Genomic DNA, 72,089 nt, shown 5'->3' on the forward strand with positions numbered 1-72,089 from the left:
TGTAATGTGAATGGGTTTTGAAAAGTTCAAGAGCGTTGGGCCAGTAACTGAAAAGTCACTGATTTGAATCCCTGAGCTGACTATGTGAAACATCTGCCAATATGCCCTTGAGCAAGGCACTTAACCTTAATTGCTCCTTAAATAAGAACATCTGAATAAGAACATCTGTTAAATGATTAAAATGTAAATGTAAAAATCAAGTGAACGCAAATGTTATCTTTTGCTAGTCTTTTTTCTTCATCTTTATATTCAATACTGGGATACTCCCTGTCACGTTCTGACCTTTATTTCCTTTGTTTTGTCTTTATTTAGTATGGTCAGGGTGTGAGTTGGGGTGGGCAGTCTATGTTTGGTTTTCTATGTTGGTTTTTGTGTTCAGCCTAGTATGGTTCTCAATCAGAGTCAGGTGTCGTTAGTGTGTCGTTAGGTGTCGTTAGTTGTGAGAATCATACTTAGGTAGCCTGGGTTTCACTGTTGGTTGGTGGGTGTTTGTTTCCGTGTGAGTGTTTGTCGCCACACGGTACTGTTTTGGTTTTCATTTTCATCACATCGTTTATTGTTTTGTATTTCAGTGTTCAGTTCATTTTTATTAAATCGTCATGAACACTTACCACGCTGCATCTTGGTCCGATCCTTACTCTTCAGACGAAGAGGAAATCTGCCGTTACACTCCCAGATATGTCTTGATCCCCGACAACACAGGAAAAGTTTTCAAATGTTAACTGGGAAATTTGGTATTCAAACAACAACAACGTGGTCACACCACCATTCCACTGAGGGAAAAAATCAGCTGAAACATGACATTATGGCGATGTCAATGACATGCTGTGGTGGGAGAAGCAGGTCAATCCCACCTCATAATACTTGCATCAACAACTTGGGAGGCTCTCTTTTGTCGTCGTGGCCTGTCTTCTTAAAAAAAATTCTGAGTTGTTTCACAGAAAGACCAGTGCATCCCAAATGGCACCCTAATCATGGTATAGTGTACTACTTTTTACTTGGGCCCATAGGGCTCTGGTCAAAAGTAGTGTACTATATAAGGAATAGGGTGCCATTTGGGATGCAGACACCACCAGCTACTGTACTATTCAGCTAGGTGCCGACTGGCCACCTGGGTATGATTTGGTATGCAGTGTTTTCTCCTGCTCCTGTCTGGCTGTTGTTGGTTAAATTAAATATTGAAATGGTTGTTGTATAATTCTGCCTAGGGTCACTGATTCTCCCTTGTCCTGAGTCAGACATCAGCTCTCCAACAACTGGTCCTAGGTTGCATCCAATGGTACCCTATTCCCTATGTAGTGCATTACTTTTGACCAGAGCCCTATGTGTCCTTGTAAAAAGCAGTGCACTACATAGGGAATAAGGTGCTTGGGACCTTGATTTGCTCTCCAATCTTGGCAAGAAGGCTGCCCATAATTAATACACACGAGCAGTTTTGTCTGAAAATGGACCAAGTTATGTTACACTAACTGGAGTGTTTTTCTGTAATCATTAATATTTCATTTTCCAGTCCATTTTTTGGGGGGTAGTACAGTAGACAAGTAGCCTGGTCCCAGGTCTGTTTGTGCTGTGTAGACAACTCTTTCCATTGGCTGTACAGCACACAGCACAAACAGATCTGGGACCAGGCTAGAGTTGGCTACAAAGCACAGACGGATCTGTACCGAGTTTGATAAATGCTGCTCTAGGGCTGTGAGTGAACCCATGTCCTCATAATAAGCTATTTGGCACCATCTAGTGGATTAAAGCCTTCACGTCTTCAGTACAGAAATGCATCCAACTCTGGCAGCAGTGGAGGCTGTGGGAGGAGCTATAGGAGGACAGCCTCATTGTAATGGCTGGAATGGAATCGCTGGAACGGAGTCAAATACGTGGTTTCCATATTTTTTATGTGTTCGATACAGTTCAATTATTCCATTCCAGCCATTACATTGAGCCCATCCTCCTACAGCTCCTCCCATCAGTCTCCACTGCCCTGCAGTACTTCCGTACTCTAAAATAGTGACTCACATGTACATGACATCCATATGGTGACAGTAACTTAACAAACATTATGTACACTCAATAAAGCTGTCATCAGCCCTTCAATTAATAGGGTATCAGGTGACAGAAAAACATTGTGTAGGTGTCTTTAAAAAAAATTAAGCCTTTCCTCTATATCAAGTGTAATATTTCAGAGACTGCCATTGATGTTGCTTTAGGTTTCAGTTTCTGATGTGTCTCTGACACTCATGCCCTAGGGACTGTTCTCTGGGAAATTCACCCAGCATCAGGTAGCTATGTCCCAAATGACACCATATTCCCTGTATTGTGCAGTACTTTTGACCAGAGCATAGGGACTAGGGAGCCATTTGGAACGCATCCAGGTAGAGTGAATCCAAAGACAACGCCAACCACCAATCATTATCTGCCTGGCAGCATTATAAGACACACACACACACAAACACACACACACACACACACACACACACACACACACTTTGGTGTGATTTATTTGATGCTCCTGATGGATCTGTTAGCCTCTGGTGATGGGAGTGCAGGGGAATCAATGCAATGTTCTTTAGGAAGACAGGAAAGGGAAGGATAGTAGTCCAGCACAGGATTCAAAACACTGGCCATGTCTGTGAACATTGTGACCTCTATGTAGACAGATATTTACCAAAGGTAAGCTACTGTAAAAAATAAAAATGACTTATTAAAGACATTGGAGAAAGTATGTGAGCTGCTGCTGGTACCACTATTTGCCAAAAAGTAATGGTACAATTTAGCTGAGGAAAGACAGAGTAGCTAGTTTGATGTCCTTTGCACTTTGACAGAGGTACTAGGGCTATGAAAACATGTATCAGGAAAAAAGGTTGCAAGGTTTTTTGTTTTTGAGGTTAATGTTTTTATTTTCTTGTTCATATCTCCTAGAACTTTTTTCAATTACAAAAGTAGAAACAGAATGTTTGCCGTAGCCTACGTCCTCACTTCAGTTGTTGTGAAGAGGAAATTCAGCAGGTCTCGGAAGGAAGTCAGAAGTTGAAAAAAATGCTTCTTTATTGTTATTTCATTCAATTTATTTCATTCAAGACGGATTTATGCAGAATGCAGTTACATTTAAAACTAAATTGTTTTAAGTAAAAACAATGAATTTCGCAGCTTTGCAGGTTTAACAGTCAGAGATGGAGGCTTTTATATTACAGCGACCTTAACCCAACACCTAGCGACCTCATCAAGGGGTTCAGACCTCTTGGTTAAGGTGTTGCCCTGACAAACGCTGGAACTGGTTTTGAGTCCTGGTCAGAGCTACCCCTGGAATTTGCTACCTTGGTGTGGGATGGGCTAGAGAGGTGTGTACGTGCAAGGGATTTGGTGTAGAGAACCGTGGGGACATGCTCTCCTAAAGGAAGGGGGCAATGTAATGACTTTAACACAACACCTTGCAACCTCATCAAGAGGTTTGGACCTCTTGGTGTAACGGTTCAGGTGTTGGCTTGACAGTTGCTGGTCCCAGGTTCAAATCCTGAGCCAGTTGCTGGTCCTAGGTTAAAATCCTGGTCGGGGCAACTACCCACCCGAATTCACTAATATATTTTCTCATGTTCAGGGACCAATCACAATGGGAATACAAAACAACATGTGATGTTAATGAAGTTCAAAAATCTCATAAATTGTTTTTAGAGGTAAACTGATCAATAGATTGTGGGTACATCGTGTTGTACTTTTCAATGGAAGGAGATCATTTAGAAAAAATATATATAACATCCTCCTTAATTTCTCTATCTGTAAAACCCAACCCTGGCGAAGGCTAAGGGCCAAAACAAGTTGACTCTTAACAATTAAAAAGCAGTTTAATCAATGATTGCTAATATTCAGTGAGTCTTGTTGTATTGTCTATCCTACTGGTAAAAACATGTTTTACAGATTATAGGCCGATATCCTCTATAAATAAACATTATTCCATAATACGACCCAATCCAAACAGCAGGTGGCAGTACTGGTACATTAATTGTTTTAGGCTTGTGTTTTTCCTTCCCAAACACTGAAAGGGATTACCTCATAATCAGGGAAAACCCTGTTCATGACGCCTTGTGCTCGACAGAGGGCTCTTCGCGGTGCCACATATCTCAGAATACAGCAATTCCCCCTCCTGAGCTTTTGCGGCTCTATAACGCATACAAATGACATTTTTCCACCGAACAGTTGATTTTGATAAGCGCACCAACTACTAGAGCTGTCAATTATACTTTTTAAGAAGAGAGAGAGACATAAATGTTGATGTCCACTGACAGCAAGGCTGTTGTCGATAATACTTGAGCCAAACTGCAACGACTAGAAAAGGTCGTTTGAAAGGATAGTCTGGATGGAAAACAAGGCTCCTGTCCTTCCTCAAGAAAACTGACAAGCAATAGTCTGAATTCAAGGTAACCTGGATACATTACATCATGTTGTTACAATGTAAATGTTACAGATTAGCTGTGCATGTTGTTTGGACGCAGCTGTTACGTGTTGTTACAATGTAACAAACAACACATATCGAGGCAGTCTGTGCTCTGCTTGCGTCAACGGAATGTTAATTTTGTTTGGTTTATGATGTGTTTTGCGTGTTGTGGTCTGCTTTTTGTATTTTTTTTAAATGTTTATAAAGGATTCTTATATTCCCTTAAGGGATGTAGGCTATAGCTGTCATGGAATGGTTTGTGAAGTAGGAAACTGAACTACACTACAATGATGTCTGTGGAGGTAGGCTGCACATACACTTAACAATTCCCAGCATGGCTCTTATCCGATTCAGTAGATCAGGGGTATTTCCTTGCACAGGGACCCCTCCCAGGCAAACAGGTGACCAGGGACCCGTCCCAGGCAAACCGGCGACCAGGGACCCCATGATAACTTAGCAAACTATTTTCTCATCATCAAGTGAATGATAATGGCAAGGAGAAATAATCAACATTTTTAAATAAATAGATTTGGTACATAGTTTTTAATTATTTTGACATCCTGACATTATAATTGGAAGAGGGGGTATAAACTATAACATAGCCTAGAAAGAAAGATACACTACTTGAACAAAAGTATGTGGACACCTGCTCGTTGAACATCTCATTCCAAAACCATGGGCATTAATATGGAGTTGGTTCCCCCTTTGCTGCTATAACAGCCTCCACTCTTCTGGGAAGGCTTTCCACTAGATGTTGGAACATTGCTTTGGAGACATGCATCCATTCAGCCACAAGAGCGTTAGTGAGGTCGGCACTGATGTTGGGCAATTAGGCCAGGCTCGCAGTCAGCGTTCCAATTCATCCCAAAGGTGTTCGATGGGGCTGAGGTCAGGGCTCTGTGCAGGCCAGTCAAGTTCTCCCACACCGTTCTGTATGGACCTCGCGTTGTGCACATGGGCATTGTCATGCTGAAACAGGAAAGGGCCTTCCCCAAACTGTTGCCACAAAGTTGGAAGCACAGAATCGTCTAGAATGTCATTGTATGCTGTAGCTTTAAGATTTCCCTTTACTGGAACTAAGAGGCCTAGCACGAACCATGAAAAACAGCCCCAGACCATTATTCCTCCTTCACCAAATTGGCAGTTGGCACTATGCATTCGGGCAGGTAGCGTTCTCCTGGCAGCCAAACCCAGTTTTGTCCGTAGGACTGCCAGATCGTGAAGCGTGATTCCACTGCTCCAGAGTCCAATGGCGACGAGCTTTACACCACTCCAGCCAACACTTGGCATTGCACACGGTGTTCTTAGGCTCTATGTACAGCTGCTCGGCCATGGAAACCTATTTCATGAAGCTCCCGACAAACAGTTCTAGTGCTGATGTTGCTTCCAGTGGCAGTTTCAAACTCGATAGTGAGGTTGCAACTGAGGATAGCCGATTTTTACATGCTTCAGCACTTGGCGGTCCCGTTCTGTGAGCTTGTGTTCCTACCACTTCACGGCTGAGATGTTGTTGCTCCTAAACGTTTCCACTTCACAATAACAGCACTTACAGTTGACCAGGGCAGCTCTAGCAGAGCAGAAATTGACAAACTGACTTGTTGGAAAGTTGGCATCCTATAACAGTGCCACGTTGAAAGTCACTGAGCTCCTCAGTAAGGCCATTCTGCTGCCAATGTGGAGATTGCACGGCTGTGCTCAATTTTATACACCTGTCAAAATGGGTTTATTCCGTTGTTGCTGGCGATATTCATAAAAACATTGAACAAATAAATAAATTGTCACTTTAAAATATTGTAGAACCCCTGCAGTACCTTGACCCCCGGTGGAATACCCCTGCAGTACCTTTACCCCAGGTTGAATACCCCTGCAGTACCTTGATCCCCGGTTGAATACCCCTGCAGTACCTTGATCCCCGGTTGAATACCCCTGCAGTACCTTGACCCCCGGTTGAATACCCCTGCAGTACCTTGACCCCCGGTTGAATACCCCTACAGTACCTTGATCCCCGGACGAATACCCCTGCAGTACCTTGATCCCCGGTTCAATACCCCTGCAGTACCTTGATCCCCGGTTGAATACCCCTGCAGTACCTTGACCCCCGGTTGAATACCCCTACAGTACCTTGACCCCCGGTTGAATACCCCTACAGTACCTTGACCCCCGGTTGAATACCCCTACAGTACCTTGACCCCTGGTTGAATACCCCTGCAGTAGATACTTTTGGGGGGGACTCATAGGACATCACCTCCATGGCAGCACAGTGAACCCACCTTAATTGTGTCAAACTGTTCTTGAACAACACCCTTGTTTCTTCAAAGTCAATGTTCTCTTTTCCCTATTTTTTGTTAAATGCTCATTGTTTATCATAATATCAGTCAGCAATTGAAGATCAGGCCAAATTAGTTTTTTTTTCATGTTGTTGTGAATATGAATTGGCAAGCCTAAAGAGCCTATGTAGGATAATGTCAACCAAATAATTCTGCTGACGTACAGTAGTGGGCATTGCTTGTATAACCCTCTGCAGGAGGTGATTCATGTTTTGTAAATGTACAGGCTTAGTGCCGTGGGCTTTGGCTTGTTCTGGCCTTATATGATGAGAACCAGTCTGAAAGAAAGTAAGGATGTGTGTCCCAAATATCACTGTATTTCCTACATAGTAGTGTACTACTTTTGAACAGAGCCCTATGGGCCCTAGTCAACAGTTGTGCACTGCACTATAGTGAATAGGGTGCCATTTGGGAGCTACCTTCCTGGAGGTTTTCACTCCAATCTCAACTGTAACTAACCTGACTCAGCTTATCAACCAGTTAATTATTAGATTATTAGGGGGCGGCAGGGTAGCCTATTGGTTAGAGCGTTGGACTAGGAACCGGAAGGTTGCAAGTTCAAACCCCCCTGCCTGAACAGGCATTTAACCCACTGTTCCTAGGCTGTCGTTCTGCCCCTGAACAGGCATTTAACCCACTTGCCTAGTAAAATATAAATAAAACAATTTAGGTATGTTAGATTTGGGTTGGAGCGAAAACCTACAGGATGGAAGCTCTTTGGGGAAAGAGTTGGAGAGCCCTGGGCTAGAACATGGTGATTATGGTGTTTTCCCTATGGCTATTTGTCATTCTTACCAGTCCAGTCACTCACAACCAGTGGAGAGGAGATACATTCCTCAAATCAGCCTCATTGTGGGTAACACTTAATTGAACACTTAGGAAGTTTGAGGTAAAATAGTGCACTATTTAGGGAATAAGGTTCCATTTAGGACGCACATCATGATTTGTCATTATATCGTTACATCATGTCCCACCAGCCAGTGAAGTAACACAGCCCCTTACATTGTATGGCCCAGTGGGCCGAGCTTCTGAGTTAGAAGGCTCCTTTAGCCTCCACTGTGATCAGACAGGCCTAGTAGCTGCTTGACAGGCCTAGTAGCTGCTTGACAGGCCTAGTAGTCTGCAGACACAGAAAAGCCTCTTGACCCACCAGCCTAGTCTGACTGAAGGTATACTGAAGGTACAGCTGTCCAACCAAGTCTTTGATATGGGATTGTTACTTCAGTAGCAGCAATGACCCAAATATTGTAACAGTTTAAAAATATATATTATGTCTCTCTTTGCACAGTATTTAGATCCTGAATTGTCTGAAAAAACTCCATGATACCTATATAGCAAGCAGATCCATTTTTACCTCATGTTCACCTTACCTATCCACAGCTCCCATTGGGTTTGAACATACAACTACTGTGTGCCCCCTCTCTCTGAATCCCTCTAACAACCACCACACAGGTCCAGAACCTAGCTCTGGTCCAGGCCGTTATGTGCGGCTTGCTGGCGCTGAAGGCTCCTAGTGCCCTGGACCAGAGCTAAGGAGAACCATTCTGGGTTGAGAGTGGAGAGGGCAAGGTACAGCTGGATTAGTGTAAATGGAGCTGAAGAATGTTTCTTTCATGAGTAGTGAGACGGGCCTGTAGGCCAGGCCAGGGTTCCAGTGCTGAATCCAGAACACTATGTGCCTGCCAGGCAGCTGGCTCCCAGTCTTCCTGCCCACAGCATAGCCGCACAGTACACTCTCCCCAGGCCAAGCTAGCCACAGCCACACACAGAGAGGTTTGTCTGTCTGCAGACAGCAGCAACCTGCTCTCTCTGCCCAGTGCACTGCCCTGTCAGGACAGACCCGTAGATAAAAATCCCAGAGCTGGCAGGAGACCGCTCATTCAGTAGAAAGCCATACGGTTGGTGAGGTTAGATGGACAGCACTGTTAGCTTTTGATGTGGTACATTCATATGAATGGTTTAGGAACTAATCTCTCATAACGTGAACATTATTTGGTTCTGGGTGCCAAAATTAGAACAGGTTCTTCTAGCTCCCCTATCTCTGTTAGTTATCTGAATTCTGCATCTGAGATCAGAAGTGTCCGTTCTTACTAGGACCGGGTCTACTCCATAGCTGTGATGGTACTTCAAGGGTAAGTCTTCATAAGGATTTCTGTCTGATCAATGTATGATCAGTTCAGAAGCATTGATTGTATGTGTGGTGATGGTGAATGCTGATATATGTGGTAATCCAGGAAATGTTAAGAGATTTAATTTGTGTTCTATTCTGCTTTTACTCTTTTGTTCTGTTAGTGAACCTTGTGTCCTCTGGTAGACTGGAAGTAACTTCAGTCACATGTCATGCCTGCAGGTGGAATGTGATGGGCTTAGTCCCTAATTTGTATTTGTATGTGTTAAAAGTAGTGCACTAAGTAGGGAATAGTGTGCCATTTGGAACGTAACCATGGTGTCATACTTTACAAGTAAACATGGTAAGTTTTCACAAAGTAAGTCCTCTAAGCATCTTAAAGATGTCTGTGTGACTGACTGTGAAGAAATCCAGCGGAAAGTGAGAAATCCATCCAGCCCACGCCAGCTGTTGAATTTATGATTCATGTCAAGTTCAGCTTTAGCTCATTTGCACCTAGCAAACTTTTGTCTGACAGTAGGCTACATTTATATGCACTGATAGCAAAACGCTTAGCTCACTGTTCAGTCTGCATTCAGTGATGAAATACACTAAACCATTCTCCATGTAAAGGTAGTGAAAACATTGCATCCCCTTATAGTCAGAGTGTTTAAAAACCTTTGTTTGGCCATAAAGCACTGTCCTCATTATCCAATGGCCATAAAAGGGATTTAGTTCAAATATACATTTTCATTCCATGGTGTGTGGCCTCTTTCATCTCTAGCAGTAACCAGACAGGAAGACTTTGAGTCACCTGCTTGCTTCACCATAACAAACACCGCTACAGTACATAGCCTATATTCTTCTGATTTGATAGGCACCTTGAGAAAACACAAATTGTTGGGGATTGTAAGTGATCACTAATCCCCCTTTATCCCCAACCAAGCATTTGTCTAATCTGGTGATCACTAATCCCCCTTGATCCCCAACCAAGCATTCGTCTAATCTGGTGATCAATAATCCCCCTTGATCCCCAACCAAGCATTCGTCTAATCTGGTGATCAATAATCCCCCTTGATCCCCAACCAAGCATTAGTCTAATCTGGTGATCAATAATCCCCCTTGATCCCCAACCAAGCATTCGTCTAATCTGGTGATCAATAATCCCCCTTGATCCCCAACCAAGCATTCGTCTAATCTGGTGATCAATAATTCCCCTTGATCCCCAACCAAGCATTCATCACTTAAACCAAGCATTCATCTAATCTGGTAAGTGTTTGTGTCCAGCTAGCTAAGTGGATCATGTCATTCACATGAAATGACATTCCATCTGATAGAGGCTCATCACTAATGTGGCGTTAATATATGAAGTATCTATTGCTCATAGACATGCATGTACTCATGTATATACCGTACATGCATATGTTTGTGTTTATTGTATAGACTAATGCTACACCACTGGTATTGATTCCTGAAAGGGGTATGCTGTATAGGGTTATATTAAGGCATTTCCCTATCCTCTTCCCAATTCCAATCTCTAAATACTGTGAATTTAAGTGAACTTGTCTTTCAGCTCTCCTAGTAGCCTCACCATTGCATGTCCCCCCCCCCCCCCCCTCCCAGCATGCCTATATCCTGCCTGTGTGAATGGGGCCTTTAGGATTCAGCAGGCAGGGTGCCAGTTGTGTCTCGTGCCAACAACAGGAAATGCTGCGGTTTCCTCAGGCTGCTGTCACTTCCTTTCCTTGGCTCCCGGGTCCAGGACTCAGTAGAAGGCTACGGTAGCATCCCAAATTGCATCCTATTCACTATTTAATGCACAACGTTTGGCAATAGGGTTCTGGTCAAAAGTAGTACACTATATAGGGAAAATAGGGTGCCATTTGGGATTCAGACTATGTTTGGGGCTGGGCTATAATCTTGGAAAGGATAGAATAGGAATGAATCCCTTTCTAATGTTATCACTTCATTGTAAACAGTACTGGAGAAGAATACATTTTAGATGAGAAGAGCATGTTTGTTTAGAAATATAGGCTGAGCACTGAGCACAAAGGGAGGAACAGTCATATTTCCTCTTGTGAACTGAACACATTTTCTTTGTGTCCAGAAAGGCACCCTATTCCTTATATAGTGTACTACTTTTGACCAGACACCTATTGGTATTGGTCAAAAGTAGTGCACTAAATAGGGAATAAGGTGCCATTTGGGACGTAACCCCTATACCACTGCCTCTCCTCTCGTCCTGGGGCCAGCCTGTCACTCACTACTAACTCACTGGCCACGTCCATGTATTATAAACACATACTGTACTGTGTTTCTTAACTGTACCTCTCCCTTTTCCCTCCACTCCCTTTCTCGTTTCCTCTAGTATTGTGTTCTCAATTTAATGTTTCAGCTTGCTCTCTCCTCCCTCTCTATTTCCCCCTCTCCCTGGCATGCAGTACAGTAGTAGTGTGTATTGTACCAAGGCCGAGCAGATGGAGCAGTGCTGTTCCTGGTGTAGGGAGGGCAGGTGATGTAATCAATGCAGACCTCTCTCTCTCGCGCACTCTTTTTTCTCCGTCTGTCTCTTTCTCTCTCACTCCATCTTTTCCTCTCGCTCGCTCTTTCTCTCTCCCCATAACTCTCTCTCCATATTTCTCTATCTACCTTGCATTCTCTTTGTTTCTCTGTCCCTATATGTCCCTCTATAATTTATTCAATTCAAAAGGCTTTATTGGCATGAGAAACATAGTTTATTAGGTACACCACCCTGTTCACAAAAATTATTCGCTCCTACAGACAGTGAGTCACGTGGCCATGGCTTGCTATATTAAGCAGGCATCAAGGCATTCAGTTACTGTTCGATTGAACGTTAGAATGGGCAAAACAAGTGACCTAAGTGACTGACGGGGTATGATCATCGGTGCCAGGTGCGGCGGTTCCAGTATCTCAGAAACGACCTGCCTCCTGGGCTTTTCACGTACGACAGAGTCTACGGTTTACAGAGAATGGTGCAACAAACAAAGAACATCCAGTCAGCAGCAGTTCTGTGGCCAAAAACAGCTTGTTGATGAAAGGTCGAAGGAGAATGGCAAGAAACCTGCAAAATAACAGGCGGTCCACAAACAGGCAAATAACAGTGCATTACAACAGTGGTGTGCAGAACGGCATCTGGGAATGCAGAACTCCCCGGTCCTTGTCACGGATGGGCTATTGCAGCAGACAACCACACCGGGTTCCACTCCTATCAGCTAAACACAAGAAGCAGCAGCTCCAGTGGGCACAACAAAAGGGAAGACCACACATTACTTAAATGTAAAAAAGGAACACATTTAAACTAAATAATAAATACAAAAATGTTGTATGGTGAGAACTTTGCGCACCACCGTGAAAGGACCCGTGAAATTAGCCTGAAAAGGAGAACCTACAATAGGTAACAGAGCTAAAACCTGGTCACCAGGGCTAAATTGTCTATGTTCAGACCGACTGTCATAAATATTCTTCATCTTTACTTGTGCAATTTCCAGTTTCTCTTTTTCAATTTCACTAGTAGAGGGCAGTCTATTACGAAAACCATTGACATAATCAAGCACATTTAGTGGTGGCTCTATTGTTCCGCAGCTGTCCTGCAACACAGCCAGAGGGCCACGTGCCGCATGTCCAAAAAACAAATAATTTGGACTAAATCCTTTACTCTCCTGACAACTTCTGGCAAACAGTTCCTTCAAAGATGGGTCATCCTGCTGTTCCTTCAACAAATCATCACAAGAAACAGATGGAGATGTTCAGGCAAAGGCTGGTCAAACGGTTCTGTAACAGACAGAATTATATTCAGTTACTGACACCTCACGGCTCATGGCACGTGTCACTGCACAAGCTGGATAGATAACAGGACTATCTGGAGAGTTCTTACTCCTCACTAGCAGGGAGAACAGGGGTCTGACTCCTCAGGAGCAGGGAGGACAGGGGTCTGACTCCTCAGGAGCAGGGAGAACAGGGGTCTGACTCATCAGGAGCAGGGAGAACAGGGGTCTGACTCCTCAGGTGCAGGGAGAACAGGGGTTTGCTGTGTAACCACAAGGTGGTGGCACCCCAACCCAGACCTCTACACCAGCTAACTGGTTACCAAGAATGAGACCAATACCCTGAACTGTTAGTTGAGGATGCACCAACACAAACCTTTCACAAGATCTGAGTCAAGTTTCAATGTATGCACAGGCACAGGAAAAACAAACAACCCCATCCCACAAATGAGTATAGAATCACCTGTATCTGACTCACAAACAAATGATTCCACAGAGCCTGTGTCTCACAAGATTTTGACTTGCACTTTCTCATCCCGTCCTACATGCAAGATATATCCCTCAGAAATGTATGCAGCATAGTCAGAAGCACTGGCTTTTCCAAAAGGATATGCATGCTTCTCAAGCTGAGATACAGTACTTGGACTAAGTGATATAGCTAGGCCAGAAAACTGTTATTTTGACTTGCCACCAGAATTTTTTGCTTTAAGGACAGGACATTCATTTTTGCAGTGTCCCTTTCCTTGACAGTAGTTACATACTCTGTTTAGATCATTTCTACCTCGTATGCCACAATCAACCTTAAAGCATTGATCTGCTCCAAACCTTGAAAACTTTTGGTGAGGGTAGAAGTACTCTAGTACGGGCAGTTTCAGAATGATGACCAGAATCCACAAAAAAAGCTTTTATGGGTCAAGACATACTCATCTGATTGAACTGCTGCCACACAGACTTTTCACCTTGTGCTCACTAATATAAGTTGTGACACGCTCTGGAACTGAATTCTTAAACTGATCAAGTACCACCAGATCAGACAGTTGCTCAAATGTATCTCTGTTACAGAGCACTAACGATTAAACTGAGACACTAAATTACGTACAAATTTTACGTAGGTTTGCTTGTCACCTTTCTTCCAATTTGAAAATGCTGCTTATAAGCCTCATGGATCAATTCGTAGGCTTTTAACAACAAATTTTTCACCGTTTCATAGACCTGAATCTGCTATACTTAACCCTGAACAGGCCTCTTGAGCTTCACCAGTTAACACACACTGTAGCAATAAAGTACGATTTGCATCAGACCAATCTCTAGATTCTGCTACTCGCTCAAAGGGAGAGAAACATGTTTCTTGGTCCTTTTCATTAAACTTAGGAAGTAAATGCACATTTCTTACGTTCTCAGTTGGATAGTTTATTACTGGCAAAACTGATGACTCGTGTCTAAGTTTACCCTCTCTGATTAGGTCTAGTTTATCATTTTGCCAACTCAGTTTGTTTAATCTGCTATTTTTCTAGCAGCATTAACTCGTTGCTCAAAACTTAAACCAGTGACACCTGGTGACACAACTGGAGTAACAAACTGTGGCTCTCGAACAGTTAGGATTCCTTCCTCAACTAGTTTGGCTTTTAGATTGGCCTTCATATTGTTTTTCAATTGCTTACGATCTAATTCAATATTGTAGTGCTCAGCAATCTGTGCCATCTGCTCTTTAGTCCACTGCTCCAAACGTGCTTCAGACGGGCACTCAACTTGTCCACATTATTAGCCTTGATAAACTCAACTAAAGTACCAATTAGACTGTGACAAAAGCCTGTACATAGTGTACCCTGATAATGTGAAGGACAACCAACACAAAATGGACCCTCCCCGGCCCTAGTCTAATTAATATACCCATCTAACTGACTATTTAACCAAAAACCCTAGTCTTTGTGCAAACACTGGCTTTGGGTCAGTCACAGTGGTCAGGTATTCTGTTTAGGACCAAATAACAATATTTTTATCTCGCTCTCTCTCTATTTTGACGACTCTCTCTTTCAGTGTCTCTCTATCTTTCCTCTTTCTTGCTTTCGCTCTATTTTTCTATCTCTCTCAGAAGCCAGGTACAAGCTAGAGAGGAACTATTAACTGACTACCTGATCACCGAATTGTATTCTAGTTTGCTGTTTCATTAACCTGAACTAGTTTTGTTATTTTCTTGGTGCTGGACGTCTCACCATTGGCCTTATCAAGTGAAATACCACAGTCTGAGGTTTCTGTTCCCTTTATGTAAGAGCCACTAGAGGAGATGTGTTGTATTACTGTACAAAAGGTTTGAACTTTAGCTGAACTTTTTTCTTGATTGAGGAGAAATGACTCACGCTCTGCAGTGTTTTAGTGATTCACAAGGGGAGAGATCTCACTTGACTGTACTTGGGTTGGTCTCTGAAAAGGCAAAAGAGCATCCGCAAAGTCAATTTGCCCGCAGACTCAAGAGAAGAGGTGAGAACACCTTTTATAATTCAAATGATCTCTCATGAATTGCCTCTGGTATTTGTATCTATGTAGCTTACATTGTGCACTTAGTCTGTACTCAGCAATAAGTCAATAGCTGTAGGCTAGTAAGACTCCACCTTGGACAGCCTCGAGACATAGAGATGGGTATTGGTTATTTCGCTAGTTGACTTCGGTCCTCTGTAGCTCAGTTGGTAGAACATGATGCTTGCAACACCACGATAGTGGGTTTGATTCCAGTGACCGACCTTATGTAAAATGAATGACTGTAAGTCTCTTTGGATAATAGTGTCTGCTAAATGGCATATATTATATATAATCAGTCAACATTGAAATGACTAAAACCAAATCGAAACTGTGTAGAAATTATATTGGACCTACATTTTTATACAGTAGTCTCTTCACTCTTTCCATGTTGCTAAGAATCATCGAAACGAAAGCTGAATTGTCAGAAGGCGTCAAAAATTCCAAAAACAATGGATAGAGGGCTATTTTTTGCTCATTTTGACAGCGTGGAAATCTAACACATTTTCAGTGTTCTCCTCCAGACCTCGGTGAAGAGCGAATGCGGTCCGTAGGCAACATTTGTTTGACACTTCTGATGCAGAAAGAGGGTGCACACACAACAAATATGAAATACTTATCATACATTTTGTTAGTCTTTACATTTATTGAATTAAATATAGTTCAGCTGTCCCTGACATTTCAGCTGCTGCCTTTCTCAAGGGATGTTGTTGCAAAGGGTTAGAGTGGTAGCTAGCTTGGTAGCTTGTTCATTCTGACTGGTGTAGGTCAGATGTGTTCATTCTGACTGGTGTAGGTCAGATGTGTTCATTCTGACTGGTGTAGGTCAGATGTGTTCATTCTGACTGGTGTAGATCAGATGTGTTCATTCTGACTGGTGTAGGTCAGATGTGTTCATTCTGACTGGTGTAGGTCAGATGTGTTCATTCTGACTGGTGTAGGTCAGATGTGTTCATTCTGACTGGTGTAAATCAGATATGTTCAATCTGCCTGGTGTAGGTCAGACATGTTCATTCTGACTGGTGTAGATCAGACATGTTCATTCTGACTGGTGTAGATCAGACATGTTCATTCTGACTGGTGTAGATCAGACATGTTCATTCTGACTGGTGTAGGTCAGACATGTTCATTCTGACTGGTGTAGATCAGACATGTTCATTCTGACTGGTGTAGGTCAGATGTGTTCATTCTGACTGGTGTAGATCAGACATGTTCATTCTGACTGGTGTAGATCAGACATGTTCATTCTGACTGGTGTAGATCAGACATGTTCATTCTGACTGGTGTAGATCAGACATGTTCATTCTGACTGGTGTAGGTCAGATGTGTTCAATCTGCCTGGTGTAGGTCAGACATGTTCATTCTGACTGGTGTAGATCAGACATGTTCATTCTGACTGGTGTAGATCAGACATGTTCATTCTGACTGGTGTAGGTCAGATGTGTTCATTCTGACTGGTGTAGGTCAGATGTGTTTATTCTGCCTGGTGTAGGTCAGATGTGTTCATTCTGACTGGTGTAGGTCAGATGTGTTCATTCTGACTGGTGTAGGTCAGATGTGTTCATTCTGCCTGGTGTAGGTCAGATGTGTTCATTCTGACTGGTGTAGGTCAGATGTGTTCATTCTGCCTGGTGTAGATCAGACATGTTCATTCTGACTGGTGTAGGTCAGATGTGTTCAATCTGCCTGGTGTAGGTCAGATGTGTTTATTCTGACTGGTGTAGGTCAGATGTGTTCATTCTGACTGGTGTAGGTCAGATGTGTTCATTCTGACTGGTGTAGGTCAGATGTGTTCATTCTGACTGGTGTAGGTCAGATGTGTTTATTCTGACTGGTGTAGGTCAGATGTGTTTATTCTGACTGGTGTAGGTCAGATGTGTTTATTCTGACTGGTGTAGGTCAGATGTGTTCATTCTGACTGGTGTAGGTCAGATGTGTTCATTCTGCCTGGTGTAGATCAGACATGTTCATTCTGACTGGTGTAGGTCAGATGTGTTCATTCTGACTGGTGTAGGTCAGATGTGTTCATTCTGACTGGTGTAGGTCAGATGTGTTCATTCTGCCTGGTGTAGGTCAGATGTGTTCATTCTGACTGGTGTAGGTCAGATGTGTTCATTCTGACTGGTGTAGGTCAGATGTGTTCATTCTGCCTGGTGTAGGTCAGATGTGTTCATTCTGACTGGTGTAGGTCAGATGTGTTCATTCTGACTGGTGTAGATCAGACATGTTCATTCTGACTGGTGTAGATCAGACATGTTCATTCTGACTGGTGTAGATCAGACATGTTCATTCTGACTGGTGTAGATCAGACATGTTCATTCTGACTGGTGTAGGTCAGACATGTTCATTCTGACTGGTGTAGGTCAGATGTGTTCATTCTGACTGGTGTAGATCAGACATGTTCATTCTGACTGGTGTAGGTCAGATGTGTTCATTCTGACTGGTGTAGGTCAGATGTGTTCATTCTGACTGGTGTAGATCAGATGAGTTCGTTCTCTCTCTCAATTCAATTTCGATTCAATTTAAGGGGCTTTGTTGGCATGGGAAACATATCAAATCAAATCAAACTTTATTTTCCACATGCGCCAAATACAACAAGTGCAGACTTTAATGTGAAATGCTTACTTACAAGCCCTAAACCAACAGTGCAGCTCAAGAAGAAGAAATTATTTACCAAGTAAGCTAAAATAAAAAGTAATAATAAAAAGTAACACAATAAGAATAACAATAATGAGGCTATATACAGGGGGCACCGCTACCAAGTCAGTGTGCAGGGGTACAGGCTAGTTGATGTAATCTGTACATGTAGGTGGGGGCGAAGTGGCTATGCATAGGTAACAAACAAACAGCGAGTAGCAGCAGTGTACAAGGGGGGGGGGGGGGGTCAATGTAAATTGTCCGGTGGCGATTTTTATGAATTGTTCAGCAGTCTAATGGTTTGAGGGTAGAAGCTGTTGAAGGGCCTTTTGGTCCTAGACTTGGCGCTCCGGTAAAGCTTGCCGTGCGGTAGCAGAGAAAACAGTCTATAACTTGGGTGACTGGAGTCTCTGACAATTTTATGGGCTTTCCTCTGACACCGCCTATTACAGTGAGGGGAAAAATATTTTCCTCCATTTGGGAATCGCTAAATTAATCGTCCTCCAACAATCTCTGTCTCACTTTCCCGATCAATTTCTTCTAAAATTGTGTGTACATCTGTATATCTAGACTTAGATTTAGCTTTCCCTGACTTAGTCGCCATACTGATTGATATATAAACAGCTGAAGATGCGCTTTACCAAAACAGTGCGGTGCGTAACATGCGTGGCTCCTTCCGGTATGAATCTTCAATGGCGAATGACCCTCTTTACGCCGGAGATTACTACATGGGTTGGTCTTCCAACACATAAACATTACATATTGCCGTTTACCTCAGCTCATTGGCTATCTACCCAGCTAGATTTCAAGACGATCAGTGGTCATTGGGTTAAAATACAGTCAATCAACGAAACAGCGGTCATATCATTCGTGCACAATGATGTCGTTACTTGTTGTCTTCAAATCAGTTTCTTTCAGTCAATATGTCCCGCGAAATGATCCATCAGGTTTGGTTGTGTTACAAACAAACCAGTTGATTGCAATGAAACCAAACATGAATGGAAAAGTCACGTTTGGTGTGTGTATTTACATTGAATGTGTCGTCGAAAATGGAATGAGACGGAATTCACAACACAAGCGGTTCACAAAATGTTCGTGTTAGGCTATAAAAATGGATTTTATCAAACAAAAGACCATTCATTGTGTAACAATGAGCATTGGGATTGCAAACAGAGGAAGATCGTCAAAGGTAAACTATTTATTTTATTGCAGTTTGGGATTTTGTTACGCCTGTGCTGGTTGAAATAGTTGTTTTTTATGGGGCACTATCCTCAGATAATTGCATCGTATTCTTTCGCAGTAAATCCTTTTTTAAATCTGACAACGCAGTTGGATTAGCAAGATTCTAGGCTTTCGAAACATGTGAGACACTTGTATTTTCATGAATGTTTAATATGACTATTTATGTAGCGATCACCGGGTTCGGTGCGCAGAGAGGTTAAGTTTGCCTGCATTAAAGTCCCCGGCCACTAGGAGCACCACTTCTGGGTGAGCATTTTCTTCTTTGCTTATGGCCTTATAGTGTTGTTTGAGAGCTGTCTTTGTGCCAGCTTCACTTTTGTGGTGGTAAATAGACGGCTACGAATAATATATATGAGAACTCTCTTGGTAGATAGTGTGGTCAACAACTTATCATAAGGTACTCTACCTCAGGCGAGCAATACCTTGAGACTTCTTTAATATTAAATATGTTTAATATTAATATGTTTACGTTGCCAAAGCAAGTGAAATAGATAATAAACAAAGGTGAAATAAACAATAAAAAAATGAACGGTCAACATTACACTCACAAAAGTTCCAAAAGAATAAAGACATTTCAAATGTATATATACAGTGTTGTATCGATGTGCAAATAGTTAAAGTACAAAAGGGAAAATAAATACATGTAAATGTGGGTTGAATTTACATTGGTGTTTGTTCTTCACTGGTTGCCCTTTTTTTGTGGCAACAAGTCACACATCTTGCTGTTGTGATTGCACACTGGTATTTCACCCAATAGATATGGGAGTTTATCAAAATTGGATTTATTTTCTAATTCTTTGTGGGTCTGTAATCTGAGGGAAATATGTGTCTATAATATGGTCATACATTTGGCAGGAGGTTGGATCTCAGAGATCATCTTGTTCTACTGTAATAATTGTCTCAGTAGTGCTTCTTTTCCCCTGTGGAACAGACCATTACTTTCCTTTGTTGATTTCTGCTGGTCAAGCAAAGTGGATTACTCTCTCTCTTTCTCTCTCTCTCTCTCTCTCTCTCTCTCTCTCTCTCTCTCTCTCTCTCTTTCTCTTTCTCTTTCTCTCTCGTTCTCGCTCTCGCTCTCTCTCTCTTTCTCTCTCTCGCTCTCTCACTCTCTCTCTCGCGCACGCACTTATCTTCCTTAAAGACTGTTCTTCCAGACACAAGGCACACACCTTCCTCTCCTCTTTGGAAGCTGTGTGCTTTTCCTTGTTCTAATCCAATTATAGACACTAATTTAGGAGACCTACATTTCACTTTTCTGACTGGCTAGAGTTAGATTCAGAAGCCAGAGATTCTCTCCGATCTCTGTGGACTTCTGCTAAGGAAAACAAAGACCTTGTCACTTCGTGTGCTGTGAAAGGGCCTTGAGATCGCTCCCATGGTGTTTAACTTTATTCGAAAATGAACGTTTTATATAGTATGCATGCATGCCCTTTAACAGTGAACAATCTTTAGTCTCCAGATAACGATATAAAGAGATTGATCCACTTTTCCTCAGTTGTGTACTTGACCACAAGAATCCTAAAGATACCCGTGATGGAACCCTTTGTAGAAACCTGTGGTTTACAGGTCAAACAAGGGCAAGTGAGCCATTAAGCAACATTGGGATACTTAATTAACGTTAAGAAAAAATCCCTAACCGAAAATGTTAAGCACAGTGCACCAAACTACCACTAGCAGGTCCCGGTCATCATCATCAAGGGAAAACAAGGCAACAGTAAACAGTCTCCCATGAATGATGCAGCGCCCCCTCTTGGGCCAATTGAGATATCGCGTGTGACTAACACATTTCAGTTATCGTGTTACCACAGATTATCCATTATAGTGGCTGCTCTAACAATGAAAAAATAAAGTAAAAAATAGATAGCAGTTAGCCTGGGTAACAGTCTTTTCATTCTCTCTCAAACTCATTCCACGGAGGGCCAAGTATCTGCGGGTTTTCGCTCCTCCCTTGTACTTGATTGATTAATTAAGATCACTAATTAGTAAGGAACTCCCAACACCTGGTTGTCTAGGACTTAATTGAAAGAAAAAAAATAAAAAAAACTGCAGACACTAGGCCCTCCATGGAATGAGTTTGACACCCCTGTTCTAGATCATTCTAGCCATTATATCCAATGAGAGGGCAGATACGCATGTGAACAACAGGCACAACACTGATATAGTGTTTTTTCAAAGTATCATACTTATCAGTACACTCGTAACAACCTAAGCACTACTAAACATCTATTCCATCAACTAAGCCATTACATTTTTGTGGGGGAGGACATGTTTACTGTTGCTTTGTTTAACCTAGATGGATTATACATAAAAATAGTTTACATAAGCCCTTGATACCGACATTATGTAGCTACAGTATATGCTTGTAGGGACTGAAATGAAAGCTGTCAGTTCATTTAGATTCAGAAGACAGGTGCCACCTTGCCACTTTTTTGTTAAACAGGGGAGGGGATGGGGCTGGAATTAAACTCATGAGGCATTTATCAATTATTTTCTTTAATTTATAATTAATTTAAATGTCCAAAATGGATGTACCACTCTTTAAGAGTGGTTTTTAACTAACAGATTCAGCCTCAGATTATATAAATCCAGTCTTTGTATTGTCAAGTATAGCATTTACAATCAAAATAGATTATAGCATTATGCATATCTAGAATGAAGCCTATCTAGTTGATCTATTTATCAGCAGTGTTCTCCTAGGGCTAATAGCACAGGGACGTTGCTCTGAGCCGCTTGTCCAGATGGGTGGTTAAAGCAGGAGATGGGCTGGTAACAAGCTGGTCTGGTCTACCATGCAGAGAGAGGAATCAATCCCCATTTCTGACTCACAGTCGTCCATTAAATGAATGAGAACAAACAACTAAAATTGTCAATTTCCATACAGTCCATCACAAAAAAATATGAGTGATCAACTAATAGCCAGCCATTATAGCATATTGGCTTGCCTTTCTGCATGTCAAAACACATATTTTGTAAGTGATGATAGAAGTGTTTCTTTCCAAGCTTCGGACGAGGCAATAACAAGAGATTGACTCCTGTAGACAATCCTAATTGGCCTAAACAAAGCTGGGGTGCAATTACAGGGTGTCACTATCAATTATACAAATGGCCAGTCAGTCAGAGAGGTAGTACCCACCTCACTGTTCTCTGTCTGTCACAGGGTAAAGAGACAGAGATTTAAAAATATATATATATAACCTGGCAAGTCAGTTAAGAACAAATTCTTATTTACAATGACAGCCTACACCAGCCAAACCCGGACGACACTGGGCCAATTGTGCGCCACCCTATGAGACTCCCAATCACAGCCAGTTGTGATACAACCTGGATTTGAGGTATCCAAGGTATCCATAGTGACACCTCTAGCACTGAAATGCAGTGCCTTAGACAACCTGGGAGAGAAGGTAATCAAGCCACCTCAAAAAGCACAAGAAAGAGGATTTCGACACCCACCATCTCATATTGTTCTGAAATAATTTCTGTAGTTAGAAACAGATAAGGTTAGCATTCCTGCAACATTATTTTGTTTAAATATAATTTGATCTCTGAGAAACTGATTGCTAGTAAGCTATTGTAATTTATAGGATTCATATAATCTTCAATAAATATAGTACATAATATCCGATTTGGACCATAATTCTTCCTAACAATGAGTTAGGCCTGAGGAATCCAATAAAAGGATCAATAGCCACCCCACGCCAATCTCACCCCACTAACCAGTGTACAGTATCAGTTCTCTATGTCTGACAAGTAGTATGGAGCTGCTTCTTGGGGTATTGTTTCTTCATTCTATTTAATGTATTCCCTGTGAATCTGGGAATGTTTTTTTTTAAATAAGTCCGTTGCATTATTTACCATAAATGAGTGTGAAAGTACAACGTTTTGCCCACTAGATACCGCTGTTTGTGCTACTGCCACCGCACCCTTTTCTCCATGTTGCTGGTGTTTTGTGTTTAATACTGAACACAAATATAAATGTAACGTGTAAAGTGTTGGTCCCATGTTTCATGAGCTGAAATAAAAGATCCTAGAAATTTTCCATACACATAAAAAGTGTATTTCTCTCAAATTTTGTGCATAAATTTGTTTACATCCCTGTTAGTGAGCATTTCTCCTTTGCCAAGATTATCCACCCACCTGACAGGTGTGGCATATCAAGAAGCTGATTAAAAAGCATGATCATTACACAGGTTGACCTTGTGCTGGGGACAATAAAAGGCCACTCTAAAATGTGCAGTTTTGTCACACAACACAATGCTACAGACGTCTCAAGTTTTGAGGGAGTGTACAATTGGCATGCTGACTGCAGGAATGTCCACCAGAGCTGTTGCCGGAGAATTACATTAAATGTTAATTTGTCTCCCGTAAGCCGCCTCCAAAAATAATTAAAAGAATTTGCCAGTATGTCCAACCGGGTAACCACGTCAGCCCCTCCACATCAGTCTTCTTCTCCTGCGGGATCGTCTGAGACCAGCCACCCAGAAAGCTGATGAAACTGTGGGTTTGCAAAACTGAAGAATTTCTACACAAACTGTCAGAAACCATCTCAGGGAAGCGTGCTCGTTGTTCTCACTAGAGTCTGCAGTTCGGCGTCGTAATCGACTTCAGTGGGCAAATGCTCACCGTCGATGGCCACTGACACGCTGGAGAAGTGTGCTCTTTGTGGATTAATCCCGGTTTCAACTGTACCAGGCAGATGGCAAACAGCGTGTATGGCATCATGTGGGCGAGCGGTTTGCTGATGTCAACATTGTGAACAGAGTGCCCCATGGTGGCAGTGGGGTTATGGTATGGGCAGGCATAAGCTACCGACAACGAACACAATTGCATTTTAGCGATTTCAATTTGAATGCACAAAGATACCATGATTAGAACCTAAGGCCCATTGTCGTGCCATTCATCTGCCGTCATCACCTCATGTTTCAGCATAAAATGCACGGCCCCATGTTGCAAAGATCTTTACACAATTCAGTCAGAAAGGGCTGTAATTGGCCTCCCGGGTGGCGCAGTGGTTAAGGGCGCTGTACTGCAGCGCCAGCTGTGCCATCAGAGTCCCTGGGTTCGCGCCCAGGCTCTGTTGTAACCGGCCGTGACCGGGAGGTCCGTGGGGCGACGCACAATTGGCCTAGCGTCGCCCGGGTTAGGGAGGGCTTGGTCGGTAGGGGTGTCCTTGTCTCATCGCGCACCAGCGACTCCTGTGGCGGGCTGGGCGCAGTGTGCGCTAACCAAGGTGGCCAGGTGCACGGTGTTTCCTCCGGCGCATTGGTGCGGCTGGCTTCCGGGTTGGATGCGTGCTGTGTTAAGAAGCAGCGGCTTGGTTGGGTTGTGTATCGGAGGACGCATGACTTTCAACCTTCGTCTCTCCCGAGCCCGTACGGGAGTTGTAGCAATGAGACAAGATAGTAGCTACTACAACAATTGGATACCACAAAATTGGGGAGAAAAAGGGGTAAAATTCAACAAAAAAGAAATGGCTGTAATTATCTTGCAGCTTCAGCATCACGCGATACACACTGCTGATGTTCTGTATTGGTCGCTGCAGCAGGGAGGAGAGAAACAACGGATGCTAGTCACACAGTCACTCGCTGTCTTCTTTTTACACAGCACAGCACATCTGAGCCCGGCCCGGCACAATCAAATCAATTGCGGTCGGACTCCCTCTAGTCATTTGTGTGTCTTAATTATTTCATGAAACCTTTTGCTTTAAGCATCAGACAAGCTAAGTGCATATAGTTGATTTGATTAAAACACATAGAATGTGTCTATACAGTATATGAAGGAATTCACATTTAAACATTTCGACCAAATCGATTGGTCGATAGAACAGACGACTCTTGGTCGACTATGATTGTTTTTTGTCAGGGACAGCCCTACTCTGGATCGAAGTGTACGACAGCGGGTTCCAGTTCCCACCAATATTCAGCAACTTTGCACATTCATTGAGGAGGAGTGGGAGAACATTCATCAGGCCACAATCAACAGCCTGATCAACTCTGTGTGAAGGAGATGTGTCGCGCTGCACGAGGCAAATGGTGGTCACACCAGATAATGACTGGTTTTCTGACCACGCCCCTACCTTTTTTTTTTTAAAGCTATCTATGACCTAGATTAAGGCCTAATTTACTGATTTGTACTGTAACTCAGTAAAATCGTTGAAATTGTTGCATGTTTGGTTTATAAATATATATTTTTCTTTGCAACTTTGGGTAGAAAACCAATAACTTTTGCTCATGTTGAAAAAAAATTGAATGGTCATCCTCACAATTCAAGCCAGTCCTCCATGAATGCAATTCAGTTTGTCCTCCTCTTAGGCATAATCTGTCAGAGAACTGCTACTGAATACTGGTTGTTGGGGTGGGATTGGTGTGGGGGCTCTCTGGGTGTCTTTTGACCCTGCTATTGGATTCTTCTTGTCTTACTCAATGGTAGGAAAAGGTTTGGTCCAAATCGATTTTTGGGTACTATATTTGAAGAATATTATGTTTATCTTACAAATTAAAAGGGCCAATTTGGGTGCACACAATTAGCTTAAATTAAATGAAAAAATGCTTCAGGAATGCTAATTGTTTCAAACTACAGAAACGATTTCATGGCCTGCTGAAATGACATGGAATGACTCGGCAGAGAGAAAGCCCGAGACAGAGAGAGCAAGCATTGAGGCATGCTGAGAAGTCAACTGAACTGACCTATTCTGCTCACTGGTTTCAACTCGCCTGGCAATGAAATGTCATAGTTAAGTAGGGTGCTGTACTTGAGTTTTCCCCCTTACTCTGCCAGTAGTTTAGGCCTTGCATATCCCAATAGCACCCTAATGTATTCCCAGGCATCTGGTCAAAGGCAGTGCACTAAATATGTTGCTAATTGTATCTTTATTTAACTAGGCAAGTCAGTTAAGATCAAATTATTTTTTACAATGACAGCCTACCCCAGCCAAACCCTCCAGTAACCAAGACAACACTGGGCCAATTGTGCAGCACCCAGGATTGAACCAGGGTTTGTAGTGACACCTCTAGCACAGTATGGCAGTGCCTTAGACCATTGCACCGCTCAGGAGTATACAATTGTGACGCACCCAATGACTTAGGCTCTCACTGTTAAATGTTCCTATTCATTGTAAACGTTGTGTCCCATTCATTTTCACTGTTGTCTTCCCATTCATTCTCACTGTTATATGGCAGGGCAGCCTTCATTTGTACACACAGCATTCATTAATGTGATTATGGCGATGTTGATAAAATCATTTTTTAATTAGTGATGGGCTGAACATAATATGTTTAATATCCAGTTGTATTGCTGCTGGAGTCAGCCTGGTAGTCTATGGTCATAATGGGTTTGTTACGAAATGAAAGACTCTATCCATCCCACCCACTCTGAACCCTCCCTCGCTTTCTGTATATTAATGTGACAACATCAGTTAGGATGATATCTACCTTATTTCTGGATATATATTTTCTCATACCATCTGGTTATTATACAGTAGAAACACTAAGTGTGAGTCCCAAATGGCACCAGATTCTCCACAAGTGCACTATTTTGCACTAAAATGCACTTGGGTGCCATTTGGGGCGAACCCACTGTGAGACATGTTGTCTGGAGTGATATCCATATGACACGTATTTTCTCATCTGTACTGTGTTTGGAGGAAAATGATGTTGTATTGACACTTTGTGGAGGATGTGATACGCCATGTGCCCATGTGTCATCAACATGATCCTTTTTATAGTTTCAGACATTCAGACACGGTCACATACTCTCACTCAGGTTCCTAATATTAGAGTGGTGGGGGTGGGAAGGAGGTCTGGCTGTGGTACAACTGTGTGATGTTGGTCATCCACACACACACACACACACACACACACACACACACACACACACACACACACACACACAGTCCTCCAGGAGGTCCTTCAGTTCCATCTGTCTCCAACCCTGTCATCTCCAACCCTGTCTCCACACTACCAATCCACATGAATGATCTTAGGGTAGAAAAGAGAACTCACTAGCTGTATAGTCTAGTTACAGTAGTGACACATGGCTCTGTGGAAGGCAAGCAACACTAATTTCCATCTTTGTTCATAAATAGGCACTTTGGACCATTGAGGTTTGAGGTTTGAACTTGGCTCTGCTTTCATAAATCCCTGTGGTGCCAGTTCCACAGTAGCTTGGTCCTCCCCATGAGGCATCCCTCTCACACAGTACAGAGTAGGGCCGTTTAAAGGCTTAACACAGTCATGGTGCCTGGTCAATCAATTCACAACTTCCCTCTACTCTGTGTGAAGTGAGAGGAACGTGTTGTATATTTGCATAACGCTTCTCACATTCACTCACTCTAGGTTGAAATTAAGTCTCTGAAATGAAGCTCTCTCTCCCTCTCTCTGGAACCAGAATGGAGTGGAGAGAGGCTGGTCTGTGCTGTACTGTTCTGAACAGCTGTAGTGTCCTGTAGAGGCTGGTCTGTGTTATACTGTTCTGAACAGCTGTAGTGTTCTGTAGAGATTGGTCTGTGTTGTACTCTTCTGAACAGCTGTAGTGTCCTGTAGAGGCTGGTCTGTGCTGTACTGTTCTGAACAGTTGTAGTGTTCGGTAGAGGCTGGTCTGTGCTGTACTGTTCTGAACAGCTGTAGTGTCCTGTAAAGGCTGGTCTGTGTTGTACTGTTCTGAACAGCTGTAGTGTCCTGTAGAGGCTGGTCTGTGCTGTACTGTTCTGGACAGTTGTAGTGTCCTGTAGAGGCTGGTCTGTGCTGTACTGTTCTGAACAGTTGTAGTGTCCTGTAGAGGCTGGTCTGTGCTGTACTGTTCTGAACAGTTGTAGTGTCCTGTAGAGGCTGGTCTGTGCTGTACTGTTCTGAACAGCTGTAGTGTCCTGTAGAGGCTGGTCTGTGCTGTACTGTTCTGAACAGCTGTAGTGTCCTGTAGAGGCTGGTCTGTGCTGTACTGTTCTGGACAGTTGTAGTGTTCTGTAGAGGCTGGTCTGTGCTGTACTGTTCTGAACAGTTGTAGTGTCCTGTAGAGGCTGGTCTGTGCTGTTCTGTTCTGAACAGCTGTAGTGTCCTGTAGAGGCTGGTCTGTGCTGTACTGTTCTGAACAGTTGTAGTGTCCTGTAGAGGCTGGTCTGTGCTGTACTGTTCTGAACAGCTGTAGTGTCCTGTAGAGGCTGGTCTGTGCTGTACTGTTCTGAACAGTTGTAAGCTCGTATGTGGAATGGGAGGGGAAAAGCTCTTAGTGATATGGGCTCTGCACTTAAAATTTTTAAAAAACTGTTCACTCTCGAAACCAGCAACTCAGGATGACAGTGTTACTTTCATGACTCCATAACACCTTCAAAAGTGCTAGACAGATTGAATATTCATGACAAAATAACCTATATGAATTTTTAAACAAGCTGTTGTTATGAAGAACTTATTTTGATGAACCTTAGAAGAAACACTGTTCATTCAATGAAAAGTTGATGGACGATCAAATTGAAAATCATCAAACCAGGGATGTCATTTGATGGTATTCATTTTCAAAGAAGAACAATAGAAAGATAATAATAATAATAATGATATAATAATAAGAAGAATCTAGGCTGACTTAGAAAGTATATATATATATATACATTTTACTAGGCAAGTCAGTTAAGAACAAATTCTTAATTACAATGACAGCTTACCGGGGAACAGTGGGTTAACTGCCTTGCTCAGGGGTAGAACAACAGATTCAGCCCAGGGATTCGACCCAGCAACCTTCCAGTTACTAGCCCAACACTCTAACTACTAGGCTACCTGCCAACTTGCTCGCAGACGTTCTACCATGAGTGAATGAATAATTATTACAGTATTACTGATCTTATAACCTGTGTTCCAGGTCACCTGTGCCAGACGTCATGACGACGGGCCCGTCTGCACGGTACCGTCCCACCTGGGACCTGGCCCTGGACCCCCTGATGTCCTGCAAGCTGTGCCTTGGGGAGTTCCCACGTGAGCAGATGACCACCATCAGCCAGTGCCAATGTGTCTTCTGCAGCCTGGTCAGTAGGTACAGCCTACACACCTGAATAGGTCCTGTTCATTAGGCACCAAGCAGAAGAAAACAGACGGAATCACACACTTCACTAAGCACATATCTATTTAAGTCAGTAGCACACCTCTTTTGAGGTGTGGAGGAAAGAGCATTTTTAAGTTATGAAACAGATAGAGGCCATGGCTGTATTAAGACTGGGCTGTGTTAATTACGTATCAAACAGAAGAAAACGGAGTGAAACAGTGAGGAACTGAACTTGTCTAATAGGAAACACACATTTTCATGTTCTGTTGGAAAACATTTTGTTACCGTGTCCCTTAATGATAAGACGGAAAGTGAAAATGAATGTTTTTTTATTGGATACTTCTAGGTAGTCCCTCCCCGTTTAAGTCTGTTTTCTTCCATTTGGTGCCTGATGAAATCAACCCAGTCTTAATGGATCCTGATATAGCCATGTACTCTGATTGTGCACTTACCCCTAGTACCCCTACAAGTGTGCTGACTTAAGTATAGCTGCAGTTAGTGAAGAGTGTGATTGAGAACAGGACAGCACTCAGCAGTGCTGAACATACTGTACTTCAGAGCTCTGGTCAAAAGTCGTGCAGTATAAAATGAATAGGGTACCAAACACAGGACCTATTCTGATGAGGAGGAGCAGCTTGGACTGTGTTGATGTAACTGTTCTTGTTCCTCCTAAGTGAGAGTGTGACTTGTGGAGTGAGTGGAGGTCAACATTATGTAACGTCTGCCTGCCTGTATCATCATGTAGGAAGACTAGAGGATACTAGAGAACTGGGATAAGTCTAGTCCTGTTCTGTTCTGTCCTGTCCTTTTCCGACCTGTTCTGTCCTGTGCTTTCATGTCCTGTCCTTTTCTGTCCTGCCCTGTTCTGTCCTGTTCTGTACTGTCCTGTTCTGCACTGTTCTGTACTGTCCTGTTCTGCACTGTTCTGTACTGTCCTGTTCTGTACTGTTCTGTCCTTTACTGTCCTGCCCTGTTCTGTTCTGTACTGTTCTGTTCTGTACTGTTCTGTTCTGTACTGTTCTGTTCTGTCCTGTGCTTTCATGTCCTGTCCTTTTCTGTCCTGCCCTGTTCTGTCCTGTTCTGTACTGTCCTGTTCTGCACTGTTCTGTACTGTCCTGTTCTGCACTGTTCTGTACTGTCCTGTTCTGTACTGTTCTGTCCTTTACTGTCCTGCCCTGTTCTGTTCTGTACTGTTCTGTCCTGTGCTGTGCTGTCATGTCCTTTACTGTTCTGTCCTGTTCTGCACTGTTCTGTCCTGTTCTGTTCTGTACTGTCCTGTACTGTACTGACCTGTTCTGTTCTGTACTGTCCTGTACTGTTCTATAATGTCCTGTCCTGTTCTATAATGTCCTGTCCTGTTCTGTACTGTTCTGTCCTGTTCTGTACTGTCCTGTACTGTCCTGTTCTGAACTGTTCTGTACTGTTCTGTACTGTTCTGTCCTGTTCTGTCCTGTTCTGCACTGTTCTGTACTGTCCTGTACTGTTCTGTACTGTTCTGTCCTGTTCTGCACTGTTCTGTACTGTTCTGTACTGTCCTGTTCTGTGCTGTTCTGCGCTGTCCTGTACTGTACTGTTCTGTTCTGCCCTGTTCTGTCCGATTCTGTCCTGTTCTGCACTGTTCTGTTCTGCACTGTTCTGTCCTGTTCTGTCCTGTTCTGCCATGTTCTGTTCTGTCCTGTTCTGTACTGTTCTGTCCTGTTCTGTACTGTCCTGTACTGTTCTATAATGTCCTGTCCTGTTCTGTGCTGTCCTGTTCTGCACTGTCCTGTTCTGTACTGTTCTGCCCTATCCTGTTCTGTCCTGTTCTGCACTGTTCTGCACTGTACTGTCCTGTTCTGCACTGTTCTGTACTGTACTGTCCTGTTCTGTCCTGTCCCATTCTGTACTGTTATGTACTGCTATGTTCTATTCTGTCCTGTTCTGTACTGTTCTGCTCTGTCCTGTTCTGCACTGTCCTGTTCTACACTGTTCTGCACTGTTCTGTACTGTCCTGTTCTGTACTGTCCTGTTTTGCACTGTCCTGTTCTACACTGTTCTGTACCCTCCTGTTCTGTCCTGTTCTGTACTGTCCTGTTCTGCACTGTCCTGTTCTGTACTGTCCTGTTCTGTACTGTCCTGTTCTGTCCTGTTCTGCACTGTCCTGTTCTACACTGTTCTGTACTGTCCTGTTCTGTCCTGGTCCATTCTGTACTGTTCTGTACTGCCACGTTCTGTTTTGTCCTGTTCTGTCCTGTCCTGTTCTGCACTGTCCTGTTCCACACTGTTCTGTACTGTCCTGTTCTGCACTGTTCTGTACTGTCCTGTTCTGCACTGTCCTGTTCTGCACTGTTCTGTCCGGTTCTGTACTGTCCTGTTCTGCACTGTCCTGTTCTACACTGTCCTGTTCTGTACTGTCCTGTTCTGTACTGTCCTGTTCTGCACTGTCCTGTTCTGCACTGTCCTGTTCTGCACTGTCCTGTCCTGTTCTGTACTGTCCTGTTCTGTACTGTCCTGTTCTGCACTGTCCTGTTCTACACTGTTCTGTACTGTTCTATACTGTACTGTTCTGCACTGTTCTGTCCTGACCCATTCTGTACTGCTCTGTACTGTACTGTTCTGCACTGTTCTGTCCTGACCCATTCTGTACTGTTCTGTACTGCCATGTTCTGTTCTGTCCTGTTCTGTTCTGTACTGTTCTGTACTGTACTGTTCCGTACTGTACTGTCCTGTTCTGCACTGTACTCTCCTGTTCTGTACTGTCCTGGGCTGTCATGTCCTGTCCTTTACTGTTCTGTCCTGTTCTGTACTGTTCAGTCCTGTTCTGTCCTGTTCTATACTGTTCAGTCCTGTACTGTTCTGTACTGTTCTGTACTGTCCTGTTCTGTACTGTTCTGTCCTGTTCTGTACTGTTCTGTCCTGTACTGTTCTGTACTGTCCTGTTCTGTACTGTCCTGTTCTGTTCTGTACTGTCCTATTCTACACTGTTCTGCACTGTTCTGTCCTGTTCTGTACTGTCCTGTCCTGTCCCATTCTGTACTGTTCTGTACTGCCATGTTCTGTCTTGTTCTGTACTGTTCTGTACTGTCCTATTCTGTCCTATTCTGTACTGTTCTGTTCTGTCCTGTTCTGTTCTGTCCTGTCTTTTCCTGTTCTGTATTGTCCTGTTCTGCACTGTTATGTACTGTCCTTTTCTGCACTGTTCTGTCCTGTTCTGCACTGTTCTGTACTGTCCTGTTCTGCACTGTTCTGTACTGTCCCGTTCTGTTCTGTCCTTTTCTGTACTGTCCTGTACTGTTCTGTCCTGTACTGTTCTGTTCTCTTCTGTCCTATATTGTACTGTTCTGTTCTGTCCTGTCCTGTACTGTCCTGTCCTGTTCTTTCCTGTACTGTTCTGCACTGTTCTGTACTGTCCTGTTCTGCACTGTTCTGCACTGTTCTGTCCTGTTCTGCACTGTTCTGTACTGTCCTGTTCTGTACTGCCATGTTCTGTTCTGTCCTGTTCTGTTCTGTACTGTTCTGTACTGTACTGTTCCGTACTGTACTGTCCTGTTCTGCACTGTACTCTCCTGTTCTGTACTGTCCTGGGCTGTCATGTCCTGTCCTTTACTGTTCTGTCCTGTTCTGTACTGTTCAGTCCTGTTCTGTCCTGTTCTATACTGTTCAGTCCTGTACTGTTCTGTACTGTTCTGTACTGTCCTGTTCTGTACTGTTCTGTCCTGTTCTGTACTGTTCTGTCCTGTACTGTTCTGTACTGTCCTGTTCTGTACTGTCCTGTTCTGTTCTGTACTGTCCTATTCTACACTGTTCTGCACTGTTCTGTCCTGTTCTGTACTGTCCTGTCCTGTCCCATTCTGTACTGTTCTGTACTGCCATGTTCTGTCTTGTTCTGTACTGTTCTGTACTGTCCTATTCTGTCCTATTCTGTACTGTTCTGTTCTGTCCTGTTCTGTTCTGTCCTGTCTTTTCCTGTTCTGTATTGTCCTGTTCTGCACTGTTATGTACTGTCCTTTTCTGCACTGTTCTGTCCTGTTCTGCACTGTTCTGTACTGTCCTGTTCTGCACTGTTCTGTACTGTCCCGTTCTGTTCTGTCCTTTTCTGTACTGTCCTGTACTGTTCTGTCCTGTACTGTTCTGTTCTCTTCTGTCCTATATTGTACTGTTCTGTTCTGTCCTGTCCTGTACTGTCCTGTCCTGTTCTTTCCTGTACTGTTCTGCACTGTTCTGTACTGTCCTGTTCTGCACTGTTCTGCACTGTTCTGTCCTGTTCTGCACTGTTCTGTACTGTCCTGTTCTGCACTGTTCTGTCCGGTTCTGTACTGTCCTGTTCTGCACTGTCCTGTTCTACACTGTCCTGTTCTGTACTGTCCTGTTCTGCACTGTCCTGTTCTGCACTGTCCTGTTCTGCACTGTCCTGTCCTGTTCTGTACTGTCCTGTTCTGTACTGTCCTGTTCTGCACTGTCCTGTTCTACACTGTTCTGTACTGTTCTATACTGTACTGTTCTGCACTGTTCTGTACTTTTCTGTCCTGACCCATTCTGTACTGCTCTGTACTGTACTGTTCTGCACTGTTCTGTCCTGACCCATTCTGTACTGTTCTGTACTGCCATGTTCTGTCCTGTTCTGTTCTGTACTGTTCTGTACTGTACTGTTCCGTACTGTACTGTCCTGTTCTGCACTGTACTCTCCTGTTCTGTACTGTCCTGTTCTGTACTGTCCTGTCCTGTACTGTCCTGTTCTGTACTGTTCTGTCCTGGGCTGTCATGTCCTGTCCTTTACTGTTCTGTTCTGTTCTGTACTGTTCAGTCCTGTTCTGTACTGTTCTGTCCTGTTCTGTACTGTTCAGTCCTGTTCTGTACTGTTCTGTCCTGTTCTATACTGTTCAGTCCTGTACTGTTCTGTACTGTCCTGTTCTGTCCTGTTCTGTACTGTTCTGTCCTGTCCTGTTCTGTACTGTCCTGTTCTGTTCTGTACTGTCCTATTCTACACTGTTCTGCACTGTTCTGTCCTGTTCTGTACTGTCCTGTCCTGTCCCATTCTGTACTGTTCTGTACTGCCATGTTCTGTCTTGTTCTGTACTGTTCTGTACTGTCCTATTCTGTCCTATTCTGTACTGTTCTGTTCTGTCCTGTTCTGTTCTGTCCTGTCTTTTCCTGTTCTGTATTGTCCTGTTCTGCACTGTTCTGTACTGTCCTTTTCTGCACTGTTCTGTCCTGTTCTGCACTGTTCTGTACTGTCCTGTTCTGCACTGTTCTGTCCTGTTCTGCACTGTTCTGTACTGTCCCGTTCTGTTCTGTCCTTTTCTGTACTGTCCTGTACTGTTCTGTCCTGTCCTGTACTGTTCTGTTCTGTTCTGTTCTGTCCTATATTGTACTGTTCTGTTCTGTCCTGTCCTATACTGTCCTGTCCTGTTCTTTCCTGTACTGTTCTGTCCTGTACTGCTCTATCTTGCTCTGCTCAAAAGGAGTGCACTTTATTGGGGATAAGGTGCAATTTGGGACACACACACTATCCATTGTATTTTTGTAATCAAATTTAATTCCTCTGCTTCTCCCTTGCAGTGCCTGAAGCAGTATGTTGAACTTCTGATCAAAGAGGGCCTCGAAACCACTATTAGCTGCCCAGACTCTGCCTGCCCAAAACAAGGTCACCTGCTAGAGAATGAGGTATAGTAAAGTAGTTCTACCAGGCTTCCAATTGAACTCAACTGCGCCCGTCCCAAATGGCACCCTATTCCCTATGTAGTGCACTACTGTTGATCAGGGCCTATAAGTAGGGAATAGGGTGCCATTTGAGACACTGTCACTGAGATCTCCAAGTACTGTAGCTATTTGTCTCTATTCCCATTGAACCTGGATGCGTCTTCAACAGGTCAAGAGTGCAACAAGCAGGGTGATGAGAGACCTATATCTGTGTATGTCTCTACGTATGTCTCTGTCTTGCAGATTGAATGCATGGTGGCAGCAGGGAGCATGCAGAGGTACAGGAGGCTGCAGTTTGAGAGAGGTACGTACAGGCAACTTCCTTGACCTCTAACCCCTGACAGGTGACTCATGACGATTCACAAGCTGTGGTAGTAGAGAGAGCAAGTTATCAATGTGACTCCCTCCCGCTCTCCTCCACTGTAGACCTATCTTAACCTCTCAAAACATTATATAAGACTCACAGAGAGAAGAGACTGAGAGTGGACACAGGACAGGTCACAGCCCTGATCACTGACCCAGTAACCCTGACACTGACCATACAGGCTGTAGGAGTAGAGAAAAGGAAGACACTGGACTGTTTATTCAGTAATGTGTCTTCTTTCTCCTCTACTTTTAGACCTATATTAGCCTCTGTTCAGATGACATAAGGCTCTCCGACAGAGCCGAAGGCTGGGAGCTTTTTCTCTCCATCTTAACTATTCAAATTCAGTTTAATTGAATTTGCGTAGGATTTAATTGGAAACCCCTTCAGATAAACAATCCTAAGACATCTGGCTCATGGATAATGGTAGATGAGAACTTTTTAGTGGATGCACACACACACACACACACACACACACACACACACACACACACACACACACACACACGCACACGCACACAAACACACACACAGCAGTTGTTGTTAAATGTTCTGTACTGGATGTGTTAGGCTTTTATTTTTTACTCCTGACCACAGAAGAGTTCAAGAAGATTAGCATAATTGTGATGAGAGGGAGATCAAGCCAGGACACGGAATCATACTGTATTTCAGAATAGCTTTTATTGAGATGCCAAAGATGGAGAAGTGGAAATGGCTTCAGAAGCTGTGGTGGTAGCCTTGTTCTACATGTTTCTCTATTGGGTGTGCCGTTCCCACATGTTTCCTGTGGAGGTAAGAGGTCCCAGGCATAGAAATACAATGACTAGTACGTGATTCCCCATTTTAAGTCAACGTTCCGTGATGGGTAGACCGGCGGCCATATTGACTGTACCATGAAGTCTGTTTCTGTGGTATCAGAGAGCTCTGTCCATTTGTGATGGGAGGATAACAGTGGAAAATGGGCTGAAACAGGGAAGGACTACCTGAACTCATCCAATACAAATGTTAGTTTTCCACTGCAAAATGTTTTGTTACAATGTCCTTTAATGAATACGACCCTGTCCATGTGTGTCTTCCACAGAGGTGCTGCTGGACCCGTGTCGAACCTGGTGCCCGTCCTCTTCATGCCAGGCAGTGTGCCAACTGAAGGAGGGGGAAGTGGCACTACCACAGCTGGTCCAGTGCTCGGTGTGCAGGCTGGAGTTCTGCTCAGCCTGCCAGGCCAGCTGGCATAAAGGACAGGCCTGCCAGGACAACATGCCCATCATCACCTTCCTACCCGGGGAGACCAGGTAGGCTACAATATTACTACTACTGCCATTACAAACACAACTACAACACTACAACACAGCTACTACTACTACTACTACAACTACTACTCTACTACTACAGCTACTACAATACAGCTAATACTACAACATGCCTAGTACTACTACACACATACTACAACTATCACTACTACAACAAAACAGCTACTACTACCACTACTAATACAATACACCCACTACTACCACTACAACACACCTACTACACACATACTACTACTAATACTACTACTAATACTACTACTACAACAATGCAGGTACTACTACTACACATATACATATACACCTACTACTACTACTACCACTAATACTACAATACACCTACTACTACTACAACACATCTACTATTACTACTACTACTACCACCACTACTACTACCGCTACTACTACTACAACACATTTACTACAACTACTGCTGCTACTACTACACACCTACTACTATTACCACTACTACTACAACAACACATCTACTATTACACACATACTACTACTAACTACTACTATCACTGCAATACACTACAATACAGCTAATACTACTACAACAACAACACACCTAGTACTACAACGCATGTACTACTACTACTACAACTACTACTACAAAACACCTACTACTACTACTGCTACCACCACTACGACTACTACTACTACTACCACTACTACTACTACAACACATTTACTACTACTACTACTATTACTACTACTACTACCTCTACTACAACACATTTACTACCACTACTACTACTACTACCACAACACATGTACTACTACTATTACTACTATTACTATTACTGCTATTACTACTACTACTACTACAACACATTTACTACTATTATTACTACGATTACTACTACTACTATCACTACTACTACTACTACACCACATTTACTACTACTATTACTACTATTACTACCACTACTACTAGTACAACATATTTACTACTACTATTACTACTACAAACTACTATTACTACTACCACTACCTCAACACATTTACTACTACTACTACTACTACTACTACTCCTACTACTACTACACATTTAGTACTACTACTACTACTTCTATTACTACACATGTATTACTACTATTACTACTATTACTACTACTACTACTACTACAACACATTTACTACTACTACCATTACTACTACAAAACACACCTACCACTACTACTACAAAACACCTACGTACTACTACTACTGCAACACATGTACTACTACTACTACTGCTGCTACTACTACTACGACTACTACTACTACTACTACTACTAATACTATTACTACTGCAACACATGTGCTACTACTACTACTGCTACTACTACGACTACTACTACTACTACTACTACTAATACTACTACTACGACTACTACTACTACTACTACTACTACTAATACTACTACAACACATGTGCTACTACTACTACTGCTGCTACTACTACTACTACTACTACTACTACTACTACTACTACTACTACTACTACTACTACTACTACTACTACTACTACGACTACTACTACTAATACTACTACTACTACTACTACTACTACTAATACTACTCGCCTACTGTACCCTGGATCAGGGTAGGGTTCAGTAGGAAGGAACCGGTTTGAAACATTGTAAAATGGCAAGGTTCTATTTCAACGTGTCCAATGTGTCCAATTGTCCAACAGACAATAAGAACACAACAAGGCCCAACACAGAGTAAATGATAGAGTGATGTTTAGCTGTTAGTATCACTCTTATTATCCTTGACAGTGCAGTATGTACTGGTCTATATATGTCCTGTCCCCTGATGATTATTGTCTTCCAGTTCCTTCTACAAGAGCGACGATGAAGATGCACCCATCAAGTGCTGTCCCAAGTGTAAGGTGTACATCGAGAGGGACGAAGGCTGTGCTCAGATGATGTGCAAGAACTGTAAGCACGCCTTCTGCTGGTACTGTCTGGAGTCTCTGGACGTGAGTAGAAGCCATAAACACTGAACACATACACAACCTTCTGCTGGTACTGCCTGGGCCTGCCATAGAGATACAGTCTAATATTCTAATACTTACTAGTGTTCTATTGAATTGTGTGGAACCTGCACACAGTGACCAGAGCTTGCAAAAAGGACCTTGAGCGTGGTATGACTGTCGGTGCCAGGTGCGCCGCTTCCAGTATCTCAGAAACGACCTGCCTCCTGGGCTTTTCACGTACGACAGAGTCTACGGTTTACAGAGAATGGTGCAACAAACAAAAAACATCCAGTCAGCAGCAGTCCTGTGGCCAAAAACAACTTGTTGATGAGAAAGGTTGAAGGAGACTGGCAAGAAACCTGCAAAATAACAGGCGGTCCACAAACAGGCAAATAACAGTGCATTACAACAGTGGTGTGCAGAACGGCATCTGGGAATGCAGAACTCCCCGGTCCTTGTCACGGATGGGCTATTGCAGCAGACAACCACACCGGGTTCCACTCCTATCAGCTATACACAAGAAGAAGCAGCTCCAGGGGGCATGCGATCACCAACAATGAACAATTGAGGAGTGGAAAAACATTGCCTGGCCCGACGAATCCCAGTTCCTGTTGCAGCATGCTGATGGTAGAGTCAAGATTTGGCTTAAGCAGCATGAGTCCATCGCCCCATCCTGCCTGGTGTCAACAGTACAGACTGGTGGCGGTGGTGTAATGGTGTGAGGAATGTTTCCCTGGCACACGTTAGGTCCCTTGATACCAATTGAGCAACGTTGGAACGCCACACCTTGTAGAATCCATGCTCAAAAGAATTCAGGCTGTTCTGGAGGCAAACTACTCTTTTGTTGCCGTTTTTACAATAAAAAAAAACATACATAGCAAAAACAACAGTCAACTTAACATTTACATACATTCTTTTCAACAAACATTAATGACATCACACTTGCTTGGACACACATGTCCCCAACGTATCCACATATAATGTTGTTTTCAATGCTTGTAAGAATCTGCCCCATATGACTTCAAATATTTATGTTGTTTCCGTCTGTAGCCAGTTATACTTAAACAATAAAGCATTAGATTTTTACATTCTCTTAACGTTGGGGTATCATTTGACTTACAGTATTTAAGTAATAGCTTCTTCAATATAAGTGACAAAATTATATTGTCCAACCCATTGGGTATCTCACCACACCTCCATATGCCATGTCTTGAAATACTTTATACAGATAGACAGATTCAAAATAAACCTACATTGTAAAACTTCTGACAGCCAGCATTCGAACGAATTTTTTGTTGTCTTTATATCACTCCCAGAAGGCATTCATTATTCATGTCACGGGGAACTAGGTGTGTGAGGAATGGAATCAGGCGCAGAGAGTTCCACAGGGAAAAAGTGTACTTTAATAAGGTACAAACAAACAAGCCCACAACACAGGGCGCGGAAATATATGGACCATACAAAAACACAGGGTACCAGGTCCAGAACACGAACACACCTAACTAACGTACACACGTAACACAAAATTAATTCTGCACAAAAACAAGGGCGGGTAAACCTACTTTAAATACGGAAGCCCATCAAGCTCACACAAATAGACACAGGTGCAACTAATAAGACAAAACAAACAGACAACGAAAAAGGGATCGGTGGCGGCTAGTAGGCCGGTGAGGAGGACCGCCGAGCACTGCCCGAACAGGCAGGGGAGCCAACTTCGGCGGAAGTTGTTAGTTTTACACTTAAGACATGACTCTGCCATTGTGCTGTAGAATTTGTGAATTTTGTCTCTTTCAGTTTATACTGGATTAAGCATCAATTTGAATTAATTGTAATTCTGTTCGTTATTTTTGAACACTCCCTTCATCTTGTGCCAATATCAGTTATTTTTAAGTCTTGATTCCAATAGTTACTTATTATAGTTAAGGTTTCTTATCACATGAGTATCTGTTTCTGACTCAAATAGGATTCCATCAACATTGCTCTGATGTCCAAACGCTTTCAGGTTCATTTTCTCATTCTGTCATGGAAGTAATTATATTTAGGCAATTACCATGTCATTTACGGTTTCTTTGATTTTAGATTTCCACGTGGGTCAATTTATCGGTGAATTCTGAATGTATAATTCAATAGATAACCATTTGAACAGAAAATATCAACACGTCTAATCTACAAGTCTAATCTAAGTGTGTCTTGTCAAAACATACATATGATCTCGGCCAGTGTCCATTTTTCTAGTGGGCCTGCCCCCACATTTAACCCTGACTTTTAAAACATGTAATCCAGGCTTTAACCCTGATAGTGATTCTTTCTCTCTCTCCAGGACGACTTCCTCCTGATCCACTACGATAAAGGGCCATGCAGAAACAAACTGGGCCACTCCAGAGCTTCAGTGATCTGGCACCGGACACAGGTACTGTATTGTAAAAACTAAGCATTAGTTGGCTTTAGCTCAGCGGGCTAACAATCGTCTGGCATGCTGGAGTTCCGGGTTCGAACCCAGTCAGTCACACAGGTTAGCTGTGGCAGCAGTATCTACAGTTGAAGTCGGAGGTTTACATACATTCTTCCAACAATTGTTTACAGACAGATTATTTCACTTAATATCACTGTATCACAATTCCAGTGGGTCAGAAATGTACACACACTAAGTTGACTGTCCTTCTAAACAGCTTGGAAAATTCCAGAAAATTATGTCATGGCTTTAGAATCTTCTTATAGGCTAACTGACATCATTTGAGACATTTGAGACAACTGGAGGTGTACCTGTGGATGTATTTCAAGGCCTACCTTCAGACAGCAAAGGACCTTGTGAAGATGCTGGAGGAAACAGGTTCAAAATGATCTATATCCACAGTAAAACGAGTCCTATATCGACATAACCTGAAATGCTGCTCAGCAAGAAAGTAGCCACTGCTCCAAAACCGCCATAAAAAAACAGACTACGATTTGCAACTGCACATGGGGACAAAGATCGTTCTTTTTGGAGAAATGTCCTCTGGTCTGATGAAACAAAAATAGAACTGTTTGGCCATAATGACCATCATTATGTTTGGAGGAAAAAGGGGGAGGCTTGCAAGCCGAAGAACACCATCCCAACCGTGAAGCACGGGGGTGACAGCATCATGTTGTGGGGGTGCTTTGCTGCAGGAGGGACTGATGCACTTCACAAAATAGATGGCATCATGAGGTAGGAACATTATGTGGATAAATTGAAGCAACATCTCAAGACATCAGTCAGGAAGTTAAAGCTTGTTCGCAAATGGGTCTTCCAAAAGGACAATGACCCCTAGCATACTTCCAAAGTTGTGGCAAAATGGCTTAAGGACAACAAAGTCAAGGTATTGGTGTGGCCAACACAAAGCCCTGACCTCAATCCTATAGAAAATTTGTGGGCAGAACTGAAAAAGTGTGTGCGAGCAAGGAGGCCTACAAACCTGACTCACTTACACCGGCTCTGACAGGAGGAATGGGCCAAAATTCACCCAACTTATTGTGGGAAGCTTGTGGAAGACTACCCGAAACGTTAGACCCAAGTTAAACAATTTAAAGGCAATGCTACCAAGTACTAATTGAGTGTATGTAAACTTCTGACCCACTGGGAATGTGATGAAAGAAATAAAAACTGAAATAAATCATTATTTCTACTAATATTCTGACATTTCACATTCTTAAAATAAAGTGGTGATCCTAACTGACCTAAGACCATTTTTACTAAGATTTAAATGTCAGGAATTGTGAAAAACTGAGTTTAAATGTATTTGGCTAAGGTGAATGTAAACTTCCGACTTCAACTGTATGTAGACCAATCCCCCACCTGCCTGTCCAGTTACAGGTCCTTGTTTTCATACTATCTGCCTGTCACTGTAGAAGGAGGTCTTGGAGGAGGTCTAAGACAACATTGGGACAACAATTGTAAAAAAAAAATGTGTTTGAATGTGTCTGGCCACACTAGTTCCTCTGTAAGTCTTATGTAGGTTTAACACCTAACTGCTTCATCAATATTTAAAAGGTGTTGTTGAAAGCTCTTATCCCATTAGACTCAACACTTAACACTACCAACACAATGATTTTTATAACAGCATGTTGACTGTTTATCATCAAGGACACTAAGTGATGTATATACAGTGCCTTGCGAAAGTATTCGGCCCCCTTGAACTTTGCGACCTTTTGCCACATTTCAGGCTTCAAACATAAAGATATAAAACTGTATTTTTTTGTGAAGAATCAACAAGTGGGACACAATCATGAAGTGGAACGACATTTATTGGATATTTCAAACTTTTTTAACAAATCAAAAACTGAAAAATTGGGCGTGCAAAATGATTTAGCCCCCTTAAGTTAATACTTTGTAGCGCCACCTTTTGCTGCGATTACAGCTGTAAGTCGCTTGGGTATGTCTCTATCAGTTTTGCACATCGAGAGACTGACATTTTTTCCCATTCCTCCTTGCAAAACAGCTCGAGCTCAGTGAGGTTGGATGGAGAGCATTTGTGAACAGCAGTTTTCAGTTCTTTCTATGGACAGAGTCTCCCACCTCAGCTGTAGATCTCTGCAGTTCATCCAGAGTGATCATGGGCCTCTTGGCTGCATCTCTGATCAGTCTTCTCCTTGTATGAGCTGAAAGTTTAGAGGGACGGCCAGGTCTTGGTAGATTTGCAGTGGTCTCATACTCCTTCCATTTCAATATTATCGCTTGCACAGTGCTCCTTGGGATGTTTAAAGCTTGGGAAATCTTTTTGTATCCAAATCCGGCTTTAAACTTCTTCACAACAGTATCTCGGACCTGCCTGGTGTGTTCCTTGTTCTTCATGATGCTCTCTGCGCTTTTAACGGACCTCTGAGACTATCACAGTGCAGGTGCATTTATACGGAGACTTGATTACACACAGGTGGATTGTATTTATCATCATTAGTCATTTAGGTCAACATTGGATCATTCAGAGATCCTCACTGAACTTCTGGAGAGAGTTTGCTGCACTGAAAGTAAAGGGGCTGAATAATTTTGCACGCCCAATTTTTCCGTTTTTGATTTGTTAAAAAAGTTTGAAATATCCAATAAATGTCGTTCCACTTCATGATTGTGTCCCACTTGTTGTTGATTCTTCACAAAAAAATACAGTTTTATATCTTTATATTTGAAGCCTGAGATGTGGCAAAAGGTCGCAAAGTTCAAGGGGGCCGAATACTTTCGCAAGGCACTGTATCTGTATATTCAGTGTCAGAAACCACAGGTGGTTGGTGCCACCTTAGTTGGGGGGCTCATGGTTTCCATGTGTTTGATGTCATTCCATCCACTCCGTTCCAGCAATTATTATGAGCCGTCCTCCCTAAGAAGCCTCCACTATCAGAAAAACTGTATGTTTGCCAATCCTGTCTGTCACAATGTAGATTTATATTTGAGGAACTACTGCCACCTTCTGGATATTCAGTGTACTAATTCATGGGCAAGTGAAAGATTGAATAATGTTGTGTTGATGCATCATTGTACTACTTACTGTACATCACTTCCCTCCGGTGTCTATGTGATGTCTGGGTTAAAACAAGCACCTCATGAATCCCATGTTACAACTGGTGATGTTAAACGGGCTTAGATACATTTGGTTGATTGCTAATGTGTGTATGTTGTAAAATCATTCACTTCCACTTGCGCTCTCTCTCTCTCGCTCTTGCTCTTTCTCTCTTGCTCTCTCTCTCTCTCTCGCTAGTGTCTCTCTATCGCTCTCTCTCTCGATCTCTTTCGCTCTCTCTCTCTCTCTCTCTCTCTCTCTCTCGTTACTGGCTCTCTCTCTCACTCTCGCTCTCTTTCTCTCTCCAGGTGGTGGGGATATTTGCTGGCTTCGGTCTGCTCCTACTGGTGGCTTCTCCCTTCCTCCTCCTAGCCACACCCTTTGTTCTGTGCTGCAAATGTAAATGCAGTAAAGGAGATGACGATCCTCTGCCTACCTAACCAACCCTGCCCTGGACACAGGGTCAGGTCAGCTCACCTGACAGACAGGGGCACCAGGCCTGTTGATGGACAGGGTGTTTGGTGTTTGGTTAGTCATCCACTCCTTACAGTGTTTTAATCCCGCACACCGGCCCAGAGGACTCTTAGGGATTGATGGGTTTGTCGCTGGGGCAGCACAGTGCAAGTGGAAGAGGAATATTGACTTTGGGCGGAGCCAGCAAATTGGGTTGTGGGGACACTCTAAACAGTGTAGTTTTGATGTGATGTGTTAAGAAGGACCGGACCTGCAGAGGCGAGGAGGACAGAACCACCAGTCAGTGTTGGGCTGGGTTGGTTGTTGCTTCAGAGGTCAATCTGGGATTGGTGGTTATAGCTCTGTCTATGTGTGTCAGGTTCAAGGTTAAGGTTATTTGTACAACTGTCTTGGTGCTTGTTTGGGGGACTGCAAATATAATGTAGGTATATTTGGAGGGAGCAGCCTTGGCTATCAGCCACGGAATGTGGAAGTGTCTCCTATAAGGGTAGATACTGTGTCCCAAGTGACAACGTATTCCCTATATAATCCACTATTTCTGACCAGGACCCATAAGGCTCTGGTTAAAAGTAGTGCACTATTTAGGGAATATTTACTTACCAACCGGTTCTCCCTCTTCAGCTCTTGAGCTTTGTATAAGAACACAAACAATATCAAGGATCTCATCAGAGAAAACCATTTCAGATTATCCGTTTGTATCATGTAAATCTCTGAGGATTCACAACGTCCCTCAAATATATTTTGAACGTTTTGTTTTCTATTATAGACTTGCTGGGAAAGATTTGTCAGATAAAAGATGAGACTATTGTTCAACATAACCTACAGGATGCATGGCTACTATATGCTTGAGGATGTCATATAATCTCCTCAGATTATAAGGAGTCAACTTTACCACCATCTTGAATTTACTGCCCGTTCTCCCGAAGAAAAATATGTGTAAATGGGCAAACTTCCTTTGCAACTATTTACCATAGAATAATTTGCTAGAATCGAGAGTGAATGGTATAACATTGATCTTTCAGTATTTATATCAACACAGTGGAATAAACAGCATCCCAGATGTAGCAAGCAGGAGTCGATTCCATTTCAGTTAAATCAATTCAGGAAGATAAATGAAATTCCAATTTCAATTTTCCTCATTGCTTCTTTGAGAAATATTTGGAATTGGAATTTCAATTTACTGAATGAAAAGGAATTGACCCCAAACCTGGTCGCAAGTGCTAATGTCCACTGAATAACCCATTCTGTAGCAGCTCAACCTACTTCTGTTATATTTACTAGCAGTGAAACCTCTTTACCCTTTAATGAGTTAAACTAACCATCTTATATTAGACAATGCACTTGAGTTGAGGTAGCCATGGTGCCACAAAATGTCTTTCAAATCTACTTTGATATGAGTGTGATTGATTCACACTCCCTTTTTACCAAAATGCTCTTATTTGATATTGTACAATTCTGAACACTACTGTTATTTATCCTACAATTTGTCACATGTACTACTAGCATTCTCCTGTTACGCTCCACACCAATTATGTTGAGAAAGACTTCATTGCTTGCGTGTTGTATTTTTGTGGATAGAAAAATATCAGAATAGTAGCTTTACTTAAAAGAATTCTGTGACACAATGACAATGGTGTACATTCAGGGTTTAAAAAGTGTACAAGTATTCGATCACATAGTTTTTTGTATACGGATATAATCTCATCCCCAGGTTCAAGCGCTATGACAGAGCGAGAGCCAGCAAGTGGACTAGATTAATATGGATGTATTTCCATGATATGATTTCAAATTTTTAAATGTACTGCTTAATTGATCATTTCACGGTATTCTGTCACAAAACCTGACCAATTGAGTCAGACTCCAAATATGGGCTCAACACATCTTGGTCCAGTTTTATAGCAGCAATTGGGTCAATACAGCAGGAGACTTATCTGAGAAATGAGGAGGTGTGTGTGTGTTAGGGGGTGGGATCAGGCTAATAGGCTTATTTATAATTGGTGGTCAAGTTTTTGGAGTCAAATGTAGCCAAAATGATCCTTTAAGATCTCTAGGTCAGGACCACTTGTAGTGTGTGTTCACTTCCATTTTAACTTATTCAGTTTGTTTGTATTTAGGGGGTTTTATGTTTAAAGAATATTGCATTGCACTCAACTAATTATATTTAAACTGTATGAAGAACATCTTTGTTACTGTAGCATTTCTGCATATGAGTTCTGTTATGTTAAATGGATACTTCGGGATTTTGGCAATGAGGTCCTTCATCTACTTCCCCAGAGTCAGATAAACTCGGGAATAGTATTTTTATGTCTCTGTGTGCAGTTTGAAGGACGTTGCTATCTAGCGCTAGCGCAATTGCTAACTAGCCTTAACACCATGCATGCTAGCAGATACCATAGACTTCCAGCCATTGCGCTAACGCTAGTTAGCATTGCCAAAATCCCCAAATATCCATTTAAGTTCTTGTTCAGATGTTTACATACTGTACATTTGTTTGTAACACCACATACTTTAAATAAAAAGCACAGTTAGCTTGTTCTGGTAGCAGGTATTCTTGGTTATGTGCTTTGATGGAATCAAATTAAATGGAATCAAATTAAATCAAATTCTACCTGTCACTTGCCGAATGCAACATGTGTTGACTTTACTGTGAAATGCTTATTTACGAGCCATTTCCCAACAATGCAGAGTTTTAAAAAAGAATATTAAATTGCTAAATAAAAAAGGTAAATAGTAATAAAATAACATTAACGAGGTTATATACAAGGAGTACCGGTAATGAGTCAATGTGCAGGGGTACCAGGTATAATATGTAGGTAGGGGTGAAAGTGACTAGTCAAACAGGATAGAATATAAACAGAATAGCAGGGGGAGTATATGGGCCTCCTTTCAGACACTGTGGATGGTACCAGAAATAATTGTAAAGTAACAAATATGTGTTAAAGATTCTCGAGTCAGAGGAACAGAAAAATGCAGCAATAAAGAATCAAGCACATCATCAATCAATTTGTTATACATCAATCTTGTGCAAGGCGTCTTGCACATCACTAGTAGAAAGTTGTTGAAATGAAAAGAAAGAACTGCAGAGGGAAAGGAAGATCAGATGTTTCGATGCAGTACTCTGTACTATCATCTATAGAGTGGAGTAGGACAATATACAGTGGGACTACAAGTAATGTACAGTTAGACTATATTAGTCACACGTTATGGTAACATAGATGTTTTAATACATGCTTTATGAAAACCACAATGTCACCACTCTAATAAGTAAACTATTACTGTTTATCCCTGAGAAATAACCACATTGAAAACTCAGTACACAGACATACCGCCATCCTCTGCCCCTCTACAGTTAATCATTTGAAGAGCAGACCTAACACACTCTGGACCTCTTGACACGAACAGGCTCCCCCAGCCCAAGACGGGGTGGCGGAACCTCAACATCTGCTGTGTGTGGTCTAATCCGAGCATCTAGTTCTGTGTCCCTGGACCACGCATGGTCTGGCACGGGGACCCGCAGGGGCAGGTGGGCAGCTGCCTCCCACGGCAACAGTTCAACACCAAACCTAATCAATTCATGTGCTTCTCCACCAACTACCTCGGCCATCTGTCCGGACCTGAACTACACACCACACAGGAACACAGCAGCGCTACGATGTTCACTCCGGTGCACACAGAACGACAGAACTCATGATCAGAGGCTAGATCCCATGTTGTTATCTAACTAGAGATGTTGAAGACAATGCTGGTACAAAGGAGTGGTGTGTTTACTGCCTCTTGGTTTCAATCTACTGAGTGAAATATTGAGGGTGGAAGTTGGGAGTAGGGAGCTGAAATACTGTTTTACAGCCACAAGAGGGTATCCTTAGTTTGGATTTCGTTATGTAACCACTGCATCTAACAATGTGCCCAATTGCTCACATGGTACATTGGCTTTGTGACTGTATAACGTTTATTGTTTACTTTCTGTTTATTGTAACGTTTATTGTTTACTTTCTCTCCCTTTAATTATTTCATCCATGTGCAGAATATCCTCCAACCAAAACCTTCACACCATTCACAGCAGAACAGCAGGAGTGAGCAGAGAGCTGGAACTGAGGGCCTTCATATCCCCAGGTGAGCTGTGGGAGCCTCTGGTCAGCTTACCATTACAACCCTCCCTGGCTTGACTGTCATAGACTCTGACAAGCACATGTGCGAGAGGGGGGGGGGGGGGGGGGGGGGGGGGGGGGGGGGGGGGGGGGGGGGGGGGGTTAGGTTACAAAGTGAACATGGATCAAAGCAGAGCATTTTATCTCCATTACGGAGCCCCTCACTACATTTTGTATTCTGCCAATCTGTTGAACCAGCCGGATATTAGAAAACCTGGGTGGGCAGAGATGGAGGCAGTGTTTGGTTTTAAGGAACAAATAGCTGCGACAGAATGATACCTACTAAACAACACTAAACACATACTAAACAATACTAAACACACACTAAACTATAATAAACACATACTAAACAACACTAAACGCATACTAAACAATACTAAACTATAATAAACACATACTAAACAACACTAAACACATGCTAAACAACACTAAACACATACTAAACACATACTTAACAACACTAAATGCATACTACACAATACTAAACACATACTAAACAACACTAAACACATACTAAACAACACTAAACACATACTAAACAACACTAAACAACACTAAACACATACTAAACACATACTAAACAACACTAAACACATACTAAACACATACTAAACAACACTAAACAACACTAAACACATACTAAACAACACTAAACACATACTAACAACACTAAATACATACTACACACATACTAAACACATACTAAACAACACTGAACACATACTAACAACACTAAACACATACTAAACAATATTAAACAACACTAAACACATACTAAACAACACTAAACACATACTAAACAATATTAAACAACACTAAACACATACTAAACAACACTAAGCACATTCTAAACACATAATAAACACATACTAAACAACCCTAAACAACACTAAACACATACTAAACACATACTTAACAACACTAAATGCATACTACACAATACTAAACACATACTAAACAACACTAAACACATACTAAACAACACTAAACAACACTAAACACATACTAAACAACACTAAACACATACTAAACACATACTAAACAACACTAAACACATACTAAACAATATTAAACAACACTAAACACATACTAAACAACACTAAGCACATTCTAAACACATAATAAACACATACTAAACAACCCTAAACAACACTAAACACATACTTAACACATACTAAACAACACTAAACACATACTTAACACATACTAAACAACACTAAACACATACTTAACACATACTAAACAACACTAAACACATACTAAACACATACTAAACAACCCTAAACAACACTAAACACATACTTAACACATACTAAACACCACTAAACATATACTAAACACATACTTAACACATACTAAACAACACTAAATACATACTAAACAACACTAAACAACACTAAACACATACTAAACAACACTAAACAACACTTAACACATACTAAACAACACTAAACATATACTAAACACATACTAAACAACACTAAATACATACTAAACAACACTAAACACATACTAAACAACACTAAACACATACTAAAAAGCACTAAACACATACTAAACACATACAAAACAACACTAAACACATACTTAACACATATTTAACACGTACTAAAAAATACTAAACACATACTAAACACATACTAAACAACACTAAATGCATACTACACAACACTAAACACATTCTAAACAACACTAAACACATACTAAACAACACTAAACACATACTAAACACATACTAAACACATACTAAACAACACTAAACAACACTAAACACATAATAAACAATATTAAACAACACTAAACACATACTAAACAACACTAAACACATACTAAACACACACTTAACACATACTAAACAACACTAAATGCATACTACACAACACTAAACACATACTAAACAACACTAAGCACATTCTAAACACATACTAAACAACACTAAACAACACTAAACACATACTTAACACATACTAAACAACACTAAACACATACTAAACACATACTTAACACATACTAAACACCACTAAACATATACTAAACACATACTTAACACATACTAAACAACACTAAACAACACTAAACACACACTTAACACATACTAAACAACACTAAACACATACTAAACAACACTAAACACATACTAAACAACACTAAACACATACTTAACACATACTTAACACGTACTAAACAATACTAAACACATACTAAACACATACTAAACAACACTAAACGCATACTACACAACACTAAACACATACTAAACAACACTAAACACATACTAAACAACACTAAACACATACTAAACACACACTTAACAAATACTAAACAACACTAAATGCATACTACACAACACTAAACACATACTAAACAACACTAAACACATACTAAACAACACTAAACACATATTAAACACACACTTAACACATACTAAACAACACTAAATGCATACTACACAACACTAAACACATACTAAACAACACTAAACACATACTAAACAACACTAAACACATACTAAAAAAACACTAAACACATACTAAACAACACTAAACACATACTAAACAACACTAAACACATACTAAACACATACTAAACAACACTAAACAACACTAAACAACACTAAACACATACTAAGCAACACTAAACAACACTAAACACATACTAAACAACACTTAACACATACTAAACACATACTAAACAACACTAAACAACACTAAACACATACTAAACACATACTAAACACATACTAAACAACACTAAATGACACTAAACACATAATACACCATATTAAACAACACTTAACACATACTAAACAACACTAAATATGCATACTACACCACACTAAACACATAATAAACAATATTAAACAACACTAAACACATACTAAACAACACTAAACACATACTAAACACACACTTAACACATACTAAACAACACTAAATGCATACTACACAACACTAAACACATACTAAACAACACTAAACACATACTAAACAACACTAAACACATATTAAACACACACTTAACACATACTAAACAACACTAAATGCATACTACACAACACTAAACACATACTAAACAACACTAAACACATACTAAACAACACTAAACACATACTAAAAAACACTAAACACATACTAAACAACACTAAACACATACTAAACAACACTAAACACATACTAAACACATACTAAACAACACTAAACAACACTAAACACATACTAAACAACACTAAACACATACTAAGCAACACTAAACAACACTAAACACATACTAAACAACACTAAACCACACTAAACACATACTAAACAACACTAAACCACACTAAACACATACTAAACAACACTAAACCACACTAAACACATACTAAACAACACTAAACCACACTAAACACATACTAAACAACACTAAACCACACTAAACAATACATAAGTAAAGACTTTGATAACTGATGTGGAAGTGGTTATTTAGTACCATGTCAGCCTTTAGATGTAGTTATGTAATACTGATTAAATTATATTTTGTCAATTAAATGACCTTAAATTATCCAATTACTTTTGCAACGTAGAAACAAAAATAAGCTATGCAAAATGGCGATCCTGCAACGTGCAGCCCCGCAATTATATATTTGGCGCAAGCACGCTGGATTGAGATTTTGCGTAGCTAATTGTATTCTTGCGTTGTGTACATACATACATAAGATGTAAATTAGGCTTAACAAATGCATGTAAAGCTAGCCTGTATCCTTATTGTCCTTTTTGTCAATCATGTATAACCAAACAGATAGGCAGTCTAACCTGTGTTGAAAAGCTCTCTGGGAAGCAGGTCTCTTCTTTAGTCATACATTTTGTTATTTTGAATGGCTCAGTGTATAGTGTTCATTGTTGCAGTCAGCCACTCTTACCTCTTCACTGTGTGGCAGCCACCATTCAGACTGCTGGTGGAGACAGGTGCTGGTCATTCTGTCAGAGCCATGGCTTCGCTCTCTTCAGAGCCCCAGTGACACGATACAGCCTCCCCCTAGTCTCTCCCAGTCTCCCCCTATTCTCCCCCAGTCTCCCCCTATTCTCCCCCAGTCTCCCCCTTGTCTCTCCCAGTCTCCCCCTATTCTCCCCCAGTCTTCCCCTATTCTCCCCCTAGTCTCCCCCTATTCTCCCCCTAGTCTCCCCCTATTCTCCCCCTAGTCTCCCCCAGACTCCCCCTATTCTCCCCCAGTCTCCCCCTATTCTCCCCCAGTCTTCCCCTATTCTCCCCCTAGTCTCTCCCAGTCTTCCCCTATTCTCCCCCAGTCTTCCCCTATTCTCCCCCTAGTCTCCCCCTATTCTCTCCCAGACTCCCCCTATTCTCCCCCTAGTCTCCCCCTATTCTCCCCCAGTCTTCCCCTATTCTCCCCCTTGTCTCCCCCTATTCTCCCCCAGACTCCCCCTATTCTCCCCCAGTCTCCCCCTAGTCTCCCCCAGTCTTCCCCTATTCTCCCCCTTGTCTCCCCCTATTCTCCCCCAGACTCCCCCTATTCTCCCCCAGTCTCCCCCTAGTCTCCCCCCACCCCCCCCCCCCCCAGTCTCCCCCTAGTCTCCCCCTATTCCCCCCCTAGTCTCCCCCTTTGTCTCCCCCAGTCTCCCTTAGTCTCTCCCAGTCTCCCCTAGTCTCCCCCTAGTCTCCCCAGTCTCCCGCTCGTCTCCCCCAGTTTCCCTCATCCTCCCTCTAGTCTCCGCCTTGTCACTCCCAGTCTCCTCCTAGTCTCTTCTAGTCTCCCCCTAGTCTCCCCTGGTCTCTCCTAGTCTTCCCTCACCTCCCCCTAGACTCTCCTAGTCTCCCCCTATTCTCCCCCTAGTCTCCCCCAGTCTTCCCCTATTCTCCCCCTTGTCTCCCCCTATTCTCCCCCAGACTCCCCCTATTCTCCCCCAGTCTCCCCCTATTCCCCCCCTAGTCTCCCCCTTTGTCTCCCCCAGTCTCCCTTAGTCTCTCCCAGTCTCCCCTAGTCTCCCCCTAGTCTCCCCAGTCTCCCGCTCGTCTCCCCCAGTTTCCCTCATCCTCCCTCTAGTCTCCGCCTTGTCACTCCCAGTCTCCTCCTAGTCTCTTCTAGTCTCCCCCTAGTCTCCCCTGGTCTCTCCTAGTCTTCCCTCACCTCCCCCTAGACTCTCCTAGTCTACCCTTAGTATCCCCTAGTCTCTCCCAGTCTGCCCCTAGACTCTCCTAGTCTCCCCTAGTCTCCCCTAGTCTCTCCCAGTCTTCCCCTATTCTCCCCCAGTCTTCCCCTATTCTCCCCCTAGTCTCCCCCTATTCTCTCCCTAGTCTCCCCCTATTCTCCCCCAGTCTCCCCCTAGTCTCCCCCTACCCCCCCCCCAGTCTCCCCCTAGTCTCCCCCTATTCCCCCCCTAGTCTCCCCCTTTGTCTCCCCCAGTCTCCCTTAGTCTCTCCCAGTCTCCCCTAGTCTCCCCCTAGTCTCCCCAGTCTCCCGCTCGTCTCCCCCAGTTTCCCTCATCCTCCCTCTAGTCTCCGCCTTGTCACTCCCAGTCTCCTCCTAGTCTCTTCTAGTCTCCCCCTAGTCTCCCCTGGTCTCTCCTAGTCTTCCCTCACCTCCCCCTAGACTCTCCTAGTCTACCCTTAGTATCCCCTAGTCTCCCCTAGTCTCTCCCAGTCTGCCCCTAGACTCTCCTAGTCTCCCCTAGTCTCCCCTAGTCTCTCCCAGTCTTCCCCTATTCTCCCCCAGTCTTCCCCTATTCTCCCCCTAGTCTCCCCCTATTCTCTCCCAGACTCCCCCTATTCTCCCCCTAGTCTCCCCCTATTCTCCCCCAGTCTTCCCCTATTCTCCCCCTTGTCTCCCCCTATTCTCCCCCAGACTCCCCCTATTCTCCCCCAGTCTCCCCCTAGTCTCCCCCCACCCCCCCCCCCCAGTCTCCCCCTAGTCTCCCCCTATTCCCCCCCTAGTCTCCCCCTTTGTCTCCCCCAGTCTCCCTTAGTCTCTCCCAGTCTCCCCTAGTCTCCCCCTAGTCTCCCCAGTCTCCCGCTCGTCTCCCCCAGTTTCCCTCATCCTCCCTCTAGTCTCCGCCTTGTCACTCCCAGTCTCCTCCTAGTCTCTTCTAGTCTCCCCCTAGTCTCCCCTGGTCTCTCCTAGTCTTCCCTCACCTCCCCCTAGACTCTCCTAGTCTACCCTTAGTATCCCCTAGTCTCTCCCAGTCTGCCCCTAGACTCTCCTAGTCTCCCCTAGTCTCCCCTAGTCTCTCCCAGTCTGCCCCTAGACTGTCCTAGTCTACCCTTAGTCTCCCCTAGTCTCTCCCAGTCTGACCCTAGACTCTCCTAGTCTACCCCTAGACTCTCCTAGTCTACCCTTAGTCTCCCCTAGTCTCTCCCAGTCTGCCCCTAGACTCTCCCAGTCTGCCCCTAGACTCTCCTAGTCTACCCTTAGTCTCCCCTAGTCTCTCCCAGTCTGCCCCTAGACTCTCCCAGTCTGCCCCTAGACTCTCCTAGTCTACCCTTAGTCTCCCCTAGTCTCTCCCAGTCTGCCCCTAGACTCTCCTAGTCTACCCCTAGTCTCTCCCAGTCTGCCCCTAGACTCTCCTAGTCTACCCTTAGTCTCCCCTAGTCTCTCCCAGTCTCCCCCTAGTCTCTCCCAGTCTCCCCCTAGACTCTCCCAGTCTACCCCTAGTCTCTCCCAGTCTCCCCCTAGACTCTCCTAGCCTCCCCCGTCTTCCCCTAGTCTCCCCTAGTCTCCCCCTTGTCTCTCCAGTCTGTCCCTAGTCTCTCCTAGTCTCCCTCTAGTCTCCCCCAGTCTCTCCCATCCTCCCCAGTCTCCCCCATTCTCCCCCTAGTTTTCGCCAGCCTCCCCCAGTCCCCCCCAGACTCTACCTGCCTGCCCCTAGCTTCACCCAGCCTCCCCCAGTCTCCCCAGTCTCTACCTGCCTGCCCCTAGCTTTACCCAGCCTCCCCCAGTCACCCCAGTCTCTACCTGCCTGCCCCTATCTTCCCCCAGCCTCCCCCAGTCTCCCCCAGCCTCTACCTGCCTGCCCCTAGCTTTACCCAGCCTCCCCCAGTCTCCCCAGTCTCTACCTGCCTGCCCCTAGCTTCCCCCAGCCTCCCCCAATCTCCCCAGTCTCTACCTGCCTGCCCCTATCTTTACCCAGCCTCCCCCAGTCTCCCCAGTCTCTACCTGCCTGCCCCTAGCTTCCCCCAGCCTCCCCCAGTCTCCCCCAGTCTCTACCTGCCTGCCTCTAGCTTCCCCATGCCTCCCCCAGTCTCCCCCAGCCTCTACCTGCCTGCCCCTAGCTTTACCCAGCCTCCCCCAGTCTCCCCCAGCCTCTATCTGCCTGCCCCTAGTTTCACCCAGCCTCCCCCAGTCTCCCTCAGCCTCTACCTGCCTGCCCCTAGCTTCCCCCAGCCTCCCCCAGTCTCCCCCAGCCTCTATCTGCCTGCCCCTAGTTTCACCCAGCCTCCCCCAGTCTCCCCCAGACTCTACCTGCCTGCCCCTAGCTTCACCCAGCCTCCCCCAGTCTCTACCTGCCTGCCCCTAGCTTCACCCAGCCTCCCCCAGTCTCCCCCAGTCTCTACCTGCCTGCCCCTAGCTTCCCCCAGCCTCCCCCAGTCTCACCCAGTCTCTACCTGCCTGCCCCTAGCTTCCCCCAGCCTCCCCCAGTCTCTCCCAGTCTGCCCATAGACTCTCCTAGTCTCCCCCTAGACTCCTCTAGTCTACCCCTAGTCTCTCCCAGTCTCCCCCTAGACTCTCCTAGCCTCCCCCGTCTTCCCCTAGTCTCCCCTAGTCTCTCCCCCAAGTCTCCCCCTAGTCTCTCCCAGTCTCCCCCTAGACTCCTCTAGTCTACCCCTAGTCTCTCCCAGTCTCCCCCTAGACTCTCCTAGCCTCCCCCGTCTTCCCCTAGTCTCCCCTAGTCTCCCCCTTGTCTCTCCCAGTCTGTCCCTAGTCTCTCCAAGTCTCCCTCTAGTCTCTCCCAGTCTCCTCTAATCTCCCCCAGTCTCTCCCATCCTCCCCAGTCTCCCCCATTCTCCCCCTAGTTTTCGCCAGCCTCCCCCAGTCTCCCCCAGACTCTACCTGCCTGCCCCTAGCTTCACCCAGCCTCCCCCAGTCTCCCCAGTCTCTACCTGCCTGCCCCTAGCTTTACCCAGCCCCCCCCCCCAGTCTCCCCAGTCTCTACCTGCCTGCCCCTATCTTCCCCCAGCCTCCCCCAGGCTCCCCCAGCCTCTACCTGCCTGCCCCTAGCTTCACCTAGCCTCCCCCAATCTCCCCAGTCTCTACCTGCCTGCCCCTATCTTTACCCAGCCTCCCCCAGTCTCCCCAGTCTCTACCTGCCTGCCCCTAGCTTCCCCATGCCTCCCCCAGTCTCCCCCAGCCTCTACCTGCCTGCCCCTAGCTTTACCCAGCCTCCCCCAATCTCCCCAGTCTCTACCTGCCTGCCCCTAGCTTCCCCCAGCCTCTACCTGCCTGCCCCTAGTTTCACCCAGCCTCCCCAATCTCCCCCAGCCTCTACCTGCCTGCCCCTAGCTTCCCCCAGTCTCCCCCAGTCTCCCCCAGTCTACCCCAGTCTCTACCTGCCTGCCCCTAGCTTCACCCAGCCTCCCCCAGTCTCTACCTGCCTGCCCCTAGCTTCACCCAGCCTCCCCCAGTCTCCCCCAGTCTCTACCTGCCTGCCCCTAGCTTCCCCCAGCCTCCCCCAGTCTCCCCCAGTCTCTACCTGCCTACCCTTAGCTTCACCCAGCCTCCCCCAGTCTCTACCTGCCTGCCCCTAGCTTCACCCAGCCTCCCCCAGTCTCCCCCAGTCTCTACCTGCCTGCCCCTAGCTTCACCCAGCCTCTGCCAGCCACCCCCCTGGCAGATGGTACCAGGCTGAGGGTGCTTCTCTTAACCGTAATTACCAGCCAGGGTCCAGATGGAGCCATGCAGCCTCACTGGTCCCTTCATCCGCCATCCTCCCCTCCTTATCTCTTTTTTCCCTCTTTCCGTCATCCCCTCTGCCCATCGCGGGCCTATTTGTGCTGCACCGTGCCTTCCAGCCCACACTGTATGCTTCTATGCACACTGGCTACAGTATGGCCCCCAACTAATACTTATTCTTGACCGTTGAATATTGTGTAAATATTTCACATCCACCACACTATTCACTTGGATTTTCCTTCAAAAAACACGATGGCTCTTTTCATTTATTTACAAAGCAATGGCAAATGGGAAATGTTTTAGACGGGTATGACTCTATCCCTACTTGAGCAGCAGCTAACATGAAAGAGTTGGGTTCCTGAGTCCAGCTGTCTCTCTATCTCCTCTGTCTGAATGCCATGCAGGCTGGTGGCTGGTGCCACTGTGACATTCACAGATGGGGACTCAGAAGAGGCAGAGGAGAGAGAGAGATGCGCTTCTCATCTCTGATGCTGTCTGCTTCAGAGTAACAGAACTGCACAGAACACGGAACACAGAACACGGAACACAGAACACAGAACACAGAACACGGAACACAGACACAGTGAAGAGCTGAGTATCAAAGACAAAACACCCCATCAATCTGTCAGAGTCAGAGCGAGGAAGTGACATAACGTAATGTGCAGAATAAAAGTACTTTATTAAAAGTTTTTTTTAAAGATTTGTGTCAAGTAAAAATCATTTGATATGCACCTGTAAAAAATGTATGTTTGTTTGTCACCAACATCTTCAATACTTTGAGATACGCAACAATAGGCCTATTCTTACTGTAGACTAGTTCCAAAATACAAACTGCTCATGATAAATGAAATTACTCAACATTTGACTTATTTCCTCCTTAACTCTTGCTGCTCTACATAGCAATAACAGATTCAGGTAACAGCAATAGACTGAAGGGGTTGGAGTGGGGGAGTACATGGGTGAGGGGGCGGTGGCCGGGGTGATGGTAGAGGTGACCTTGTTACCATTTCAGGCTGAATTGGCCTGGCTGGTAGGGCTCATACAGCAGCAGGAGGGTTGTGTCCGTGGGGAAAGGCAGACAGATGCTGTCTCTCTCTCTCGCTCCCTGTGGGTGAGCTGCACGGTGGAGAATCTGGCCTGAGCAGCTGCCACCCTAATGATGAGCCCTGCTTCTTCTTTACAACCTACACTCAACTACTCAATGCTATGCTACATTCGCTGCACTACATTGCACTACATAACATTACACTACACTACACTACACTACATTATGCTACATTACACTACACTATATTACACTACAGTACACTACATTAGGCTACATTACATTACACTACACTATATGACACTACAGTACACTACATTAGGCTACACTACATTACGCTGCACTGCACTAGATTAGATTACACTAAATTAGGCTACATTACATTAGGTTACACTACATTAGGCTACACTACATTACGCTGCACTGCACTAGATTAGATTACACTACATTAGGCCTCATTACATTACGCTACACTACATTAGGCTTCACTACATTATGTTCCACTACATTATGTTCCACTACACTACACTACATTACACTACATTACACTACAGTACACTACATTAGGCTACACTACATTACGCTACACTCCATTAGTGTACACTACATTAGGCTACATTACATTAGGTTACATTACACTACATTACACTACAGTACACTACATTAGGCTACACTACATTACGCTACACTCCATTAGTGTACACTACATTAGGCTACACTACATTAGGTTACACTACATTAGGCTACACTACATTATGTTCCACTACATTATGTTCCACTACATTAGGCTTCACTACATTATGTTCCACTACATTATGTTCCACTACACTACACTACATTACACTACAGTACACTACATTAGGCTACATTACATTAGGTTACACTACATTAGGCTACACTACATTACGCTGCACTGCACTAGATTAGATTACACTAAATTAGGCTACATTACATTAGGTTACACTACATTATGTTCCACTACATTATGTTCCACTACACTACACTACACTACAGTACACTACATTAGGCTACACTACATTACGCTACACTCCATTAGTGTACACTACATTAGGCTACACTACATTACGCTGCACTGCACTAGATTAGATTACACTACATTATGCTACACTACATTAGGTTACACTACATTAGGTTACACTACATTACGCAACACTACATTAGGCTTCACTATATTAGGCTTCACTACATTAGGCTTCACTATATTAGGCTTCACTACATTAGGTTACACTACATTACGCAACACTACATTAGGCTTCACTTCATTATGCTACACTACATTAGGTTACACTACATTACGCTACACGATATTACTCTACACTACATTCGGTTACACTACATTAGGTCACACTACATTATGTTCCACTACATTATGTTCCACTACACTACACTACATTACACTATATTACACTACAGTACACTACATTAGGCTACACTACATTATGTTCCACTACATTATGTTCCACTACATTATGTTCCACTACACTACACTACATTACACTATATTACACTACATTAGGCTACACTACATTACGCTACACTCCATTAGTTTACACTACAATAGGTTACACTACATTATGCTACACTACATTAGATTACACTACATTAGGTTACACTACATTACGCTACACTACATTAGGTTACACTACATTACGCTATACGACATGAGGTTACACTACATTAGGTTACACTACATTACGCAACACTACATTAGGCTTCACTATATTAGGCTTCACTACATTAGGCTTCACTATATTAGGCTTCACTACATTAGGTTACACTACATTACGCAACACTACATTAGGCTTCACTTCATTATGCTACACTACATTAGGTTACACTACATTAGGTTACACTACATTAGGCTACACTACATTACGCTACACGATATTACTCTACACTACATTCGGTTACACTACATTAGGTCACACTACATTAGGCTACATTACATTAGGTTACACTACATTAGGCTACATTACATTAGGTTACACTACATTAGGTTACATTAGGCTACACTACATTAGGTTACACTACATTAGGCTACATTACATTAGGTTACACTACATTAGGTTACACTACATTAGGTTACACTACATTAGGTTACACTACATTAGGCTACATTACATTAGGTGACACTACATTAGGTTACACTACATTAGGCTACATTACATTAGGTTACACTACATTAGGCTACACTACATTAGGCTACATTACATTAGGTTACACTACATTAGGTTACACTACATTAGGTTACACTACATTAGGTTACACTACATTAGGTTACACTACATTAGGCTACATTACATTAGGTTACACTACATTAGGCTACATTACATTAGGCTACACTACATTAGGTTACACTACATTAGGCTACATTACATTAGGCTACGTTACATTAGGTTACACTACATTAGGCTACATTACATTAGGTTACACTACATTAGGTTACACTACATTAGGTTACACTACATTAGGCTACATTACATTAGGTTACACTACATTAGGCTACATTACATTAGGCTACACTACATTAGGTTACATTACGCTACACTACATTACGCTACACTACATTAGGTTACACTACATTAGGCTACATTACATTAGGCTACATTACATTAGGTTACACTACATTAGGCTACATTACATTAGGCTACACTACATTAGGTTACACTACATTAGGTTACACTACATTAGGTTACACTACATTAGGTTACACTACATTAGGCTACATTACATTAGGCTACACTACATTAGGTTACATTACGCTACACTACATTACGCTACACTACATTACGCTACACTACATTAGGTTACACTACATTAGGTTACACTACATTAGGCTACATTACATTAGGTTACACTACATTAGGTTACACTACATTAGGTTACACTACATTAGGTTACACTACATTAGGCTACATTACATTAGGCTACACTACATTAGGTTACATTACGCTACACTACATTACGCTACACTACATTACGCTACACTACATTAGGTTACACTACATTAGGTTACACTACATTAGGCTACATTACATTACGCTACACTACATTAGGTTACACTACATTACGCTACATTACATTAGGTTACACTTTGCTACGCTACGTTACAGTACACTACTCATACATGTACATCATATTTTTATTTAATTAAATTAAACTTTATTTTAACAGGGAGTCATACTGAGACCAAGGTCTCTTTTACAGATGAGCCCTGATTTATATTAAATACAGAAAATACACACATCAATATAAACACAAAATGCAAGAAGAAAGAAAAACAGGTTCATAAAAAACAAACATATTCACCAGTAATACGGTCCTCAATCAGTTTTCTGAATTGCCCTAGAGGCACCAAAACGAACATATTCACCAGTAATACGGTCCTCAATCAGTTTTCTGAATTGCCCTAGAGGCACCAAAACGAACATATTCACCAGTAATACGGTCCTCAATCAGTTTTCTGAATTGCCCTAGAGGCACCAAAACGAACATATTCACCAGTAATACGGTCCTCAATCAGTTTTCTGAATTGCCCTAGAGGCACCAAAACGAACATATTCACCAGTAATACGGTCCTCAATCAGTTTTCTGAATTGCCCTAGAGGCACCAAAACGAACATATTCACCAGTAATACGGTCCTCAATCAGTTTTCTGAATTGCCCTAGAGGCACCAAAACGAACATATTCACCAGTAATACGGTCCTCAATCAGTTTTCTGAATTGCCCTAGAGGCACCAAAACGAACATATTCACCAGTAATACGGTCCTCAATCAGTTTTCTGAATTGCCCTAGAGGCACCAAAACGAACATATTCACCAGTAATACGGTCCTCAATCAGTTTTCTGAATTGCCCTAGAGGCACCAAAACGAACATATTCACCAGTAATACGGTCCTCAATCAGTTTTCTGAATTGCCCTAGAGGCACCAGAACATCACATTTAAGAACATTTAGAAATTTGTTCCACAAAGAAGGTGTAAAAAAAACTTAACGCTGATTTACCTAACTGGGTAGAGACCAACGCTGATTTACCTAACTGGGTAGAGACCAACGCTGATTTACCTAACTGGGTAGAGACCAACGCTGATTTACCTAACTGGGTAGAGACCAACGCTGATTTACCTAACTGGGTAGAGACCAACGCTGATTTACCTAACTGGGTAGAGACCAACGCTGATTTACCTAACTGGGTAGAGACCAACGCTGATTTACCTAACTGCGTAGAGACCAACGGAATTTCCAGAGTTAATCATCCCTAAGACCGGGGGACGGTGACTAATATGTCTTAAGTTTGCAAAAGATGTTAGGTACAGTGGAAATTTTTGCAAAAGGGCTTTAGAAATGAAAATATAGCAGCCAACCAACTTTCTGGTAGAGAATGCAGTGATGAGCACTAAAATAGTGGTCTGTAATAAAGAGTTATGCGTTATGATAAACTGCATCTAACAGCTTTCATGAAGTGGCAGTTGCTAAAGACACAAATCTTTACACCACACAGAAAACTCCTCTCTAACAACTTCAATGAGACACGCCACGCACATCAACAGCCTCCATGTCAAAGCAGTGTTTCTGGTTATACAGTGACAAGTCATACTTTTTCAGGTCCTGGTCTTATGTCCTACTCACTTCATCCTGGTTGTATGCAGGAGTAGGATTTAGTTTCATGTACAGTGCCTTGCGAAAGTATTCGGCCCCCTTGAACTTTGCGACCTTTTGCCACATTTCAGGCTTCAAACATAAAGATATAAAACTGTATTTTTTTGTGAAGAATCAACAACAAGTGGGACACAATCATGAAGTGGAACGACATTTATTGGATATTTCAAACTTTTTTAACAAATCAAAAACTGATAAATTGGGCATGCAAAATTATTCAGCCCCCTTAAGTTAATACTTTTTTAATACTACCTTTTGCTGCGATTACAGCTGTAGGTCGCTTGGGGTATGTCTCTATCAGTTTTGCACATCGAGAGACTGACATTTTTTCCCATTCCACCTTGCAAAACAGCTCGAGCTCAGTGAGGTTGGATGGAGAGCATTTGTGAACAGCAGTTTTCAGTTCTTTCCACAGATTCTCGATTGGATTCAGGTCTGGACTTTGACTTGGCCATTCTAACACCTGGATATGTTTATTTTTGAACCATTCCATTGTAGATTTTGCTTTATGTTTTGGATCATTGTCTTGTTGGAAGACAAATCTCCGTCCCAGTCTCAGGTCTTTTGCAGACTCCATCAGGTTCTCTTCCAGAACGGTCCTGTATTTGGCTCCATCCATCTTCCCATCAATTTTAACCATCTTCCCTGTCCCTGCTGAAGAAAAGCAGGCCCAAACCATGATGCTGCCACCACCATGTTTGACAGTGGGGATGGTGTGTTCAGCTGTGTTGCTTTTACGCCAAACATAACGTTTTGCATTGTTGCCAAAAAGTTCAATTTTGGTTTCATCTGACCAGAGCACCTTCTTCCACATGTTTGGTGTGTCTCCCAGGTGGCTTGTGGCAAACTTTAAACAACACTTTTTATGGATATCTTTAAGAAATGGCTTTCTTCTTGCCACTCTTCCATAAAGGCCAGATTTGTGCAATATACGACTGATTGTTGTCCTATGGACAGAGTCTCCCACCTCAGCTGTAGATCTCTGCAGTTCATCCAGAGTGATCATGGGCCTCTTGGCTGCATCTCTGATCAGTCTTCTCCTTGTATGAGCTGAAAGTTTAGAGGGACGGCCAGGTCTTGGTAGATTTGCAGTGGTCTGATACTCCTTCCATTTCAATATTATCGCTTGCACAGTGCTCCTTGGGATGTTTAAAGCTTGGGAAATCTTTTTGTATCCAAATCCGGCTTTAAACTTCTTCTCAACAGTATCTCGGACCTGCCTGGTGTGTTCCTTGTTCTTCATGATGCTCTCTGCGCTTTTAACGGACCTCTGAGACTATCACAGTGCAGGTGCATTTATACGGAGACTTGATTACACACAGGTGGATTGTATTTATCATCATTAGTCATTTAGGTCAACATTGGATCATTCAGAGATCCTCACTGAACTTCTGGAGAGAGTTTGCTGCACTGAAAGTAAAGGGGCTGAATAATTTTGCACGCCCAATTTTTCCGTTTTTGATTCGTTAAAAAAGTTTGAAATATCCAATAAATGCCGTTCCACTTCATGATTGTGTCCCACTTGTTGTTGATTCTTCACAAAAAAATACAGTTTTATATCTTTATGTTTGAAGCCTGAAATGTGGCAAAAGGTCGCAAAGTTCAAGGGGGCCGAATACTTTCGCAGGGCACTGTATTTGAGGCATTTCATTTTCTCACTATATGACACTCCAATGCACTCACTGGTGACTTTATTGATAGCGGCACAAGCCATGATCAGCCATTGGGATACATGGATAACACAGGAGGCTGCTGAGGGGAGGACAGCTCATAATAATGGCTGGAACAGAGTAAATGGAAACCCTGTGTTTGGTGTATTTGATACTACTCTACTGATTCCACTCCAGCCATTCCTAGGAGCCGATGGTAATAGCTGAAAAATGAATGAAAAACTAAATGTGTTAGGTATGTCAGAAAGTGTCTGTGTGTGTCTTTATGTTATCATATTATTTATTATTTATAAGTTAGTCTGTTGGACTGTGTTTCGGGGAAGGACACAGAAAGGGGTAGAGGAGGGGGAGGGGGAGGTGCTGGCTGGGCCAGTCAACCCCAGCAGGGTGGACATCTGTGGAGCTGTCTTTCATCTCTGTACTCTCCTTCCATTCCCAAGCGAGATGACTGGGTACCTGGGCTGGGCGATGCGAGGCCAAGGGGGCCTGGAGACAACCCAGCCAGAGAAGAACTAACTACTGCAGCCAACCAGCCAGCCAGCTAGTTCCTAGGCTCTGCTCGGCTCTGCTCAGCTGAGCTCTCCCCAGCTGGGGCTGCTTCTTGCCCGGGGCCTACCTAGCCTGCCGCACAGCCATCCTGCTGCAACATCTGCCCTCTCTCCCAGGCCTGTTTGATCTGCAGCCCATAGCCCTGCCTGTCTTTCTGTCTCTGTCTGTCTGTCTGTCTGTCTGTCTGTCTGTCTGTCTGTCTGTCTGTCTGTCATACTGCCTGCCTGCCTGCCTGCCTGCCTGCTTGCCTGCCTGCCTGCCTGTCTGCCTGTCTGCCTGTCTTTCTCCTTGCATTGTCACATTAGGTCGGCATTATTGTGAGGAGAAGGCCTAACTGATTTTGGTTGCCCCAAATTATGATTCCATGTTATTTTCCATTATCATGATATACCATCTCATCATCACAGACTAATTACCTGGAGAATGTAGCCAATTATTTATTTAAAAATCAAATTAGATCAATTGAAGATAATATAATAAAATAAATTGCATAATTAATTTGATGTTTCATAAAGTCAAATCATAAATGACAGGATTACTAACATGCTAGTCAAACTTTTATGAGGTCATGTGTGTACATGCCTGTGTGTGTGGTCTGAGAGTTTTACAGCTCCTTTCATACAGGGTGTGTGTGTGAGTCTGTCTTTACCGTCTGAGTGGTATGGATGACCGTCTGAGTTTCCGGTGTCTCTGTTAGCTGGCGTTGCCACACACATCTTTCTGGCGCTGCTCAACCCCCGGCTGTTGAGGAAGCCTGGCAGGTGGACCATGTTTCTCATGTAGTCATGACCGTTGATGTTGGAGTCCCTGAGCACGCTGTTCAGGTTCTGGTTGATGGCCTTGATGATGATGTGGGGGTCACTGGCAAAGATGGAGATGAGGGGGCCTTTGGATAAGATCAGTCTCAACTGGTGGAGAGGAGAGGAACAGGATACATATTTTTTCTAGGTCTCTTTTTCAAGGGAGACTTAGCCAAGATGGCAATAACTATGTTATTTGTCACATGCACCGAATACAAAAGGTGCAGACCTTACAGGGAAATGCTTACAAGCCATTAACCAACAATGCAGTTTTAACCCTTGTGTAGTCTTAACATTCTGTATACTCCACTTGTTCTAAGCGTAAAAAATGACCCGCCTTCACTAAACCCCTAAAATAAAGAAGCATTTAAGCCCCAAATCTATTTTGCATGAAGAAACAACCTGTCATTCATCACAAACGTTGTGAATATCTGGGTCTTCTCTCTTCACAGTGCAGAAAGACTGCATTTAATCAGTGGACACCACTCGTTTGGATTACAACACATCTGTCATAATTGTTTTCTTTACTAGGGGCGGCAGGGTAGCCTAGTGGTTAGAGCGTTGGACTAGTAACCGGAAGGTTGCGAGTTCAAACCCCCGAGCTGACAAGGTACAAATCTGTCGTTCTGCCCCTGAACAGGCAGTTAACCCACTGTTCCCAGGCCGTCATTGAAAATAAGAATTTGTTCTTAACTGACTTGCCTGGTTAAATAAAGGTAAAATAAAAAATAAATAAACTAAAGTAGAGGTTTATTATTATGATTATTATTGCTGAAGGTAATGCATAGGTGTAAACATTACTTTTAAAGCAAGAGATAGCACTTGTATAGCCTAAGATAGTAGCATAAATGTGTAGAAAGTAGTTTTGAATGCATTTTATTGAAGGGAAACAATAACAGTATTGAACCTTTTTGGCAACATAGTGATATATTCTTATATACTGTACAATGAGGAATTCAACCACAAAATACTAGTCTTCTCCCATTTTGTTAACCATTGCCCCCACCCACGAGGTGTATAAACAACAACAATAAATAAGAATAAAATAAGATAATAGATACAAAACAAAAACTTGATGAACAGAAGTTTAAATCAATCAACTCTAATTAGCACATGTATGTAAGTGTGTGCATGGACTTTGCAGATGTATTTTTCACGTGCAGCACATAGTATTGGTTCTACAGTCCTTTTTTGAGGAATTGTCATCTCCTCCTCTTTCCTGCCCCAGCTGCAGCCTCAGGTGGATCAGGACAAGACTCAGCCCCCTGAACAGCTTTCACATAGTGCATTCCTGTTTGGCCCTGTCCGGGGGTGTCCTCGGATGGGGCCACAGTGTCTCCTGACCCCTCCTGTCTCAGCCTCCAGTATTTATGCTGCAGTAGTTTATGTGTCGGGGGGCTAGGGTCAGTTTGTTATATCTGGAGTACTTCTCCTGTCCTATTCGGTGTCCTGTGTGAATCTAAGTGTGCGTTCTCTAATTCTCTCCTTCTCTCTTTCTCTCTCTCGGAGGACCTGAGCCTTAGGACCATGCCCCAGGAATACCTGACATGATGACTCCTTGCTGTCCCCAGTCCACCTGACCGTGCTGCTGCTCCAGTTTAAACTGTTCTGCCTTATTATTATTCGACCATGCTGGTCATTTATGAACATTTGAACATCTTGGCCATGTTCTGTTATAATCTCCACCTGGCACAGCCAGAAGAGGACTGGCCATCCCACATATGCTCTCTCTAATTCTCTCTTTCTTTCTCTCTCTCGGAGGACCTGAGCCCTAGGACCATGCCCCAGGAATACCTGACATGATGACTCCTTGCTGTCCCCAGTCCACCTGACTGTGCTGCTGCTCCAGTTTCAACTGTTCTGCCTTATTATTATTCGACCATGCTGGTCATTTATGAACATTTGAACATCTTGACCATGTTCTGTTATAATCTCCACCCGGCACAGCCAGAAGAGGACTGGCCACCCCACATAGCCTGGTTCCTCTCTATGTTTCTTCCTAGGTTTTGGCCTTTCTAGGGAGTTTTTCCTAGCCACCGTGCTTCTACACTTGCATTGCTTGCTGTTTGGGGTTTTAGGCTGGGTTTCTGTACAGCACTTTGAGATATCAGCTGATGTACGAAGGGCTATATAAATACATTTGATTTGATTTGCTGCAGACGCTGCTGTGCGGGGGAGGCACTCCCTTCGTTGAATGTGTGTGGTTACAAGTGTCTTTCCCAGCTGCTCCAGGAACACCCTCCTCTTGTTCCCCTTATCAGGCATCCAGTTAGGGTTGATCTTGTTCTATATCACGTAGGCATTGTATGAGGACACATCAATGGTGTTATGGAAGATGACCAGGGGCCAGCGGGCAGTCATCCTCCTGCAGCTGTAAGTTCCAATCACCTTGTCCAGGAATTCCACACCTCCTTTGTTGTGGTTGTAAGTCCAGGATGACGGCTGGCTTCCTGTCCTCACGATCACTGATCTCAACCGTTTTGTGCAGTGTGCTCAGGAGGACCACATTCTTGTTCCTCTAGAGTGTTAGTGGGAGTGAAGGCAAACTTTGATGAGAAGGCCTCTCTCCCCCTTGTTGTGAGGAGTGCAGGGAGGAGCTCAGGCTTGTTCTTTCTAACTGTGCCAACCATGGTGATCTTCCTCTTCAGGAGCTGCTGGCTGAGTTCAATCAGTAGCACACATAATCTCAATTTCTCATTGTGTGTGTCTTTGTGGTTTTTGTGGTGTGTAAATAATTGTATAACTGCCAGGTCAAAAATGACCCTTAGACAATCTTTGTACCCTGGTGGTGTACAGCTTTCATGGAAATATGAACAAAGGCGATGTTTCACTTTTTCTAATGTTGAGGTTACTCTAGGAAAAGTCATCAAATTTCAAGTTGAACAAATATAATTTAGGATTTTTTTCTTTGCTGTTAAACATATTGTGTCACGCCCTGACCTTAGAGAGTCTCTTTTTGGTTTGGTCAGGGTGTGATTTGGGTGGGCATTCTATGTCCTTTATTTCTATGATTTGTGTTTCTATGTGTTGGCCGGGTATGGTTCTCAATCAGGGACAGCTGTCTATCATTGTCTCTGATTGGGAATCATACTTAGGCAGCCCTTTTTTCCCCCCTCCTTTCAGTGTGGGTAGTTAACTTTGTTAGTGGCACTATAGCCCTGTAAGCTTCCCGGTTGTTCTTTTTGTTGGTGGCATTCCAAAATAAAGAGGAGAATGTACCCTCACCACGCTGCGCCACTTCTTTTGACGGCCGTGACGAAGTGGCGGGTCATTTTTGACCTTTAAGACAACACAAAGGTTAAGAAAAAATAAGTATTTAGAAAGTATTTAATAAATAAACTGAAGTAAACAATAAATTAAACATTTAAATAAAACAGAAAAATAACAGATAATTAAAGAGCAACAATAAAATAACAGTAGCGAGGCTATATACAGGGGGCACTGGTACAGAGTCAATGTGAAGGGGCACAATTTCCAGACGTTTGTTAGAGGTTATGTTACTATTAATAATAACTATTGATAATATATGGAGGATTTGTGCAGTGTGTCTATAGTATTGACGGTGTTCATACGAAAGGGTTACAAACCTTGGTGTCCAAAAGCCACAGGCCAGTCATTGTAGCAATAGGCTGGCTCCCAATGACTGTATGGACGATCTTGTTGAGGTTATGGCTGGAAATCATTTAGTCCTGGCTACAGACAATTGTGATATATCAGCATCATTATTCTCCCTCTCTCTATATACAGGAAGTCCTCTATAAACACAGAACTGTGGTAAACGTCCATAAGAATCTTCATTTATGGAATCATAGAATCATAAAATCATAGAATTATAGAATCACATTCATAGTTTGTATTCCTGTATATTACCAAAAGGTGGGTCTGAAATAGTACCCTATGCCCTATATATAAAACACTACTTTTGACCATAGTGAATAGGGTGTCTTTTCAGACGTGCAGCCCAAGACTGTCCCAGCCAACACAGAGAGAGCCATCAGTCCCTCTGGGATCTGCTGTCTCTGTGTTGGATGTGTTCACAGCTTGTTTTCTCAGCACCAAAGACTGTTGCTGCAGCACCCACAGCTCCACTAACCCACAACTGAGTTATTCCTGCAAGAGAGAGGAATGTCATAACTTCATTCCAAATTAAATCCAGAGTTAAGGATTCCTATTCAAGAACGTATTCACTTTCATTTGATTAATGAAGCCAAGCCAACCATCATCAGCATATTTTGTCAAATAAAATGTGTGATTTAGCCCATCTAAAATGTATTTGCTTAATCGTGTTGTTATTAATGGAATGGCCTTATAATGAAACATCAACCAAATGTCACACCCTGTTTCACCTGTCTTTTTGCTTGTCTCCACCTCCCGCCAGGTGTCGCCCATCTCCCCTCATTATCCCCTGTGTATTTATACCTCCCTTTTCTGTTTGTCAGTTGCCAGTCTACCAGCGTATTACCGTGTTCTAGTTATTTTGTTCTTAGTCGTCCCAGTGCTGACCTTTCTGCCTGCCCTGACCTTGAACCTGCCCACCGTCCTGTACCTGCCTGACTCTGATTTGGATTACGACCCTTTGTCTGTCTTGACCTACCGATTGCCTGCCGTCCTGTACCTTCCTGATTACGACCCTTTGCCTGCCTTGACTTACCTTTCGCCTTCCCCTTGAACTATAATAAACTCTGAGACTCGTACTGCCTCCTGTGTCTGTATTTGGGTCTTGGCCTGAGCCGTGAAACCAAAATTGTTCAGTAGTTGGTATTCAGACACCTTATACACGTGTGGTTCCCTTGCTTGCTGAATACTTTGAATTCAACAGCTGAAAACCCTCCCAATGACCAACATATTTTCTGAGTTTTCATTCAATAGGGTTCAGTACGTTCATCTTAAGACATACCTTTAAATACGGTGTACCTTTAATTCAAATTTTGTCGACAGAATACATCGAGAGAACGGGTTCAGTTATAGGGATCAATGAAATGTCTCTGTTTCAGCACCAACTGGTAGATTTTTAAATACTCTGATCTTGTACATTTTAGGGTTAGGAAAGTATGTATGATTCATAAACTAAAAAAGTTTTGGAGAGCCTTTACTCATAAAATATATTGATGAATAAAAATAGAGTAGTTTGATTCATCCTGAAGGTTGTCATATTCAAGTTCAAACCATGAAATATTGGAAAGTAGAAAAAAGTGTACAAGAGAGGTTGAATAATAGTCCTATAAATCTACCTTAATCCTCACTAATCATGGAACTGTATGACAACGGCCCAGTCATGGTGAACCGTGCTCCAGGCTCCACGTTTAACCTGCTACATGGTCTGAGTTCCATAATGATTCAAATTATTACACAACGTTAGACTAACATGATCCACTAATGCTAGCGACCCTCAGCAACAACTACACAGACATGACAGAGGAAAGGTAAACCGAAGGGAATGATGCAAAATGTAAGCTACAAATTGAAGAAAAGTGCCATTTATAAACGAATGTGGATATTACTGACGATGGCTCCCGATAGTTGCTAATATTTAAAATGATACAAATTGTAAAATAAACTAAATACAATTTCCTCACGCATAAATGTGGCGGAATTATGAAGGAATTAAGGTCAAAATACGGCGTATCTGTAGACCAGTGGAGGATGCTGGGGGCAGGACGTCTCATAATGTATGTGCCTCATGTATGAGCCGTCCTCCCCTCATCAGCCTCCAATGCTGTAGACACACCTTCATGTCTTAGATCTACACCTTGAGCAAATAGCGGGTGAATAGCATGCTACTCTCATGCTTAAGTTCAAGGTCAGAATACGCATAGAGAGAAGTGCATTAAAAGAGAATTATGTTCCATTTACGCACTCTTAACTCGGTTCTGAATTGGCCCAATAGATCATTGGACATTTACTGCACTGCCTGCAAAACTGACAGAAAAACCTTACACACAACAGCTACTCTGTCACCTCAA

General features: G+C 43.1%; 2 protein-coding genes across 4 annotated transcripts; both read left to right on the forward strand.

The window, feature by feature from the left end:
* The first annotated feature begins 4,066 nt into the window (after window positions 1-4,066).
* Window positions 4,067-46,970, forward strand: LOC110529438 (probable E3 ubiquitin-protein ligase RNF144A-A). 3 transcript variants are annotated; one of them, XM_036984819.1, is made up of 8 exons: window positions 4,067-4,406; window positions 28,879-29,041; window positions 34,597-34,701; window positions 34,981-35,041; window positions 36,183-36,393; window positions 38,230-38,377; window positions 40,695-40,784; window positions 44,190-46,970. In XM_036984819.1, the coding sequence occupies exons 2-8, from the start codon at window positions 28,898-28,900 to the stop codon at window positions 44,319-44,321; spliced, it is 891 nt and encodes a 296-aa protein (XP_036840714.1). In that variant the 5' UTR covers window positions 4,067-4,406; window positions 28,879-28,897; the 3' UTR covers window positions 44,322-46,970. The 3 variants fall into 3 exon arrangements, with proteins under 3 accessions (XP_036840714.1, XP_036840715.1, XP_021467285.2); XM_036984820.1 differs by lacking the exon at window positions 4,067-4,406 and adding an exon at window positions 4,632-4,725; XM_021611610.2 differs by lacking the exon at window positions 4,067-4,406 and having other exon boundaries at window positions 28,922-29,045.
* Window positions 46,971-47,848: 878 nt separating this feature from the next.
* On the forward strand, window positions 47,849-57,236 carry LOC118965598 (extensin-like). The gene is made up of 3 exons (XM_036986827.1): window positions 47,849-48,019; window positions 55,411-56,139; window positions 56,556-57,236. Exons 1-3 carry the CDS (start codon window positions 47,849-47,851, stop codon window positions 57,234-57,236), a joined length of 1,581 nt encoding a protein of 526 aa, XP_036842722.1.
* Window positions 57,237-72,089: the final 14,853 nt, after the last annotated feature.

This window comes from Oncorhynchus mykiss, chromosome 8, assembly GCF_013265735.2.
Source record: "Oncorhynchus mykiss isolate Arlee chromosome 8, USDA_OmykA_1.1, whole genome shotgun sequence".
NCBI classification, from domain to species: Eukaryota; Metazoa; Chordata; class Actinopteri; order Salmoniformes; family Salmonidae; genus Oncorhynchus; species Oncorhynchus mykiss.

Coding starts and splice junctions, on each gene's coding strand:
- LOC110529438 (XM_036984819.1), top strand. CDS start 28,898: ATGACGACGGGCCCGTCTGCACGGTACCGTCCCACCTGGGACCTGGCC. Junction 34,702..34,980: donor GTCACCTGCTAGAGAATGAG/GTATAGTAAAGT, acceptor TCTGTCTTGCAG/ATTGAATGCATGGTGGCAGC. Junction 35,042..36,182: donor GAGGCTGCAGTTTGAGAGAG/GTACGTACAGGC, acceptor TGTCTTCCACAG/AGGTGCTGCTGGACCCGTGT.
- LOC118965598 (XM_036986827.1), top strand. CDS start 47,849: ATGGTCTGGCACGGGGACCCGCAGGGGCAGGTGGGCAGCTGCCTCCCA. Junction 48,020..55,410: donor GCGCTACGATGTTCACTCCG/GTGCACACAGAA, acceptor GCCTGCCCCTAG/CTTTACCCAGCCTCCCCCAG. Junction 56,140..56,555: donor GCCTCCCCCAGTCTCTCCCA/GTCTGCCCATAG, acceptor GCCTGCCCCTAG/CTTCACCCAGCCTCCCCCAG.